The sequence below is a fragment of the Cajanus cajan genome, chromosome 3 (assembly GCF_000230855.2).
Source record: "Cajanus cajan strain Asha chromosome 3, NIPB_CcT2T_4, whole genome shotgun sequence".
Classification (NCBI taxonomy): domain Eukaryota; kingdom Viridiplantae; phylum Streptophyta; class Magnoliopsida; order Fabales; family Fabaceae; genus Cajanus; species Cajanus cajan.
Genome location: NC_138519.1, coordinates 40,666,161 through 40,738,249, shown reverse-complemented (window position 1 = coordinate 40,738,249; position 72,089 = coordinate 40,666,161). Strand labels below are relative to the sequence as shown.

At 36.4% G+C, this 72,089-nt stretch overlaps 1 protein-coding gene across 1 annotated transcript; it reads left to right on the top strand.

Moving 5' to 3' along the window:
* Nucleotides 1-45,922: 45,922 nt before the first annotated feature.
* Nucleotides 45,923-62,169, top strand: LOC109797105 (Sec23/Sec24 protein transport family protein). The gene is made up of 12 exons (XM_083070911.1): nt 45,923-46,817; nt 47,361-47,534; nt 49,051-49,212; nt 50,260-50,402; nt 51,685-51,760; nt 51,840-52,015; nt 52,113-52,194; nt 56,889-56,966; nt 59,083-59,244; nt 59,357-59,620; nt 60,601-60,705; nt 61,859-62,169. The coding sequence occupies exons 1-12, from the start codon at nt 46,092-46,094 to the stop codon at nt 61,997-61,999; spliced, it is 2,289 nt and encodes a 762-aa protein (XP_082927037.1). The 5' UTR covers nt 45,923-46,091; the 3' UTR covers nt 62,000-62,169.
* The last annotated feature ends 9,920 nt before the right edge of the window (nt 62,170-72,089 follow it).

The following is a 72,089-nucleotide window of genomic DNA, read 5'->3' as shown; positions in this document are numbered from 1 at the left end:
TTTTGTTTGTGGGTTCCTTAGTGGACCTTGCCCTAATTTTTGCACAGCCCCCTTTTGTGGGTTTCCTGTCGGGCTTATGTTTTTACAACATTTGTTTGAGATGTGGAATTCTTTTTTTTTTTAACTTTATTAAACTTCGGTCATGTTTGAGTTATGCTTTCAAATTTTATTATAAGGTTATCGTCCGAAATACGTCCTTATTCTAGACACGCCTTGTTTATTGCGGGTTATTTAATGAGGCCAATACTGAGTGTTTTAAAAGAGAGAAAGGAAGTAGAATAGAGAAAGTTTATGGCATTAAAATTATATCTTGATTAACATGTGCCCTTTTTATGTAGCTCAAGGGCCTATACATGCCTTGAGTTCGTGATTTGTACACAGAGAAAAAAAGGAAGAATGCCCCTTAGAAAGTGTCGATAAAAATGAGTCTTCAAACATTTTGGGAGCTCTTATGCAAAAGGAGATGTCTCAGCTTTTCCACCATTGAAGATATGGCCAACTCATATCCTAATCCCTAGCACCTTGGGTTGTCTTAGAAGTCTGGTAGCTTTAGTCATTCCTTAAAGGTTTCAACCATGCCCTTGTCTTGGCTAGTATCCCTTTTTAAAAGGCATCTATGATACTAAGCTTTCATTGCTCGAGACCTTGCCTATATGAGAGATCCCTAGGGTTTCCTCTATTGTATCCACGTAAGAGATGTTGGGTGGCTTGTTGATAAGTAGTTCCTCTTCAGCTTGAACCACTATCGACTTATCATCCACCACGAACTTAACTTTTGGTGGAATGAGGGGGGATACAACTTGCGCTTGATGCATCCATGGCCTTTCCTAGGAGGCGACTGTAGGTGGGAGTGATAGTAGAGCCTTAAAGTAGAACTTTCATGGAGTCTTGCTTCTTAGAGGGAATACTAGAGCTACCTTTCAGTTTTCTACTCGTGTAGACATTGCCTTTTTTTTCTTCTTTTCTTTTTTGCCCTTTTATCCCTAACTTTTGCATAGGACATATCCTATTGGGATTTTTTACCCTAATTTTTTCCTAGAACGCCCTTTGCTGGTTTTCATTCTAGCGGGATTTTAGCAATGTCTCTGATTATAATGCTTCTTCCCCCATATTGGACTTATCTTGGTTAGAAAGATTTATCCGCTCTGCCTTGTGTGTTTGAGAAGTTCATCCTCCTTCTCAAGTTGTTTTTATTTCTTCTTTGCATTTCTCTTTCTCTTTGGAGATTTTATCGTCCACTCCTAGTTATTCCTGGTGATGTCGGATGGGTCTTTGATTGATGACGCCTTGATTCTGGAGACCCGTGACACGACTTTATCCTTATCGTATTGGAAAAGGCTTGACATTTTGATAGTTACCCTGCCAATCCTAGGAAACTCCTAATCTCAAATACCAACTTAGGTGCACTCCACTCAAACACGACCTCTACCTTAGCAGGATCCAAAGTTATCCCTCCCTTAGACACTACATGACCTAGGAAACTCACCTTATCTATCCATAACTCATACTTAGAAAGCATAGCATACAATTGCTTATCTCTAGAGGTTTGTAATACTTCCCTAAGGTAATCTTCATGCTCACTACTAGTCTTAGAGTACACTAGGATATCATCTATAAAAACTACTACAAATCTATCCAAGTATAGGTGAAATACCTTATTCATGTAATCCATGAAAACTTTGGGTGCATTAGTTACACCAAAGGGCATAACCAAATACTCATAGTGCCTATAGTGGGTCCTAAAAGCAGTCTTCGGAATATCCTCAATCCTCACCCTAATCTGGTGATAACCAGATCTCAAGTCAATCTTACTGAACACCCTAGCTCCTAGTTGATAGAAAAGAATGACTCAATCCAAGAGGGAGGTGAATTGGATTTAATGACACTTAAAAATTTATGAGAGTTTAAGGATCTTAATTTCTTTGAAACTTTTCTAAAACCAATTTCCAATGAAGTGTCTTAAACCTCTTAATATATGGGAATGACTCATATATGATTTCTTAGTAATCTTTATTGTATCAATTTAAAAACAATTAATATGCAATGCTTATGTTTCAGTTTAAACCATTTTAATCATACAAACATATTAATCAAGACCAGTCATTTTAACATTCAATCGAAGATTGTTAAATGTAAGAGATAAAGATGAAAGAAGAATGCAAAGTGTTTTATCCTGGTTCAGCCACTCCACATGTGACCTACATCCAGTCCTCAATCATAACCTGATCAAGATTTGTTCCACTATCTCAATGAAAAAGTTTTACAAGCATACCACATATGCACACACTTCAACACACAAGATAAACCCTTTCTTGCACCCAAGAAAACATTTCTTGTAGAAACCCACTACAAGAATTCCTTACCACTTGAGAAGCCTACTCAAGATTTCTATCACAATACACAAAAAGATTTAAGTAAAGAATTCACCTGGAAACTGAACAAATCAAATTGTAAATTCTTGACCAATCTTAATTCCTCTTTCCAAGAATGTAGTGATGATGATAATTCTTCTCAAAACATTTCACAAAGTGTTTTACTTAGTTTTACAAAGAAAACTCTCCAAGAAGATCACAAAGATCAAAAGTATATCACAAATTTTTCACAAAATCAATTATTCTCTTCTCTATAAGTTTCTGAATGAGAGAACCCTTTTTATAAAGTTTTCAGACTTAGATAATCGATTATTTTTAAGGATAATCAATTATTTTGTTCTTTAGAATTTCTGGAAATCATTCAAGAACAGAATAATCAATTATTTCACAGGATAATAGATTATTTCAGAGAGCACATTTTGGGATAATCGATTATTTCACAAATAATCAATTATTACAACAAGGTTTCTCAATCTCTTGAAAAATAAAGCAGAAATAATCGATTATAGTTAGTAATAATCAATTATTTTGAGTTAGTTCTCAAAATTCGATTTCACATTCAGAACCTTTCCAAGTTACTTTTAATCATCATCATACTTAGACAATTATAATTAAGATTTAACTCATGCACAAAGCACAAACATCCATAGAAAATAAAATTGACCATCAAAGCAACTTAACACATAAGAACACATAAACTACTCCTATTACATTTGGTATTCATTCATGAATTTCATGTCTTCTCTTTTGTTCATGTCCTTTGTTATCATCAAAACTTCCAGAACTTGATTCACCATCCATGAATCTTAACACTAGTAATTGGTCCATCAAGTCATCTATCCTAGGCAACGGATACATATTCTTAATGGTCACCTTATTTAGCTGCCTATAATCTGCACACAGTCTTATACTCCCATCCTTCTTCTTAACCAGCAAAATAAGCGTTCTGCAAGGTGAAACACTCGGGCTGATAAATTATTTCTCTTGCTACTCCTCTATCTACTTTTTAAGTTCACTCAACTTCTTAGGGGACATTCTATAGGATGCAATAAAAATAAAGGCAGTATCAGGTACTAAGTCTATATTGAACTCAATCTCCCGCTCTGGTGGTAAATTGGTAACATCATTAGGGAATACCTCAAAAAACTCCCTCACCACAGGAATAACACTCAACTCATCACTATTCTCGAGTTTAATACATGTAATCAACATAAATACCTCTTCATTATTTTTCAAATAGCTTTGGACATGACTAACATAGATCAAAGATATAGTTTATTCAAAATAGTTCAAAAAGACATGATTGGAAGATAACCAGTCCATACCAAGAATCTCATCAAGTTGACTAAGAGGCAAACATATCAAATTAATTAAGAACTTCCTTTCAGAAATAATAACAGGACAACAAACACACACATCTAAAGTAGTTATGGGACCATTAGTTGAAGTTTCTACAACCAAATCAAAAGGCAACTAAGACACAAGCAACTTCAACTTCCAAACATAAGTGACAGATATGAAGGAATGAGTTGCACCAAAATCAATTAGTATGATGGAAGACCATCCTTAAAGACACATGTAGGGTCCATCACTAGGTCGATGGCTAGGAGGATAGAAGAGGAGGACGGAGTTCACACACCAAGAGATACTCTCCTCATGATTATAGAGTATGAATACTCTCCTAAGCCTCGTTAGTGTAGGATTTATTTTTCTTGAGTTTTTGATGGCAAAGGTAGGAGAGATGATGGAGGAGCCACTCCTTAACTACACCAAGCGTAGGATCCTCTTCAAGGAGACTTGAACCGAATGGATTTAGATTGCTTTAAGGAAGAACACGAAGAAGGAGAACCTAGGCTAGAGATGGAAGTATCCTAGCTTGAAGGCTCAAAGGATTGCTCACTTCAAAAGGTAGGAACTAAGGTGATTTTTCCTAGAGTTTGAAGACAATTCTCACGGAGACTCTTGAGGGAAATTTGACAGAAAATGCTTTCAAATTTCATATGTTCAAAAGTGAGTACAAAGTGTGAGGAGGTAACATTATATGATTCCGGAATTAGGGGACACTTGGCGCCAATGTGGAGGCTTCACATGTGGCGCCAAGATTTGAATTCAAATTTTGAATATGAATTCAAAATTTAACACACATGTACATGACCGGTTCCCATTAGTGTTAAGTGTATTTAGGTTTGATTTAGTGTGTATTTAGGGTTGAATTTGATTCACACATGTTCAGCCAAGGTGGTGCCATCCATGTGACTCAAAATGCAACTTAAATGCATACTAAATTAAACCTAGTTTTGCCTAATTCACTTAAACTAATAATCCTCCTTAAATCCTAATCTAATGACCTAAATACAATGGTCAATGAAATACAATGAATAGGAAAAATTACAACAAAGAGAATGAGCCCAATATTGGGTGTCAAAAGCCCAAAGGCCCATGAAGCCCAATTATAAGCCCAAAGTGTATAAACCCTAATCTATGGTCAAATACAAGACCAAAACAAAGTAAATCCCTATTCTATGAATTTGCAATAAAGATATGGTGTCAATCAATAAAAGCCCATGTGAGAAGCAGCCTAGGCCCACCAAGCCCATTGGGCCCATTAAGCTCTAAAGCAGACAAATCTTCAAGTAATCTCCTGGCCATAGCTCTAGTGGTTGGACCCTTGGTCCATGCTCTTCCATCAGTTTTATTTCCCATTTTACCTTTGTATTTTGGGTACCTTAGACATAGGATTTTATTTTACTTTTATTTCCTATTTTACCCTTGTATTTTGGGGTACCTTAGACATAGGATTTATTTTTACTTGTATTTCCCATTTTACCCTTGTATTATAGGGTACCTTAGATTATAGGATTTTATTTTATAGCTAGGGTATTTTTATTAAGGCCTAGACGTGTTTTTTGGTGGCATTGGGTTTATGTTTGGACTTGGCAAGGCTTAGGCCCAACTTGAGGGCACCTAGGTTGCATGGTCTTATCATGCACCTAGATGTAGCTTAACTAAACCCAAAGATTCCATCCTTAGCCACCAAGTAGCATCTAGGGTTAATTTAGGTTTCATTTGAAGTGCATTTGGCTTGCATTACTCATGCACTCTCAAATGTAACCCTAAATGTTTTCTCCCTTCTAAAAATACCCTAGGATATCCTCCTTGTAAATACTTTGGATTATTATGATATTGAGTGAGCATTTCATGACTCAATATCCTATTCTTAGTCACTAGGTTAATTTCGGCTAACCTTACTCTTATCTTCACCCTTGGAGAGTGAAAACCCTATAGTGGCTTCCACCTTCATCTTTGAGTGTGTCTGTTAAGTCAGACGAAGAAATTCCCAACAAGGTTTTGAACTTGACAAATATAATACATATTGTTATTTCTAACATGTGTGTTAGTGTCTCAGATAAATATAAGAATAGGCAAAACTAAAAAATGAAGTACATGTTATTACACATACTATGGTCAAACCAAATGAAGCCTGATTGAGCTGTACAAAGTATCAGACGATGGTTGATCAAGCATCAAGACTAAGCTTGATCAAAAGCCAGTCGAAGGTCAACAAAGTATCAGACGATGGATAACACAAGACAAAGAAACATTCCAGACAAAATTAAAGTCTTCCATCTTCATAATTGACCAGATGGAAGGAAAGTCAAAGTCTACTTCTCAAACAAAGACTCAAATTTGAGATGCATTACCAGATGCAGACGAAGAATACAAAAAAGCGTCTAAAGTCCACTATTCACAACAAGAGATATCAAATATCGTCTACACTCATAGAAGAGCACACGAAGTCATCAAATTTGTGAGAAGAAAGAAGAAAGATAGATAAGCGCGTATCCACAAGTCAAAGCATGCGTGTGTTAGAGAAAATACACCTATTTTTCAGAAAAAGACAACGCCTCTACAACTACAATGACGAAAAGAGAATAGAAATACCTAGGTTATGATTGAAGTCAGAAATAGAAGTGAACGAACTACACAAAAGACTTCACGTAACACAGATTTAGTAAGAAAACATCTAACGCATTATCAAATGCATTGAATAAAAGGTCTATATGGCCATGAACAAACTACTATCTACGCCAACAGGAAGCTCCTCTCCAACAGACACTTTCAAATTTAAACAACGGGCAGACTTACCACGAGGCTATAAATATCAAGACCTAACAAGAGAAGAACCAGAAGAAAAAAGAAGAGAAGAAACGAGCAATAAGTAAAAGAGAACTTACATCTCTTCCTATACAGTCTAGTATATTTGTGTAAATGTAAGATAGCTTATCTTAGCGAGTGTAGAAACCATCTTATCCTCTCTGTGAGAGTAATACAACACTCAAAACACATATTTCTGTAAAACTAAGGTTGAATACCTTAGTGAGTGTAGAAACCATCCTATCCTCTCTATGAGAGTTATACACACACTCAAAACATCTATCTACTATAAAGCCTAAAAAGGCTAGATAAAAAGAATACTTGGAGAACCAAAAGTGGTTTAAGAATACTAGTGCTGACGAGTGAAGTTGGCGAACCAGGAGTGGTTGATAATACTTAGGAAACTAGAAGTGGTTTAAGAATACTAGCGCTAACGAGTGAAGTTGGCAAACCAGAAGTGGTTGATAATACTTGTAAGCCGTTATGATTAGTGGAACCCTTTGGTTGAAGAAGACTAGACGTAGCTTAGGTCAAGTGAACCAGTATAAAACTCTTTGCACTTTTTATCTATCTCTCAAACGCAATTTTGTTTAGCTGATATATCATACTGAAAAATTTCATCCACTGCTTATTTTCACTACAACTATCTTCAGACATAAAATATACTTGCTTAACTTATTATTTTAAGAAACATTTTCCTTGAGTAGACGATAAACCCTCAAATGAAAAATCCTTTGCTGAGCCAACCTTGCACAGTTTTTAAGTGTTCAAGATAATATTTTTATTAGACAAAAAACAGTCTCTTTGCGAAAACGGTTTTAAAATTCCTTTGTTCACACACACATTCAACCCCCCCCTTTATGTGTTTTTTCGCTAACTTCAGTTCCAACCATCCATGAGAACTTCCAACCTCAGGCATATTCCTCCCTCAATTTTGAACATCCCACTTCACCGTTAAAGGTTAGATTCTCTTGATGTGTCGAGATCCTTGTAAAAAGGAGACTCTCCCTCATTGACTCCTTTTACATCAACGGAATGAAGCTTTCCATCACGTGGTATCTAGAGCCAAGGTTCATCAAGGGTAATTTCTAGTCTTGGTTTTTCTTCTTTTCAGTCATGTCAATGTCTTCTTGCTTGTCTTGCTTATTGTGGCCGAATAGATCATCAAAATATGTTCATATGATCTAAGTGTCTTGTCTTGCATTTTGGTTCATTTTGTGCATTCTTGTGAACCTTCCTTGTGTGCTTTAGGTTTCCTTGTTAAGTGGTATTCATCCTTTTCATTTTTAGGTTTGAGTTGCATATGAACATGAAGAACATGCTACGACCATGCTTTTCGATTTTAAAATCCATTCAAGTTTTGTTTAAGTCTTGTTATTCCATCTTGTCTACAAAATTCCATGTATGTATGCCAAACACCTTGCATGAATAAATACATGATTAAAAAATATTATGATGAATAACATGAAGTGGGAATGACATTTAGGAGCCTTTTAGGAGTCATTCATGCATGTTATTTAGTCCTAGCATGTTCCATGTGATCTTAAGCATCCATGTGTAATTTGATTCCTTGCACATGCATTTAAATTGCAGCCCACTTTTTCCTTGCATTCCCACTTGAATTAGTCAATATTTGATGCTTGATAACCCTAAAAGAATCTAAGAGGTGTGTTGGAAAGTTTTTGCAAAACAACTTGTACTAGATAGTACAGGACATTTTCCACTCAAAAGATACCCTAAACACCTCTAAGAAATCGCCACTTGTATTCTTCTCCTTTCTCCAAAACTTGACCTAAAATCTATCCACACACAAGTGCAAAATCCAAGCAACAAAGAGGGCTGAAAAATTAAAATAATCTAGACCCAAAAAGAACAAAAAAAACTTACTGAAAAAAAAAAAGAAAGGGAAAAGAACAAAAAAAAAAATTGTTGACCAAAAAGGACTTGTTGCTAGACTTGTGGACTTGGACCATTACCTTACCTATGCTTTTGGAGTTGGACTTATGACCCTATTGAACTTATTTTGTGACCTTATGAGTGGCTGGACTGAATCATATTAAGGACCAAATCAAGTGGATTAAAACAACTAATCTATTCTAGTGCCATTCTAAGATTGCTCTCTTGTGTGCTTCCTTTTTAAATGTGCCTTAATTTTAGTTTGTCATTTCTTGGCCTCTTATGTTTTGTCTTAAACAATTCTCTCTGAGTTTAGCCTTTCTTTAATTAACCCTTTTTAGTTTTTATTTCTTGGACTCATGCTCTTGGGTTAGTTTCATTTTGAGTGTAGGTGAAGGATACTTCTAGACAACTAGCAACCTTTGGTGGATTGAGTGGAGAAGCCATCCGAAACTCTACCTAGGCCTTTGGAGGGATTCCCACTACCAAAAGGAGTGCTTAAACACTTGGAGAGGCTGTCCCAAGTTTTCTCATTGGTGCAGGACTTGAAGAGGAGACAAACTAGCTAAGAAATTAGTGACGGATTTGGTGACCGATTTGTCACTAAATTCATTCACCAAATTTTCCTTGTTACTTTGTTTTGTTTCTTGTCATTTTTTCTTTTGAATTTATAAAAAGCCTTTAAGGGGTGTCTTGGGAAGCCTTTGGTGTGATCCCATCTCCCCTTGGTTAATTATTTTACTTGTAGTAATTTTGTGTAGATTGGAGGTGATTTGAAAACCTTCTCCTAGGAATCTGACTAGCACATGCTCTATTTTCTTTCCTTGCATGCTTATTGCTTTGGTAGTATAATTGCCTAGGTTTATTTAACCTTGATTGTTTCATTTTAGAAGGCTTCAAGTTGCCTACTAGGAGGCCGTGCACACAAACCTAATTCTTGTGCAAAATTGTTTTGTAAGAAAAGTGTATGAGGGCTCAATGATTTTTACTTAAAAAGGCTTGGTTATTAAGTGATTCCTTGTAGTCCACCTCCCTTGATAGTTCAATTTGTACACTTAGGCCTTCTAATAATAATCTTACACCTTAAAAACATTTGTGAAAGCCTTTTATCACTCATTCTTTGTGAAAACTTTTTTGTGACAATCTTTTTGAAAACATATTTGTGAAAACCTTTTCTTGATCAAAGATGAGTGGTCATTCTAGTGTACATAGGCAAAACTCATATTGTAATAGGCCTAGTATTAGGGATGAACTTACGGAATTGAAATAGTACCTACGAAAAGAAAGAAGAGGAAAATACAAAAGGAGAGGAAGAGATTAGGGAAAATGAGAAAGAAAATGAGAAAAATAATGAGGAAATAAAAAGGTTGCTTGCCAAATTAGTTGTGGGGGGGAGAAGCTAATGGTTTAAAACCTAGAGTCTGTCCAACAAGATCACAAAAGGGTAAAGGGGTTAGGATCCCTACAAGCATACATGAGGAGGAAGGGCATGAAACCCAATCTCCAAGTGAAAGCCTTCATAGTAGTCATCACAATGATGATTACTATCAAATACCTCCAAGGCAACCTAGGCATATGGAGTCTTCCAATAGAGAAACCAACATTACTCTTCCTTCATTTCATGGGAAAGACAATGTTGAAACATATTTAGATTGGGAAATGAAAGTTGAACAACTTTTTTCTTGCCATGGAGTGAGTGAAGAGAGGAAGGTTTCTTTGGCAACCCTTAGCTTCCAAGGGCATGTTATGTATTGGTGGACATCCTTAGAAAAAGAAAGGAGAATAAATCATAAGCCCCCAATCCAATATTTGAATGAGTTCCGCAATGCTTTGAGAAGGAGACATATTCCTCCATACTATGACCAAAAGCTTATGGACAAGCTTCAAAGATTGAAACAATGGTCATCTAGTGTGGAAGAATATAGGCAAACTATGGAGTTACTAATGATGAGGGCTGGGATTAGGGAGGAAGAGAGGACCACTATATCAAGGTTTCAAAGTGGTTTTAACCTTGAAATAAGAGACAAAGTTGAACTTTTACCATATAGGGATTTGAATGAACTTGTTCAACTTTGTTCAAGAGGGGAGCACCAACTTAAGAGAAAATCTTTTTGAAAAGACTCCACTCCCTCTTATTCCAAGAGTTTTAATGATGGCATCTTTGCTTCCATTGAAGAAGGAATGTTGAACAATGGCAAGGGATGCTTGAACTCCTTGGATCAAAGTTCCTCAAGAGAAGTTTTAATGGAGGAATGGGGCGGAAATGGAAGTGTTTGGAGGTTGGGTAGAAGGTGTTTGATGAAAGGTTTGAGAGGGCACTCTAGGATTTGGCCCACTTCAAGGTAGGTGAAGGCCACTTCTAGGGTTTTTGCTCTCAAGGTGGAGATAGGATGGGAGGTGGCCGAAAATAGCCAAGGTGACTAAGGATGATATAAAGGCAAAATGCTCTCTTTATATTCAATTTTCAAAGTATTTACATGATGCATAACCTAGGGTATTTATAGGAGTGGGAGGCATCTAGGGTTGCATTTGGAGAGTGCATGGCCAAAATTCACAAGCCAAATGCACACCAAATGAAATGCAAATTAACCTTAGATGCAACTTGGTGGCCAAGGATGGAATCTTTGGGATTAGTTAGGCTACATCTAGGTGCATGATAAGACCATGCAACCTTTGCCCTCCACTTGGGCCTAAGCCTTTCTAACACCAAAAATAGGTCCAATAGCCACAAAAAATATGTCTAGCTTTTATCCCACCCTAATCAAATACCTTAGACCAAAAATAAAATCCTATGATCTAAAACACCCCATAATACAAGGGTAAAATGGGAAATACAAAAGAAAATAAATCCTATGACTAAGATACCCTAAAATACAAGGGTAAAATGGGAAATTAAATAAATTATAAGACTAAAATACCCCAAGATACAAGGGTAAAATAGGAAATCAAAGACAAGGGCAAAATAGGAATAAAAATAAATGCTATGCTAATAAAAACTTAGGAGTTAAGGTCCAAAAGTGGTCTCACTCCTCCTATGGTTTTTCAACACTAACCCATTCCTTTTGCTTCCTTCAATACATCTCCTCTTGGACTTCTTGGCCTTAGTGTTATTCCATCATTCCCTCCCTCTTGAAAAGGATTTGACCTCAAATCAAGAGGTTCCTCATGGTGGGCATCATGACCAACAAAAACATAAAAAGCATTAGAGGTAATAGTATATGATAGAAATGGAAAGTGTATCCTAAGAGGAGTTCTACTAAAAATGCTAAAAATATTGTCTAAATTAAAAGGAATAGACTCTCTAATGCGAAAGATAGGATCCTCCCCATGGTGAAGTCTAGATGTATAACCAAAACCTAAAAAGGTAAAAAGACTAAAACTATAGCACACTAATGCATTAGTCCTAAAAACTAAAATATCTTGTTGGAGGTACCCAATGTAGTGACCTAGGTATGTACTAGAAAATAAAGAAAACTTAACTAAACAATTACCTAAACAACTTTGTATTGCATAATTTGTTAGATACATATGAGAAAAAGGTGTTAAGAGGAGTCTAGAAAACTCATATAATCTAAGTTTGTCTTGTAGGGAAGTAACCAAGTTAAGTTCAAATAAATTTGAACTTCTCTCAAGATCAAAAATAGAAAATAGGACACCATTAGGTGTATCCAACAAATCATACAAATCAAAAATAAAGGTGTTAAGTTGGGTGCTTTATGAAGACAACTAAAGTAGAAAGAGTTTTAAAGAAAGAAGGCTTATCTTCCTTGGGCACCACGAAGGAAGTAGCACAAGAAGTGGGACTAAGTGAAGTCCATTTCTTCTTCACTAAATCTTGAAGTTGAGATTCTTTTTCTTTAAAAAGGATTTGTTTTTGAATCTCCACTTCATGACTAGTGGCAATGTGAGAGAAAGAGTTAAGGTCTTGATGAATGAAGAGAGTCTTTTTTAAATCATTTTCAATGGGAAAGTGACTCTCTTTAAGCATATGCCCTTTGGAGGAAACATTATCCTCCTTACTCTTCTCGAAGAGTGTTGGTTGTGTTTCATTTTCTAACCACTCTTGAACTTTCTCTATACTTTTCTTCATTTTTTCTTTCTTTTCTATTTTCTTTTCTTTTTCTTTTCTTCTAAGTTCTTCCTCTCTTTTTGTATTTTCTTCCTCATGCATACTCTTAGGGATTCTAACCTCTTTGGATTTTTGATACCTAGTTGGGACAACCCTAGGTTTGGATCCACTAGTTTCTCTCCCCTCAACTAATTTTTCAAGTAATTGTTTTATTTTCTCCTTATTCCTAGCATTTTCTTTTTCCCTTTTTCTAATTTCTTCCTCTCTTTTTATGTGTACCTCTTTTTTTTTTTCTTATGTACTCTTTTAACTCTCTAATCTCATCTCTAACACTAGATCTAGTACTACAAGAATTATGACCGTGTACACTTGAATGATCACTCATCTTTGATCAAGAAAAGGTTTTTTCACAAATTTGTTTTCAAAAGGTTGGTAAAAAGGTTTTGATGGAGAAGGTTAGGAGAAGTGGTAGGTGTTCTTCTCCTTAATCTTTTCCTTTGCTCGGATCTTCTTCAAGGAAATAGAAACCAACGTGATGAACACTATATGGAGGAGATTCTCGGATAGGAAGAAGGCTTAAGCCTTGGATGGAAGCATCCAAGCTTAAGGTGCAAGGGAAAGCTCACTTCAAAGAGGAGGAAATCCTAGAAGGGTTCCTAAGGTGAAACTTTCTCTCATGGTGACTCTTGAACGAAATTTGGCTGAATAAGCTCTCAAATTTCATTATTCTCAAAAGTGAATACAATGTGTGAGGAGGAAACTATTTAAGCCACCGAAATTAGGAAGCATTTGGCGCCAATGTGAAAGCTTCACATGTGGCACCAAGATTTGAATTCAAAATTTGAAATTTTGAATTCAAATCGTAACCCACATGTGTAAGTCCGAATCCCATGGGTACTAAATGCATTTAGGTCTGATTTAGTGTGCATTTAGGATTGAATTTGAGTCACACATGTTCAGCCAAGGTGGCTCCATCCATGTGACTCAAAATGCAACTTAAATGCATGCTAAATTAAACCTAGTTTTTCCTATTTCAATTAAACAAGTAATCCTCCTTAAATCCTAAACTAATGACCTAAATACAATGGTCAATGAAATACAATGAATAGGAAAAATTACAAGAATGAAAATGAGCCCAATATTGGGTACCAAAAGCCCAAAGGCCCATGAAGCCCAAAACTAGGCCCAACAAGCCTAAATCCTAAAATGCTACTCTATGTGGTCCAAAATACAAGACCAAAATATATGATACCTATACTAACATGATGTATACAAAACATATGAAAATAGCTATAACAAAATATGGCCCATGAAAAGTTCAACTTGGGCCTTCCCAGGCCCATCGGGCCCATTGGGCCTTGACTGGCCCACACCTTCATATCTAGCCAACTCCTCTTGGCTCCTTCAATATGTCACCTCTTGCCTTCCTAGGCATGATTCCATCATCCTCTCCCTCTTGAAAAGGATTTGTCCTCAAATCATGAGGATGCATGGAATAAGAATCATCACCTACATACACAACAAACCATGTATAAGAGGTGACATGTTTATGATGAAAAAATGGATTATGGATCCTAAGAGGAGTCCTTATATCTAGCCTAAGAATGAAAAATAAACTATCAAAATTAGGCTCCCTAAAAGTAGAAATTGGATCCTCTTCTAAGTATAACCTAGAATGAAATCCTAAAAATGTAATGACACTATAGCTAAGACAAAAAAAATGCTTCTTAAAAATTACAACATCTTGCCTAAAGTACCCTAAATGGTAACCTAAGCTTTTCCTAGAATATAAAGAAAATACCACTAGAAAACGCCCTAAACAATTTTGGATTTGATTGTTTACTAGATACTCACAATCATATAAGCTATATTTGTCTTGTAGGGAAGGAAACGTATTAAGTTCAAAAGAGTAAGAACTTCCCATAAGATCAAACATAGAATATAGATTATTATAAGTTGTATCTACTAAACAATGTAAACCGAAAATTGGGTGCTTTATTAGAACAACTACGGTAGAAGGAATCCTAAAGAGGGGAAGGCTTTCTTCCTTGGGCACCTCCAAGGAAGTAGCACAAGAAGTGGAACTAAATGTAGTCCACTCCTTCTTCACTACATCTTGAAGTTGAGATTCATTTTTCTTTAGAATGATTTGTTCTTGAATCTCTACTTCATGACTAGTGGTAAGATTAGGGTAAGAGTTAAGGTCTTTATTTATGAAGAGAGTATTTTGTAAATGATTTTTAGTGGTAGAACAACTCTCTTCACTCACAAGTCCTTTAGAGGAATTATTTTCCTCCTTACTCTTCCCTAAGAGCAATGCCTTTTTTCTTTCTTTTTCTCTTGTTTTTCTCAATTTTTCTTTTGTTAAAAGTTTTTCTCTCTTTTGTTTAATAATGTGAATTTTTTCCTCTAAAATTGCAAGTCGTGCTTTTTTTTCAAGTTTTTCTTTTTCTTTTTTTAAAGCTTCTTGCTTTGTCCAAGGTGTTAGTGATTTAAGCCTTTGAGTAGAATGTGAAAAACTTTTTGGAGAGCTTGAATCACTACCACTTGAGGAATATTTTCTCATGATTAAACAAAATAATTTTTTTTATATGCTATGCAAAAAAGAAAATATTTTTGGGTTTTTCAAGGAATAAAAATAGCACTTGGAAGTCTAAGTGTACAAGTTGCACTATCAAGGGAGGTGAGCTACAAAGAGCCACTTAATAACCAAGCCTTTTCAAGTGGAAATCACTAAACTCCTTTGTGGTATCTTTGATTCCCCAAAACTTTTCACAAAATTTTTTTATATGTGTATGCTTTTCACAATTTTGTTTTTAAGCTAACTAAGCGTGAACAAATAAAACTACACAATTCTAGACGTTTCAAGGCAGCAAAATTAAACAATTAAGGACAAGAAACTTAAAGGAAACAATGTAAGCAACTAGTCGGATATCCTAAGTGGAAGCTTGAAACATATGAAATTTCCAATCCACTTCCACTAGCACTACACGTGAGGATGCTAACAAGGATTTAGATATACCTGACCAGCTTCTTAATACTCCCTCCAAGCTTTACAAATTGGTTTAAAATACAAAAGATTTGGCAAAAATGTAAACTAGCCTAGGAAAGCAATAAAGTGGCGGCTTTGGCAACCAATTAGTGACGGATTGATGTTCAAGTTTTCCAACACTTATTCAAGTGTTTAATCCGCCACTAATCCTTCAATATGATGCTCCTGGACCTGCAAAAGAAACACAACAAAGAGGTTAATGTGGCTGCCTCACAAGGTGAAGGAATTGGTCACTCAAGTGAAGGAAGTTTAGGAGGATTTTGGTCACAAAATTAGGTCAAATTTGGTGATTGTAGTGTCCAAAATTTTCCTACTCTTTGTTGAGCAATGCTTGATCCTTGAGCAAGGATTTAAGGCCACTTCCAGCACAGGGAATTTAATGAAAGAAAACAAGACAAGCAACAAAAGCACAATTTGAAAAGCTTATACCAAAAATGAAGAGTAATACGTATATATGACAAGACTCAAAGAGGTTCAACAAGTAAAACTGAAAAATAAGACACCAAATAAAGCTAGCACTCAGTTAGGAAGGTTCCTAGATAGGTACTAGAGTAGATGAACAAAACAAAAAAAATTTGAAAGAAATTGGATAAGTATAGAACAAGTAATAGCCAAAACAAGCTAAGGAATCAAGTAGATTTTCACCAATGTACACCTCTCGGCTTTTTCTATTTAAAATGATTTAACTATTTTTTTTTATTTTTTCTTTTTCCAGTTTCAAGTTAAGATTCCAGAGAGTATATTTGCCTTTTATTTCAAATTTTTCTAAGATTCCAAGCTATAGAAACCGTGACTACAAGTTAGACAAAAATTCATGTAGACCCCTAAAATTGTCCGGGTCGGAAATAAAACACGAAGACCCTCAAAGATCGAAGGAAAGTCAGCCAGAAGGACTCCTAGAAGACCATAGGATGGCTATCTGTAGGTTTAGATGTCTTAGAGTAGCTTAAAATAAGGAAGTGGAGGGAATGAAGCCCAATACGGCCGTACTAAACTTAATACGACCGTATTGAAGCTTCAACACGGCCGCAGTGAACTCAATACGGCGTATTGAAGTTTCTGAAACTTCAATACGGCCGTACTGAAATCAATACGACCATATTGAAGCTTCAATACAGCCGCAGTGAACTCAATATGGGCGCATTGAAATTTCTGAATTTCAATACGGCCGTATTGAACTCAATACGACCGTATTGAAGTTCAAAAATTTCAATACGGCCGTATTGATTCTGTAGCCCGTATTGCGCCTATTCCCTATAAATATGACGTCAATTGGACGTCATTCCACACTTTTGAACATAATTTCAACCCTCTCCTTGAGTATTCTGGGGTTTTTGAGCAGTGTTCTGCCCTAGAAATCACTCGGAGAGTTGATCCGACGAAGTTCTTGAGCCCCGAGCCATTTTGCTTGAGGATCGAACCTAGTCGAAGGGAAATCCTCCGGATTTCCGTAGTCAAAATTTTATAGGAGGGAGCGAGCGGGCTTGTAGAGCGAGGGAACGCCAAAAAGCTTCCCAGTTTTACGAAATATATAAAAAGCACGCTTCAAAGGTTTCTTCTTAAATCCTTCCTTTTACTGCTTTCTGTGTGCATATTTAAACTGTCATCATGTAGATAGTTAATTTATAATTGCTTAGAATAAATAGGGGTAATTTAGTAATTTTACACTGTTATTTTAGAAATAATCTGTCATAGGGAACCCGAAAGGGGCGCTGTGGGGTGCTAACACCTTCCCCACGCGTAACCGACTCCCTTACCCAACTCTGGTTGTAATGGCCAAAGTTGATTTATAAAATCAATTGCCTTATCCCTTTTTCCAATGTTTTGAGTAAAACATTGGTGGCGACTCCACGAACCCTTTTACTACGAAAACCACTAATCCATGGAGGGTCCCGCTTGGGATTAACATGGATTGGTGAGACATTTAATAAATAAATTGGATAAGATCGACAAGGTCTCAGTTTGAGAACAAGTCGTTCTAATAATCCAATACATTTTCAAAACTAAAATAAAAAGCGAGCTCGACCGTCTTCGCGACCGCCGAGGCCCGTTTGGGCCGGTGGCGACAGATGGCGACTCTGCTGGGGAAGCTTCGAGAGTCAGTCCCATTTAGTGACAGATTATTTTTAACAAATAATAGTTAAAAATTACTTTATTACCCCTCACTTGTATGATAACATGTTTATCTATTTGGCTTTAATAACTGTTGTATTTTTAAATTTACGCAATTGTTTGAAATAAAAACTGCACACAAACCTTTGCACACAACAGTTCCCTCTATACCCGGGGGCATGAGTGATTAACCATAGGGAGTGGATGTTAGTACGGCCGGTTGTCGAATGGGTCTATAGGTGCCCGTAGACCGTTGTCGGAAAGCATCACTCAAGGTGATAACCATGAACTTGAGTCCGACGGTGCGTTGGAGCTTTCCATCGACCTACGATGAGAGGAATTGGGTCCCTATAATGGGGGCACCTTGGGGGCCTTGGACTGGTGAGAACAGTTAGAACCTACCTTGAATATGCACCTTTCTGCAGGATACCCCTACCTCGTGATTCGCTCGTGACTGTTCGTGGATGAGTGAATTGTTTGTGTAAATGCTTATGTGCAATTGTTTGTGCATTAATAAATAACCTCGTGATAAGGTCTAAAGAATAATCCCCATGCATGAAAAAACCATGACATGAGAGGAAAGACCATGTGTGAAAATATAATAAAAGTGAGGAGCATGTACATCATTACCAATAAAGATATCATGCATCCTCATAAACCATGCATTCTAGGTTCACCAATACCTCTTGACATGAGTAAAAGAGACCCATAATTATCGAGATTCTCCGTTGAGGAGAGATCATAAGTCAAGGAGGGTAGTAACACTCTGTTTTAAAAAGGCAGCGCCTTAAAAATGGAGGGTTATCAAGCTCATGTCAAGAGCGTATTCATGAATAAACTAATTAGATTAAAAAAATCCATTTTAGAAAGTGGCTGGTCATCTCTCTGTTCTCACGCGCGCAAAGAAGATCAAGAAAATGGAAGCATTGGAAGAGCAAAACAAAAAGCTCACAACCGAGCTTTCACAACTTAAAGACCAAATGGCGCAAATGATGGAACTCATGCGTCATCACAACATCCATGGATCTCATCACAGTGATCATGGGTCCCATCATGAGGGAGAGGAGGAAGAGCATGAAGAAGATCCTCCACACGCTATACCTATAGGGGCTGGAATTGTAATCAAAGAGCCCGAGGTTTCAAAAGAACAATTCCACGCCCTAGAGGATCGGTTGAGGGCTATGGAGGGGCATGATTTTGACATCAAAGATGCCGCCGACATGTGCTTAGTGAGGGACATTCAATTCCCTCCTAAATTTAAAGTGCCAGATTTCCCGAAATACGTGGGATCGACTTGCCCCAAGAGTCATCTCACCATGTACTGCCGAAAGATGGCTGCATATGCTACCAATCAAAAGCTCTTAATTCATTGCTTTCAAGAGAGCTTGGCTGAAACTGCACTCAATTGGTATATGCAGCTGGATGGAAATCAAGTGTGCACATGGAGGCAGTTGGCCGACGCCTTTCTCAAGCGCTACAAATACAATATCGACCTAACACCCGATAGGTCAGATCTTCAAGCCTTGAGTAAAAAGAATGATGAATCCTTCAAGGCGTACGCCCAACGTTGGAGGGAGTTGGCGGCACAGATAGAGCCCCGCTGTCGGATAAGGAGACGGTGTCCTTGTTCATAAATTCGTTGACCGGTCCCTATTATGACAAAATGATAGGGAACACGACAACACTCTTCTCGGACATCATCACCATTGGGGAAAGGGTGGAACAAGGATTGAAAAGTGGGAAGCTAGCTAAGCCTTCCCAATCATTCGAGGCTAAGAAGACCTTCAGGAAGAAGAATGAGGGAGGAGTCAATGCTATAACCATATCCTCGGCTACTTCCACTTCGAAGTCGGGAAAATCGCAATTCACCCCTGTGAAGAAGTTTGATAAACTTCCGACCACTTATAGCGATCTCCTGCCGAAGCTAGTAGAAGCCAAACTTCTAGCTTATGTTCCACCAAGGAAGATCGACCCACCTTACCCCGATTGGTACAAGCCACAAGACAAATGTTTATACCATTCGGGGGCACCAGGGCATTCAACAGAGAAATGCCTAGCTCTCAAATATAAGGTCCAAGACCTTATCGATGCTGGGTGGGTCACTTTCGATTCAACAGCACCCGACGTGAGCAAGAATCCTCTACCAAAGCAGGAGTAGAGAATGGCAAGCCACAATAGGGCCCCTCCATATTTTTCTTTTATTTTAGGGACTCGTGATCAGTACCCGAGATCATGAGAACCTTTTCATGTGAATAAGGGTCTTTGTACAAAATTCAATACATATCAATAAAGAGGCATATTTCACACATTATTCTCTTATTTTGTTCTTTTCTCTCTCTCTCATTAACATTAATAAATTCTAAACCTAAACAGAACCAATAAAATAATTATGTCTGTAATTGTTCGCTCGGACCGGGATCCAAAATTTGAGGATGAATGGGTTGAGCTGGACAGTGATGACGAGGCCATCTTTACGGATCTGAAAAGACTGCTAGATTAAGAAGCTCGTCTACTCCAATCATGTTAAGAGAAATTGGAGACTGTGAATTTGGGGGCAGGGCCGAAAGATAAAAGAGGTCAATATTGGTACCCATATCAGTGATGAAATAAGGACACATGTTTCCACTATGATTATAATAAAATCATTCTTTCTCATTGCTTCTTTTCTTGCTTATAATAAAATTCTAAACCACATTTTTTAACCCTGTTTGAATAAACATGAATGAGGTTAAAATCATCTTAATAATAATAAACCCACATCATTTTTATGTGGAAGTGTGTGTGACAACTTGGAGCACCTTCCCTTGGCCTCAATAAGTGCCATCATGGATAAAGAAATCCTAAAGATAATAAGCTCGGCAGGAAACCCAAAAAGGGGACTGCGTAAAAATAAGAGCAAAAGACCCGCTAGGAATCCCACAAAAGGGTGACCTAGGCAAAAGTTAGGGTTACAAAATAATGAACAAAAACAAAAGCCCGCTAAAACTCCACAAATGGGTGTTTTAGGCAAAAGTTAGGGCAAAAGAAAAACAAAATAAATCTATGATGGTACCATCAATTGAACAAGGGGCTCAAGAAAAGCTATCCAAGTTGTCAAAGCACAATCATTAATAACAAAGATGTGCTTAACTTCATAAAGTGTTTAATCGAACAAGCCTAAACACATAAGCCTACCTCGGCTAACCATTCTTACAAAAACCATTTTTGAAAAGTAAATCCCCTCTAAAACACAAACTTCAGAATAAAAAATATCTTTCCCTTCTTTTCTCTCTTGTCCCAAAAGATTTTAGAATAATCTAGTGGAAGCATGGAGAAATAAATCATCACTGATCTGAACAACAAAATGGTGGAAGAACTGTGCCAAGAATTCAAGATCCAACACCATAATTCTTCCCCATATCGGCCAAAGATGAATAGGGCAGTCGAGGCAACCAATAAGAACATCAAAAAATAGTGCAAAAAATGGTTGTCTCATTCAAAGACTGGCATGAGATGCTACCCTTCGCTCCTCATGGCTATAGGACTTCAGTACGTCCATTTACAGGAACTACTCCATTCTCACTCGTTTATGGGGTGGAGGCAGTTCTACCCATCGAAGTCGAGATACTCTATCTAAGGGTAATCATGGAAACAAAACTTTCCGAGGCAGAATGGGTTCAAAGCCAATATGACCAGTTGAACCCTATCAAAAAGAAACGGCTGAACGCCATATGCCATGGTCAAGCCTATCAGAGGAAGATCAAAAAGGCTTTTGACAAGAAAGTCCACCCTCGAGTCTACCATGAGGGAGAGTTGGTAATGAAGAAATTACTACCAACTCAAAAAGGGCAAAATCGGAAAGTGTGCCCCAAATCACGAAGGACCATACGTGGTAAAACGAGCCTTCTCAGGAGAAACATTGATTCTCACAAACATAGACGGAGAAGAACTTCGATACCCAGTCAACATTGACGTGGTAAAGAAGTACTATGCTTGAAGACGTTGCTTGCATAGGCCTGCTAGGATGAAAACCCAAAAAAGGCGTCCTAGGCAAAAGTTAGGGCAAAATAAAAAGCCCGCCAGTACAAGGGTACTAGGCAAAACAACGGCAAAATTATCCCCGCTAGGATACGTCCTAGGCAAAAGTTAGGGGCAAAAGAATAAGATGTAAAAGCAAAGCAAGCAACGATCGCTTGAATCGAAAACCGAAAGGCGGTTCAAGTGATTATCTTCTAGAAGCAAGCGTCTTGCAGCATCTACACTCCTGGCTCAGGCCGAAGCAATTAGGGGAACGTAAAGAGCAACAATTACAGATATAATTGTTAAGCCCAATGTATATAGCCTACCCTGGCCAGCCATTCTTCAGAAATTTCCTTCTGTATATCTTTCTGTAAAAACACTTGTGAATATTAATAAAATATCTATTCATTTCTTTTCTCTCTTGACCATGTGATTATGCCTCTGAATTGGTTTTTCATAAAAATTGTACGAAATTCCATTAATAATCGGTCAATAAAAGAAAATTGGAGGGGTTCCTGTAAAATCCATAATCTCCTGCATAAAGGCTCACAAAAATACTCCCTCGCGTCAATGACAGAAAGTCCTCCAAGAAGAAGAGGATAGGGAGAGCCACTCACTTTTCTAAATAAATGAACAAAAATAAAAAAAATTGTATTGCATTTGTGCATCACACACACATTAGTTTCACATTCAAAGACCTTATCATGAGGCAACCGCATAAAATAGAAAAATAGAAAATTGCTTGTGTATGACAGCAGCAAGCAAAATGCAAAGATTCAGAAAATCAACAGCATCATACAGAATAACTGAGCCTGGAGAGGCTTGCCGAAAGAATACTCTCAGAATAACTGAGCCTGGAGAGGCTTGCTGAAACAATACTCTCTCAAAATAACTGAGCCTGGAGAGGCTCACCGAAATAATACTCTCTCAGAATAATTGAGCCTGGAGAGGCTTGTCGAAATAATACTCGTACAGAATAATTGAGCCTGGAGAGGCTTGCCGAAACAATTCTCCCACAGAATAATTGAGCCTGGAGAGGCTTGCCGAAATAATACTCGTTCAGAATAATTGAGCCTGGAGAGGCTTGCCGAAACAATACTCCCACAGAATAATTGAGCCTGGAGAGGCTTGTCGAAATAATACTCCTTCAGAATAATTGAGCCTGGAGAGGCTTGCCGAAATAATACTCCTACAAAATAACTGAGCCTGGAGAGGCTTGCCGAAATAATACTCTCTCATAATAACTGAATTTAATTTCTTTAGCACTTTTAATTTCTGTACAGCAAAAGCCAAAAACATAAAAAAGGCAAAATACAGAAAAAGCCAAATCAGAAGAAAAGGCAAAATACAGAAAAAGCCGAAAATGAAAAAAGGCAAGGATATAGAAAATCCAACAAACAGTTTGTACAGAATAACTAAGCCTGGAGAGGCTTACCAAAATAATACTCCACATCCTCCACAGTATGCAGAATAATTGAGCCTGGAGAGGCTCGCAGAAATAATACTCCCCAGAGAAACCTCAACTCAAGCTCACGGAACGAATCCCCAGCGAGAGCTATCAAAGCAAGATCGACGACATTCCCAATGGAAGCACGATCACCCAAGCAGTATATCTAGTCAAAGGACTTAAAACTTCCTCAGTGGAAGATAGCTCTCTGACTCAAGCGCTGAGTGAGGCTAAGCCTGCAGAGGCTTCCTAAATAATACTCTGGGATACATAAGATCCCACATTCCCCAGTCGCCTACTCAGAGGCATCCCTGCAAAAGGAGAAAAATCAAAAAAAAATCAATAACCATTCCCCAAGCGGAATTTGGCACTCAGCCGAGCACTGAACTTCAAATCCCCAGTCGCCTACTCAAGAGGCACCCCTTCAAAAAGAGAAAAAAATCAAAAAAATATCAATAACCATTCCCCAAGAGGAATTCGGCATTCAGCCAATCATCAAACATCAAGATAATTCGCCTATTCAGAGGCACTCTTTCAAAAAAGAGAAAAAATCGAAAAGATCAATAATCATTCCCCAAGCGGAATCCGGCTCTCAGCCTATCATTGAACATCAAGATGATCTGCCTAACAGAAGAGGCCAATCACAACCAATGACAAAATCCCCTGGCGGATAATAGCCTACACAGAGGCAACAAAATCCAAAAATTAAAAAGAGTTACCCGAATAAGGATAACCGGGATACTCCACCAACGTCCAAAGGACGTCAGCCAATCATAAGGCACTGCTCATCTCAGAAAGAGCATCTTCGTGTCTACACCCCAAGGAAACAGAAATTCCTCAATGGGTGCCAACTACTCAATGGAAAGTTGGGACACAAGAACCTATGAGTAACTGCACATCCCCTAGACGGATCCCTGCGTTATCCAGCCCTCAGTGGCACAAAAATCAAAAACAATCGTCGAAGCAGCATCGTGGACTGTGGAGACAAAATCAACATCCAGAATCCCCAGCGGATAACAGCCTACACAGAGGCAGCAAAAATCAGAAAATCAAAAAGAGATACCCGAATAAGGATAAACCGGGATACTCCACCAACGTCAAAGGACGTCAGCCAAACATAAGGCATTGCTTAATTCAAAAAGAGCATCTGTGTCTACACCCAAAGGAAACAGAAATTCCCCATGGGTACCAACTAAGCAATGCAAGTTGGGGCACAAAAACCTATGAATGACTGCACATCCCCTAGATGGATCCCTGCGTTATCCAGCCCTCAGTGGCACCAAAATCAAAATCAAACCGTCGAAGCAGCATCGTGGACTGTGGAGACAAAACTATCACTAATCCCTGAAGAGGGTAAACACGCATTGCCGAAGTGATCAGAAGACACGGACGCAGTCCCTGGAGAGGGTAAACTCACCTGCCGATGTTAAGACGCAGACCCTGGAGAGGGCAAACTCAACCGCCAAATGTTAAGCGGCGGAGCCTGGAGAGGCGGTACTCAATCATCAGGGTGATGTTAACACACTGGTGTCTAGCTTCCGGCTCGGGCGTCGAGTGAGGCTAGGTCTGGAGAGACGGTACTCAACCATCAGCGTCATCAGAGGTGCGTTGGTGTCCAACTTCCGGCTCGGGCGGCGAGTGAGGTTGGGCCTGAAGAGGCAATACTTAATCATCAGTGTGATGTTAACACACTGGTGTCTAGCTTCCGGCTCGGGCGTCGAGTGAGGCTAGGTCTGGAGAGACGGTACTCAACCATCAGCGTCATCAGAGGTGCGTTGGTGTCCAACTTCCGGCTCGGGCGGCGAGTGAGGTTGGGCCTGGAGAGGCAATACTTAATCATCAGTGTGATGTTAACACATTGGTGTCTAGCTTCCGGCTCGGGCATCGAGTGAGGCTAGGTCTGGAGAGACGGTACTCAACCATCAGCGTCATCAGAGGTGCGTTGGTGTCCAACTTCTGGCTCGGGCGGCGAGTGAGGTTGGGCCTGGAGAGGCAATACTTAATCATCAGTGTGATGTTAACACATTGGTGTCTAGCTTCCGGCTCGGGCGTCGAGTGAGGCTAGGTCTGGAGAGACGGTACTCAATCACCAGCGTCGCCAGAGGCACGTCGGTGTTCAACTTCCGGCTCGGGCGTCGAGTGAAGTTGACCCTGGAGAGGGTAAACTCAGCTGCCGAGGATGTCAGAAGCGCCGAGGTATGCACTCACCTGGAGAGGCTACTCAACAATTTTCCACCGGAAGACATTACAAGTCAGAAGGTCGGCACATCACCCGGACAATTGGGTCAACTCCTTTACTTGTCAGCCGGTACACCAAAAGGTCGTCCGACTAAGTAAAGGGGGGGCAGCTGTAGACCCCTAAAATTGTCCGGGTCGGAAATAAAACTCGAAGACCCTCAAAGATCGAAGGAAAGTCAGCCAGAAGGACTCCTAGAAGACCATAGGATGGCTATCTGTAGGTTTAGAGGTCTTAGAGTAGCTTAAAATAAGGAAGTGGAGGGAATGAAGCCCAATACAGCCGTACTAAACTTAATACGGCCGTATTGAAGCTTCAACACGGCCGCAGTGAACTCAATACGGCGTATTGAAGTTTCTGAAACTTCAATACGGCCGTACTGAAATCAATACGACCGTATTGAAGCTTCAATACAGCCGCAGTGAACTCAATACGGGCGCATTGAAATTTCTGAATTTCAATACGGCCGTATTGAACTCAATACGACCGTATTGAACTCAATACGACCGTATTGAAGTTCAAAAATTTCAATACGGCCGTATTGATTCTGTAGCCCGTATTGCGCCTATTCCCTATAAATATGACGTCAATTGGATGTCATTCCACACTTTTGAACATAATTTCAACCCTCTCCTTGAGTATTCTGGGGTTTTTGAGCAGTGTTCTGCCCTAGAAATCACTCGGAGAGTTGATCCGACGAAGTTCTTGAGCCCCGAGCCATTTTGCTTGAGGATCGAACCTAGTCGAAGGGAAATCCTCTGGATTTCCGTAGTCAAAATTTTATAGGAGGGAGCGAGCGGGCTTGTAGAGCGAGGGAACGCCAAAAAGCTTCCCAGTTTTACGAAATATATAAAAAGCACGCTTCAAAGGTTTCTTCTTAAATCCTTCCTTTTACTGCTTTCTGTGTGTATATTTAAACTGTCATCATGTAGATAGTTAATTTATAATTGCTTAGAATAAATAGGGGTAATTTAGTAATTTTACACTGTTATTTTAGAAATAATCTGTCATAGGGAACCCGAAAGGGGCGCTGTGGGGTGCTAACACCTTCCCCACGCGTAACCGACTCCCTTACCCAACTCTGGTTGTAATGGCCAAAGTTGATTTATAAAATCAATTGCCTTATCCCTTTTTCCAATGTTTTGAGTAAAACATTGGTGGCGACTCCACGAACCCTTTTACTACGAAAACCACTAATCCATGGAGGGTCCCGCTTGGGATTAACATGGATTGGTGAGACATTTAATAAATAAATTGGATAACATCGACAAGGTCTCAGTTTGAGAACAAGTCGTTCTAATAATCCAATACATTTTCAAAACTAAAATAAAAAGCGAGCTCGACCGTCTTCGCGACCGCCGAGGCCCGTTTGGACCGGTGGCGACAATTCAAGTGAAGAATGATGAAACTAGTGCACTAGTTTTTAGGTTTTGTGTTGGATTCTTTTTGTATACTTTTCTTTTGAACTTTTGAACTTTTATTTTGTTTTAGGCTTTGTATTTTCCTCTGTTTTCAGCCACTTTACTCTTTTAAAATTTCAAATCCAAAAGATAGTGCACTAGAAGTAGGATTAAGCACTTGAAATTTGAGTCACAAAATTTTTTTAAGAATTTTTTTAATGGAAAGTGATTTGAAAATTTAAGTACACAAAGGAAACCTAACTCTAAAGAAACTTGCTAGGACTAATAGCAAATTATGAACACAATAAGGTAAAAGAAAAAGCACATATAGGTAGGCAACAATGAATACAAACCGAAACCAAAATATGAGACAATGTACTCAAAGAAAAATTAGGTCAACATGCTAATCAAGGAATTATGTAACATATAAGGACTAAACACAAACTCTAAGACAAAACATGGATTAAAAACCAAAATCTAATGTAAATGCATGAAGTCCAATCACAGACACATACAAGAATGGAGAGACTCAAATTAAATCAAAACAAGCACAAGCTAATAGGTCCTAAACATGTTGATTGTGGAAGAAAATTCAAAAACAATCAACCAATGGATCTATGGAACAAAATGTGATTCAAAACATATAGATCCGAAAATAAACTCAAACAAGACAAGAAGAACACAATGAACAACACAAGAACACAAAAAGAAATGGACTCAAAAGTGAAACAACTTATCTCCTTGAAGACCTTGCTCTTGATACCAAAAATGATGGAGAAGGTTAGGAGAAGTGGTAGATGTTCTTCTCCTTAATCTTTTCCTTTGCTCGGATCTTCTTCAAGGAAATAGAAACCAACGTGATGAACACTATATGGAGGAGATTCTCGGATAGGAAGAAGGCTTAAGCCTTGGATGGAAGCATCCAAGCTTAAGGTGCAAGGGAAAGCTCACTTCAAAGAGGAGGAAATCCTAGAAGGGTTCCTAAGGTGAAGCTTTCTCTCATGGTGACTCTTGAACGAAATTTGGCTGAATAAGCTCTCAAATTTCATTATTCTCATAAGTGAATACAATGTGTGAGGAGGAAACTATTTAAGCCACCGAAATTAGGAAGCATTTGGTGCCAATGTGAAAGCTTCACATGTGGCGCCAAGATTTGAATTCAAAATTTGAAATTTTGAATTCAAATCTTAACCCACATGTGTAAGTCCGAATCCCATGGGTACTAAATGCATTTAGGTCTGATTTAGTGTGCATTTAGGATTGAATTTGAGTCACACATGTTCAGCCAAGGTGGCTCCATCCATGTGACTCAAAATGCAACTTAAATGCATGCTAAATTAAACCTAGTTTTTCCTATTTCAATTAAACAAGTAATCCTCCTTAAATCCTAAACTAATGACCTAAATACAATGGTCAATGAAATACAATGAATAGGAAAAATTACAAGAATGAAAATGAGCCCAATATTGGGTACCAAAAGCCCATAGGCCCATGAAGCCCAAAACTAGGCCCAACAAGCCTAAATCCTAAAATGCTACTCTATGTGGTCCAAAATACAAGACCAAAATATATGATACCTATACTAACATGATGTATACAAAACATATGAAAATAGCTATAACAAAATATGGCCCATGAAAAGTTCAACTTGGGCCTTCCCAGGCCCATCGGCCCATTGGGCCTTGACTGGCCCACACCTTCATGTCTAGCCAACTCCTCTTGGCTCCTTCAATATGTCACCTCTTGCCTTCCTATGCATGATTCCATCAGGTTTTCACAAAGAATGAGTGATAAAAAGGTTTTCACAAAAAGGTTTTCAAGATGCAAGATTGGTATGAAAAGGCCTAAGTGTACAAAGTGAACTATCAAGGGAGGTGGACTACTAAGAATCACTTAAAAACCAAGCCTTTTCAAGTAAAAATCACTAAGTCTTTTCACACTTTCCTCACAAAAACAATTTTCACAATACTAAGGTGTGTGATGTGCACGCCCCCCTAGTAGGCAAATGAAGCCTTCTAAACGAAACAAATAAACAATGTAAAGTCCTAGGCAAATATACTACTAAAGCTTTAAAGCATGCAAAGGAAAGCACTTAAAGCATATGCTAGTCGGTTTCCTAGGTGAAGGTTTTCAAATCACCTTCAAACTACACGAAACTACCACCAAATTGAAGAGGTTTAAAATGGCCACTTACAACCCAAAATGAAAGAAAGTAAAGGCCAAATAAAAAAAGGCCGAAATTAAAACAAGAAAGAATCAAGTAAGAAAAAATTAATTTTTGAATCTCCAAGTCTTCAAATCTCCACCCCTTCACAATGAACACCCAATGTTAGTCTTGAAATGGTGTTTGCACTCTTTGAATTGGTGTGATCCTCCAAAGTTCCTTGAACTCCAATCGGACAACCCCTCCACTCAATCCACCAAGAAAGTGTGTAGTGTTTTAGAAGTTTTCCCCACCTAGGTCAAGAAGAAAGCACAACCCAAGAGTACAAGAGGCCAATAAAGAAAAACTAAAAATTAAGAAAAGGCTAAACTCAAATGGAATTTATGAGACAAACTTAAGAGTAGAAAGAAGACTCAAAAACTGAAATTAAGGCACATTAATAAAAGGAAAGCACACAAAAGAGTAGTTCCTAGAATGGCACTAGAATAGAATTTAGCAAGTAGGCTAAAAAGAAAAATTATGCACTTAACATGTTTGATTTGTTGTCTCATTCGGCCATTAAGTATTGTCCAATGGTCCAAGAATTAACTCCACGTGCTATGGTATGAAAGTTGGTCCAAAACTCCACAAGTCTAGCAAAGGGTTCCCTTTTTCTTGTTTTTGGTTTCTTTGTTCTTTTTTTTTTGGGCTTGTCCAAGTCTCGGTTTTTGATGTTCAAAGTCCAGCCACTTTTCTCTTTTTTTTTTGAATTTTATACTATTCCTTTGCTTGGGTTTTACACTTGTTTTTGGTGGTTTTGTTAGCAACTTTTTGGAGTATTCTTTTAGCAACTTACACTAGCTCAATGAGACAAAATTTGAGTGTTTTTCTTAGGTTTTTAATAGCCCACGTCCAGCAGCAAAGATAGGCATATTGAAATCAATTTCACACTCAAATTATCAAACATCATGAAGGCATACAAGTTCACCAAGGAATACACAAAAATTGGCCGAAAACTTGAAGCAAGTATGTGTAAAGGAATTAATCACACATGATATTCTAAGTGATGTAGAACATGCTAGAACTAATTAGCATGCATGATTGACTCTCTAAATCACTCTAAACCCCACGGCCATTTCAACAAACACAAGGCATGCATATCATATTTTGATCATGAAAGTGTTTAGGCATGTGTTGAGCTTAGGGGAGCTGAAGACTTTAAGAGTTTTGATGATCACAACAACTTGGAGACAACAAGTGTACAACAACAACATTGAACACAAAAACAAAGTCAAGGAAGAGTCAAGAAAAATACCTTGAAGTGTAGCTATGTAATAGAGCTTAGGAAGCAAATTGTTATAAATGAATTGTTATATTTGTGTCTGTGTGTGCTTTGTGCATTGAGCAAATCTTGTCTAGAATCAAGTAGGGAGTGGATGATGATGAGTTAAACATTGGAAAATTATTTTGAGACTTAAAATGAAGTTTTAAGAACTGACTCAAAATAATCGATTATTGTTAAATATAATCGATTATTTCAGCAAGTGGGCTAAGTGGAATGCCTTGCTGTAATAATCGATTATTTGCCAAAATAATCGATTATTTCAGGAACAACTCTCTGGAATAATCGATTATCCAGCTAAATAATCGATTAAATTGTTCTTGATTGATTTCCAGAAATCTGAAGAACAAAATAATCAATTATTCTTTAAAATAATCGATTATCTGGGTTTGAATTTTTATAAACAGTTTGAACTCTTTTGAAACTTCATAACATTGAGTAAAAACTGATAATCAACTGGTAAAAACGTTTTAGAGAGTCTGTGTGACATCTTGGAGAGTTTTCTTTGTGAAATCCAAGAGAAAAACGTTTGTGAAAAGCTTGTGAGGAAATCATCATCATCATCATACTCTTGAAAGAGGAAGACAAAGATTTGTTCAAGAATTCCAGGTGAATTCGTTTCATTTTATTCTTTGTGAATCTTTGTGAAAAATCTTGAGAAGGGTTTCTCAAGTGGTGAAGTTTCTTGTAGTGGGTTCTACAAGGGTTACTTTCTTGGGGTCAAGAAAGTGGTTATCTTTTTGTAGTGAAGTATATGCATGTGTGTGTGCTTGTAAACCTTCTTGCTAAAAAGATAGTGGATCAAATCTTAATCAGGTGGTGATTAAGGACTGGATGTAGGTTACATGTGGAGTGGCTGAACCAGTATAAAAGACTTGTGCAATCTTCTTCAACCTTATCTCTTATTTTGTAACTTCTTGGTTGTGCTTTAAAGAAGATAAAACTTGACTAACATGTGTATGTGAATTTTGATGGTTTAAATCTATAATTGGATATTATATTTGAACTTCATTGTCTTGTAATCAAGTTGCACATTGCATTCATATCATAGTAACAAGTCTTTAAGAGTGCTTCATTTGAAAATTCTGTCATAGAAAAGTTTTGATTGAATTTAAGATCCAAAAACTCTGATAAATTTTTAAAGGGTCATTGAATCCAATTCACCCCCCCTCTTGGATTGGGCCATTCTTTTCTAACAGCATGTGCACTTAGAATTTTCTTTCAAGAAAAATCAAGAAGAATCATACTCTTATGACAAAACTTAATAGATTAAAAAAAAAAAGAAAATCATATGATCATCATTTTCTTAGCATGCACCAAAATTTTCCAGCCACCCACACTTAAACCAAAAATGGACGAATCCTACACAAGGAATCCTAAACACAAGGATGATTCATAAGAAAATTTAGAGCATGAATCAATGATCTACACGAGACATATAGATCAAGAGAATGTGTATGTCAAGCACAACTTTTAAGACAAACAAAAAGACACATTAGACATGACCGAATTTATGAGAGACCAAAAACGTTACCCTTGAAGAACCTTTGGCTCTAGATACCACTTGATGGCATCCTTGCTTCTATTGAAGAAGGAATGTTGAACAATGGCAAGGGATGCTTGAACTCCTTGGATCAAAGTTCCTCAAGAGAAGTTTTAATGGAGGAATGGGGCAGAAATGGAAATGTTTGGAAGTTGGGTAGAAGGTGTTTGATGAAAGGTTTGAGAGGGCACTCTAGGGTTTGGCTCACTTCAAGGTAGGTGAAGGCCACTTCTGATGGAGGACCATCCTTGGTACTTCACTTCATGTGAGACCCATCACATGGTTCATGGCTATGGCCAATTTGAGTAGTATAGAATTTATTGCTTTATTCCAATTTTACCCTTGTATTTTGGGGTATTTTAGTCATAGGATTTATTTTCCTTGTATTTCCCATTTTACCCTTGTATTATGGGGTGCTTTAGATGATTAGGTTTTTAATTTGGGCTAGGGTATCACATTAGGAGGTGACGCCTATTTTTGGTGAGCATTGGGTGTATTTTTGGTGATAGAAAGGCTTAGGCCCAAGTGGAGGGCAAAGGTTGCATGGTCTTATCATGCACCTAGATATAGCCAATCTAAACCCATAGATTCCATCCTTGGCCACCAAGTTGCATCTAGGGTTTATTTACATTTCATTTGGAGTGCATTAGCCATATGAATTTCGGCCATGCACATCTCAAATGAAACCCTAGATGTCTCCCCTCCTATAAATACCCAACACCCCACCACTTGTAAATACTTTGGATTATATGAATTTGAGAGAGCATTTTCTTGCCTCAAATCCTATCCTTAGTCCCTAGGTTAGTTTCGGCTAGCTTCCTTCATTCTCCACCCTTGGAGAGTGAAACCCTAGAGTGGCCTCCACCTACACTTGGAGTGAGCCAACTTGAGCAACCATACACCAACCCCTCTAAACACTTCCGCCCAAACACCTCCTATTCACGCCTATCTTCATTCCTTCACCATAACCCTGCCTTTGTCTACCCTTTGGTGAGCTTAGATCAAGGGCAAGGTCTCCTCCCTTCACACTCTACATCAATCATGGAAGGAGGAAGCCATCAACTTCTAGGGTTTTTGCTCTCAAGGTAGAGATAGGATGGGAGGTGGCCAAAAATAGCCAAGGTGACTAAGGATGATATAAAGGCAAAATGCTCTCTTTATATTCAATTTCCAAAGTATTTACATGATGCATAGCCTAGGGTATTTATAGGAGTGGGAGGCATCTAGGGTTGCATTTGGAGAGTGCATGGCCAAAATTCACAAGCCAAATGCACACCAAATGAAATGCAAATTAACCCTAGATGCAACTTGGTGGCCAATGATGGAATCTTTGGGATTAGTTAAGCTACATCTAGGTGCACGATAAGACCATGCAACCTTTGCCCTCCACTTGGGCCTAAGCCTTTCTAACACCAAAAATAGGTCCAATAGCCACAAAAAAATACGTCTAGCTTTTATCCCACCCTAATCAAATACCTTAGCCCAAAAATAAAATCCTATGATCTAAAACACCCTATAATACAAGGGTAAAATGGGAAATACAAAAGAAAATAAATCCTATGACAAGATACCCCAAAATACAAGGGTAAAATGGAAAATAAAATAAATTCTAAGACTAAAATACCCCAAGATACAAGGGTAAAATAGGAAATCAAATACAAGGGCAAAATAGGAATAAAAATAAATGTTATGCTAATAAAAACTTAGGAGTTAAGGTCCAAAAGTGGTCTCACTCCTCCTATGGTTTTTCAACACTAACCCATTCCTTTTGTTTCCTTCAATACATCTCCTCTTGGACTTCTAGGCCTTAGTGTTATTCCATCAAAGAAAAAGAAAAAGAAAAGGAAAGTCCTTCTCTTAAGGCACCTTCTAAGGAGACTAAGACAAGTGACATCAAGTGCTTCAAGTGTCTTGGTTGAGGGCACATTGTTTCTCAATGCCCAACAAAGAAAACCATGATTTTAAGGGACTAAGATCACTATAGTAGCCTTGATGAAGCTACTTCTTCATCTTCAAGTGATGAAGAAGAAGTCTTGGAATCCGAGGAAGAAACTTACCCTTGTGAAGGAGACTTATTAATGGTTAGAAGGCTACTTGGAAACCAATTTAGTGACATAGATCAATCCCAAAGAGAGAACTTGTTCCATACAAGATGCAAGGTTTTAGAAAATACGTGTTCTCTCATTATGGATAGTGGATCTAGTTGTAATTGTTGTAGTACTAGATTGGTTAACAAGTTAGCCTTGACTACTCTACCTCATCCCAAACCTTACAAGTTACAATGGATAAATTAGGAAAGAGGTATTGTAGTCAACCAACAAGTAAATATACCTATCTCCATTGGCAAGTATAAAGATGAAGTCTTATGTGATATAGTGTCATTGGATGCTAGTCATATTTTACTTGGCCTTGGCAATTCGACAAGAAAACCATTCATGATGGCCTTACTAATAAAATAAGTTTTCATCATTTGGGCAAGAAAATTGTTTTGTGTCCTTTATCACCTTCACAAGTGAGTGAAGACCAAATCAAAATGATAACCAAGAGAGAAGAAGAAAAGAGAAAAAAAAAACCTTCCCTTAAAGAATAAAGAAAGGGAGGAGAAGGTATCAAGCTTAGAGGCAAGTGTCTCCTCTAAGGAAGTTGTTCACAAAAGTCATTTGTCATTCAAAAATGATATTAGGAAACCCTTTTATGTGAACAACCTTTATACTTTCTCTACTTCAAAAGACACTAGCTACCACTAGTCATGAACTTGAGTCTCTACCACATGAGGTTCAAAAGATTTTAAAAGAATTTGATGATCTATTCCCTCAAGAGGTTCCATGTGGACTTCCACCTTTAAGGGGATAAAACATCAAATAGACCTCATACCGGATGCTAGTCTTCCAAATAGGCCTGCCTATAGGACTAACCCTCAAGAGACTAAAGAGATAGAATCTCAAGTTGATGACTTTTTGAAGAAGGGTTGGGTTCAAAAGAGCCTTAGCCTTTGTGTCGTCCCCGTTCTTTTGGTGCCAAAGAAAGATGGCAAGTGGAGGATGTGCACCGATTGTAGAGCCATTAATAACATTACGTGCATTTGTGAGTTGAGTCCATGGCATCATTGCATAATGAGTGACTATGTATGTGCTAGTAATGTATGTATGACTTGAGTTGTGCTTCATTAATGTGTGCTTTGTGTTGTGCTTTGTTATGATTTGTATGCGTGTTGTTTGACTATTATTTTTACAGCTTAACCTGAGTGAGATGTTTCTCACTCCGCTATTTATTCTATGCGTGTCTTCTATTGTGTTGCAAATGACCATCAACATGAGGATGTTGGTGATTAAGCTTAGGCTTCAGTTGGGCGTGCTCTGATAGGATATGTGACATCGGGGCGTAGTTAGAACTTTAGTTTCTTTCTTTTGTTTTTGAAAACCTTTAACTTTATTCTTTTGTAATTTCCTCAAGTAAATTATGATTATATATGTGAATGTGAATCCTTTACCTCTTTGTTAATTGAGACTTATCTAATTGAAAAAGTTTTTATTCATTCTAATTTTTCTTTCAATCATTATATATTATGTCGGGGTAGAGGGTGTCACAGTCTTGCCCCACAGATTGGGCCAAGGCCTGAATAGCATCAGCTAACACTCTATCATGTCTACCAGCCATCTAGTTACAACATAATCAACAACTTCATCAATTCAATAATCCATCAATATCAATTATTAATCAACATCAATCACCAAACATTCTATTCAACATCATAAATTAGAGTATACACAATAGAAACATAACGAACACCACAGCACACATTCCTGGTTTTTGATCAACCTGGCTCTGATACCACTAAATGTCACACCCATTTACCCCCAAGTACGATACCAATTAAAAGGATGAAAACATAATTTCAAAAATTCTCATAAAATTCACAACAAAAAATCTCCTTTAGTCCTCATGTAGGCATAAACCAAACAAACCAGTTCATCAAAAGGTAAATAGAGTAGTGATAAACAATTACAAGTCAAACTATTGAACTAAAATAAAACAATAATATAACTCCTAAACTACTCTAATTCCTGATGTCACATTTGCATCAGAGCTAGACACACCTAGGCTTCCCTTTGCTCCTCCCAAGGTTGAGGGTCCTTGTTTGCAAAACATATCAACACAAAGCCAATAAGCAAAACAGGGAGTGAGAACAATCTCACTCTATAGGGAATGGGCCGCAACCCTCAACATTTCATTCCTTTACAATAAACAAATATAATGGCAACAATTAATGCTTTAAAATATAGTAACAACAATTCGTACTTCAATTAAATAACAACCATTCGTAATTGTCAACTTCAATAATAACATCATCCATCTCGTTCACAAACACACACATATAAATGTAATGCAATGTGCACCTATATCTAAATGCATGGGGTACCTGTGATAAATCATAATTTGATATGTATATTTTCCTTCAATTTAGCTATTTTACATTCCATTCATGGTTAATTATAGGATTTAGATAGATATGTGTGTTGTTGGGCTAAATTGGAAAGTTGAGAATTATTATTCTAAATTCTCGTTGTTTTTGGGCTGATGAACATGTCTCGGTTTTCAGGGCATAACTTGGGCTGTAGTGATCCAAATGGTGAAAACTCGGTGGCCCTGGAAAGCTAAGACAAAGACCTAAATATTTGCAGAAGGCGCCGTCGGCCAATTCGATCATCTAGAAGGTCTAATTCGGTGGAAAACAACTCGGTGCGGAAAAGAATAATGGAATCCAACTCATCCCACCAACTCATCCCACCAACTCTCCCATTTCGTTTTGTCTAAGCTTTTTCCATTATTTTATATTTCTTGTGTGTTATATGAAGGCTATAAATAGGCCTTCACTCTCCCATTGTAAGACATCCCAAAACACCTTCAAATAAGTTACTCTTGGGTGTTCTTCTACCTCCCTTCTCTTTGTTTTCTTTAAGTTTATTTTCTCTCTTGTAGTTGCAATTTATGTTTTATTGTCTTCTCCTTTTGTATGCATTTTAGTTCTGTTCTTTGCCTCCTCCATGGAAGGCTAGGTTGTAATACTCTTTAACTTGATTTAATGCATTTTCATTTTCCTTGCATTTTCATTTCATTTCTATTTTAATGGAAGGCTAAAACCTTTGGGTTGGTTTCTTGTTATGGATTGTAATCTCTGTTTGAGGTTGTGTATGTTTGTATGTCTCTGTTCTACTTTGTTCTTCTTCATTTAACCTCTATATCAGTATGTCCATGCTTAATGGGCTATGCTTAATGACACAGTTGCTTAATCTGTGAAGAGGTTGATGTTGTATATGTTTGCTTAATTCGTGTAGGGAAATCTTGAGTTAATCTTCGCTTAGTTGGTTAACTCGGATGGAACAAGGATTAAGTGGTTAATAGAGTAATCTTATTGTGAACCAAGGATAAGAGAGTTACAATCCAAACAAGAAGCCAATCTATTTTACTTGTTGTGTTATCTACATTTTATTGTGTTATAAACTTAAATCTGAACAACCAAATTCCCCCCCCCCCCCCATTTGGTGTGTTTAAGCCTTTGGCAGATAAAAATGGTCCTTGAGAGACGACCTAGGACAACTTCCTAGTACTACATTTAATTGTTTTTATTTGACCGGATACGACTTCGATCAAATTTGGCGCCGTTGCCGGGGACCATCGGTTTCTGTAAAAGGCTGTGTGTTTATGTGTATTTGTTTTTGTTGTGTTTTGTTGTGTGTTTTGTGTCTTGCGTTTTATGTTGATTAGCTTAGGGTTTAATTTACTAGCTAGTGCTATGAGTAGCTAAGTAGCTTTGGTTGGATTTCTTAATGTGGATAGCAACGTCTCTTTGAGGTTAATGGTATTGTAATATTGTTTTTGAGTTGAATTATGTTCCATAATCTCTAATTAAGTCCTTAATGAATGGTTCTTATATTTTCGCTTAGTTAATTGACGAACCATTAATAATTTCACAAGTCATATAATTGGGTTTTCGCTTAGTTAACAAGATTATGTGAATTGTGATGAGATTTATAATTAGAGAATTGAAGTGGGTTGTGTAAGTGCTTAACTGCAACTTACTTTGTTTAATTCTTAATTAATCTTCGCTTAGTTGGTTAATTAGGAGCTCGAATGTGATTTAACTCAGTAACTTGCATCTTTAGATTAATTGAGGATAAGAGGTCAAGCTATCTAGTTAAGGAATCCAACTATTTAGTTTATTGTTTGTTACCGTTTGGTTACCATTTATTCGTTTCTTTCAAAACCCCCCCACTCTATTTTAATTTCAGTTGCTTGATATGAGTGTCAGTAGTGCTTCAGCCTCAATAAATACGAAGAAATTAGAGGGGAAGCTTGATGCCTTGGTTAATCTGGTTACCCAGCTCGCAGTTCAGCAGAAATTCTCCCCAATTGCCAGAGTTTTTGGCAAATGTTCCTCAGATCCGTGTCCTTCATTGCAGCCACCGCAGCATCAGATGCCACCACCTATTCAGCAGTTTAGACAACATTCCGCTGAATTGCATGCACCAGTTGCTACTCTTCCTCCTTCTCAGTCATCACCATCATTAGTGGAGTTGCTTAGGCAAATAAATCTTCAAAACATGCAGTTCCAACAAGAGACTAGAGCTTCCATTCAAAGTTTGACAAATCAAATGGGTCAAATGGCAACTCAGCTCAATCAGGCACAGTCCCAAAATTTAGACAAGCTACCTTCACAAACTGTGCAAAATCCAAAGAATGTGAGTGCTATCACCTTGAGGTCTGGAAAACAAATTGACATCCCAGCACCACCTACAGCTGTTGTACCTCCACCTGAGCCTACACTTGAGAAAGAGGGCCACACAGGTAGTAGCAAAAATCTTCATGCAGGTAGACCTTCTTCCATTACACACGGTGATGATCTATATCAGCCTCCCATCCCTCTTCCATTTCCACCAAAATCAATTCCAAGCAAAAAGATGGAAGAGGTGGACAAGGAAATATTAGAAACCTTCAGGAAGGTAGAGGTGAACATACCTCTACTAGATGCCATCAAGCAAATTCCCAGATATGCTAAGTTCCTGAAAGACTTGTGCACCCATAAGAGGAAGCTAAAGGGTACTGAGAGAGTGAACATGGGCAAAAATGTATCTGCACTTATAGGGAAATCTGTTCCTCAGATTCCTGAGAAATGCACAGATCCAGGTTCTTATTTTGTGCCACCACCTCCACTGAGGAAGGATCATTATCCACCACCCTTTGATGATTGGCTGTTGGAGATTTCTCACCCGCCGCTCCACTCCCATTCCCATCTTTCACTTGATGCTATTCCCAATGCCATTTCTGCAGTGTCTTGGCATCCTCCATAAATAAGGGAGTTTCTTTATCCTCTCCTTTTATTTCACTTGTCATAATTTACATTGCATAACATTGGGACAATGTGTGATTTAAGTATGGGGGGAACTGTTTTGGTTTGATGTTTTTAGGATTTATTTGTTATTTTGTGTTTATGTGTTTTGTACAGCTTTGCATGTTTCTCTGTGATTTATGGGTTTTGATTATTTGTAGGCACTTACTTCATTCTTGGATAGGAGTTTCTTGATACTATATGGTTTGAAATCCCTATTTTTCTCTGCTTGGAAAGATGATTTTGAGGTTTGAGAGGTTGAATTGAATGTGATAGATATACCCTGTGTGAGGAATTGAGCCACTCTCTATTCTTTCTTGTGTGTTATGCCTCTTGATTGCTTGCACAGTTGCCTTGTCTTGACTCTATTTGATACCTCTTGATTCACATGCATGTTTGGATATGATTAAGGCATTTATATTCCTATAAATCTCTGGCCAAATAAGCTTACCCTGAATTATCTCCTCTGATAACCCCTGCTGAGCCTACTTCCCCTTCTTTGTTTGAAGCTCATTACAAGCCTTAAGCGAAAAACCATGATTACCTTAACCTTAGGGAGTTTTGGAGCTTTGGAATTGTTTTGGGAATAAGTTCTTGAATAAGTGTGGGGGTGTATGTATGTTTCATTGGATGATGTATATTGGCCAGTTGATTCCTTATGCTGTACACTTTACTTCTTTATATGATATCTCATTTAAATTTTCAGGTGTACTGTTCAAATTTTCCTTGCAAGAAAAAAAAAAAAAAAGTTGTTTGAGGCAAGAGAAAGAGGATTGATCATTATAAAGGTCATTAGAGGTTTCTGGGTTTGTTTCTTATGCGTAGTCTTGACTTATTCCCCATTGCTCCTCTGGTTCCTTTGGTTTGTAGTTACTTATCCCATATATTATCCTCTACCCTGTCCTTGGCCTCATTACAACCCTAAAAAGACCTTTTGATCCTTATATGCATGTTTGTCGGGTGTTGATTTTAGAGGCTTGCCAAGTCTATTTGTTGCTTGTTTTTCATGAGTGCTTTGAGAGTATACAGTTGCCTAGACACTTGAGAGATACAGTGATACAGTGCATCTTGTGAGGTTCTGTTGCTTTTGAATCACCTCTTGAGCTGATTAATTGTCTTGCCATGTTTTGAAATGCTTGGATGATTTCCATAAGTATCTGGTTTCTCTGACTCTTTGTGTGTTAGATGTTGTCTACTCCTTTTCTTTTCCCAGGATTCATTAAGGATTGTGTAAATCTGTTTGTTTTCTTGTGTGTATTGTTGTCTCTGTCTCTTCCTGTTTCATCATTTTCTTTGATATCTTTGGAATTGTTCTTTGCTTTGCTTTCTTGATTTTGCCCAGGAGTGCAAAAAGCTAAGTGTAGGGGTATTTGATAAATCATAATTTGATATGTATATTTTCCTTCAATTTAGCTATTTTACATTCCATTCATGGTTAATTATAGGATTTAGATAGATATGTGTGTTGTTGGGCTAAATTGGAAAGTTGAGAATTATTATTCTAAATTCTCGCTGTTTTTGGGCTGATGAACATGTCTCGGTTTTCAGGGCATAACTTGGGCTGTAGTGATCCAAATGGTGCAAACTCTGTAGCCCTGGAAAGCTAAGACAAAGTCCTAAATATTTGCAGAAGGCGCCGTCGGCCAATTCGATCATCTAGAAGGTCTAATTCGGTGGAAAACAACTCGGTGCGGAAAAGAATAATGGAATCCAACTCATCCCACCAACTCATCCCACCAACTCTCCCATTTCGTTTTGTCTAAGCTTTTTCCATTATTTTATATTTCTTGTGTGTTATATGAAGGCTATAAATAGGCCTTCACTCTCCCATTGTAAGACATCCCAAAACACCTTCAAATAAGTTACTCTTGGGTGTTCTTCTACCTCCCTTCTCTTTGTTTTCTTTAAGTTTATTTTCTCTCTTGTAGTTGCAATTTATGTTTTATTGTCTTCTCCTTTTGTATGCATTTTAGTTCTGTTCTTTGCCTCCTCCATGGAAGGCTAGGTTGTAATACTCTTTAACTTGATTTAATGCATTTTCATTTTCCTTGCATTTTCATTTCATTTCTATTTTAATGGAAGGCTAAAACCTTTGGGTTGGTTTCTTGTTATGGATTGTAATCTCTGTTTGAGGTTGTGTATGTTTGTATGTCTCTGTTCTACTTTGTTCTTCTTCATTTAACCTCTATATCAGTATGTCCATGCTTAATGGGCTATGCTTAATGACACAGTTGCTTAATCTGTGAAGAGGTTGATGTTGTATACGTTTGCTTAATTCGTGTAGGGAAATCTTGAGTTAATCTTCGCTTAGTTGGTTAACTCGGATGGAACAAGGATTAAGTGGTTAATAGAGCAATCTTATTGTGAACCAAGGATAAGAGAGTTACAATCCAAACAAGAAGCCAATCTATTTTACTTGTTGTGTTATCTACATTTTATTGTGTTATAAACTTAAATCTGAACAACCAAATTCCCCCCCCCCCATTTGGTGTGTTTAAGCCTTTGGCAGATAAAAATGGTCCTTGAGAGACGACCTAGGACAACTTCCTAGTACTACATTTAATTGTTTTTATTTGACCGGATACGACTTCGATCAACCTGACCATCATCATCATCATCGTAAATATATAGTTGGTACCTAAGTCCCAAGTTAACCTTAGGCTACCAATACACCAGCGTTCCCACTAGAACACCAATATCAGGTTCCCACCAGAACCTCAATACCAAAACCTCAAATATGCAATCATGATGCATGTCACCATCATGCAAATGCTTTTACACTATCACATCATGTTAATCGTTTAAATCATCGTTCACTAACATCTATATCAATCCACATCAAGTTTATCTATCAACATAAAAATCATCTATCACAAGGTATGTATGTCATTCACCATCATGTCATCCATCTAGAATTTGGGCCATTTTTTCCTTCAACTGATTGACATCATTCCTCAATTCTTCGTTGCGTTCCTCTATCTCATCCATGATCTTGGCCTAAGAGCATGCCCTATAACGATGCTGAGGAAACAATTTTGTTTTTTGATTTATTATTTTTTCTGAGTACAAAATGAACTTATGAATATAAAAGAAAAGGAAAAAGAAACAAATTTTTGGAAAAAAAATGATTTTGTATTCAATTTGAAGAGCAATTCCCCATATCTCAACACTAGAGGCAAAAACCCCTTAGATCATACAATGGTTGACACTTATTTCAAGGGAGCATTCACTCCTCAATGGATAAGGTCATTTTACTAGCAATGCAACAATATGACCCACATTTTCAAACAAGGATCAATCATCTCAAGATCAAAATGCGATTAACAGTCATTCAAGGGAGAATTATCTCCTTGATAAATGATGTCTAAAGTAAGTTATATATCAAGTCAAATGTGTTATTATTTTGGCAGATCTATCTTACCCTTTGGAGATCATTTTTTTAGCACATTTATCCTGATATTCTTGCTTAACCCTGATGCATTGCTAGTACGATTTTGAATCTCCTCCATATTGAATACTATCAATTTTTCAAATGTTAAAAAAATGAGAGAAAGACTTAATTAAGTGAAAAAAAAATATGCAACCTAATATGCTTCTAATATGTATACATGACTTTTCATTTTTATCTTTTATTTATTTATTAAATTTTATTTTGGGTAAGAAAAATAATCTAGATACTAAAATGATATTGGATATGAATGTATGATGCATGAACATATTAACATGCTTTTTTTTTGTTAGTATGAACATGTATAAAAGGAGGGATAAATAGTAGTACAATGTGACCTATTACGGTAAACCTAGGGTAGCAAATTTCTAAGGTTAATAGCCTAATTCGGAAGGTCATTAAGTCCACCTATTAGTGCATGGTTTTATGGGTGGATCTAGACTCTTTAAGATTTATTGGTTCCCAGGTTTCCCTTATCATATAAATAAGGACCTAGCGCATGAATCAATCACAAGTAGGGAACAAACCCTCTCAATATGGTTAACCCATGCTACTAGTAACAACCTGAGCAGTAACTCAACAATGGTCAAATGAGCATCAAGCACTTCAATAACAGTCATCAAGCTACCTTCTCTTCTTAGACTCACACAGGCTCGGATATAGAGCCCAAAGTGTGTGAGGTACAAGTGTTAGTGGGTGTGTGGGGTAACAAACATATATGTAAACCTAAAAATTATCCAAATATAACAAAAGACAGGTAAAGAAAAATGTATATATAATAAATAAATAAATAAAACCCTAATTTAAGCTTAAATCCAAACAAAACATGCGTAGCCAAACAAAAAAACAAAAAACAACAATATATATAAATAAAAATAAAAAGGGTAAAATCAATATTTATAGAGTCATAATTTTGCGCAATTAATTTAATAAGGCCTGACTCTCAAATATCCTCAGTAAAGTCGCCATCTATCATAACCGGGATGACGCAAACATTTTTTTTCAATGGAACCGCCACCAATATTTTATTTAAGGAAAAAACATTGGAAAACCCTTTTCAAAAATAATCTTTAAAGTAAAAGTTGGGTTCGGAAGTCAATTAGGGAAAGTATTAGCACCCTACGACACCTATGAAAATAGTACTTTTAATTAATTGTGCAAAATTACATAAATTTATAAATATTTAATTTACCCTAAAATTATATTTTGTCATATTTTATATAGAACCTGTATAGATGAAGAAGAAAAAAAACCTTTTTTTTGCATTTTTATTTGAAACTTGCATAATAATTTAAGTTAACAAATAAATAAACGTTGAACGATAACACTAATGATAAAATTAACATTACTATTTTTTTGAAATAATCTTTACACAAGGATTCAAGCTAACAAGTGACTAGTCATTAAACCCTCATAATCAAATAACATTAAAGATAAAAATGTTATTCAATTAACATTATTATTTGTTGTACAACAAATAATAATAAAAATATTATTCAATTATTTTCAACAAATAAAATAAAAAATAAAAAAGTCAAGAAAAGAATATGATACCAAATGGGAGGCTTGAACTTGTTATTGTGTTGAATCTTCAAAGATGAGAATCTATTAAGTGCTTTTTGACTACCTTTCACACTACACAAATGCCTCGCAACTCTTTAGAAGTACAAAGAGCGAGGAAGAGAGAGAAATTTTGAGGTATGAGGAGTTCTCGATGAATTTTTTTGCACTTTTTTTTCGTCCCTAGAACAGTGCCTGAGTCTGCTATATATAGATGTCAAACCTGACCAGAACGATCCGTTTCGGATTCAGAACGACCCATTCCGGATCATCCACTAATGAGCAAAATATGAAACTGGAACAGCCCGTTCTAAAATTGGAACAACCCGTTCTACAATTCGAATGACCCGTTCTACAATCGGAACTACCCGTTCCAGATTAAGGTTTTTAGGTCTTTTTTTGTAACCTGGAACGACCCGTTCTAAAGGCAAAATGTCCGTTCCCAATTAGGATTTTAGGTCTTTTTAGTGACATGGAATGGCCCGTTCTGACTTTCGAATGACCCGTTCCGGTTTTGGAGCATCTTGTTCTGGGCTCCTAAAACGACTTGTTTGGGCTTCAAGCTTCTTCATTGGTTTTGTGGATCTGGATAAAATTGGTTATTCACAGTCATTATGCAAGTGATTATCAACAATAGGTTGAGGATGTTGGTGATGAAGCTTAGACTTTAGTATTGGGCTTTGCTTTGATAGGAAATGTGACATCAGGGCATAAATAGGATTAGATTATGATGTTGTTTCTATTGATTTATTTCGAAAACTTAGTTTTAATTTTTTTGGTAATTTCTACTGATTATGTTATTTTGTTCAAGTTACAAATGTGGTACTCTCTATCTAAACATGATTAATATTTAATTATGAAGGATTAAGTTATTCATATTTTATTATTTATGTATTATGGTTACATGGTTGAGGGTGTTACAATGATACTATTCGTTGATTCTCCAAGTTACTTCTAATCATAGCTATTGCAATTGTGTTGCAAATGGTACTACTAGTTGATTCTTTGACTCATTTCTAATCATGGTGGACGATTGCAATCATATTGCAAGTGATCCTACTCATTGATTCTCTAAATCACTTCTGATCATAGTGACCATTTGCAATCGTATTACTGGTGGTCCTATTTATTTATATATAAATTTATTATAAACTTTAATTATATATAGTAAATATGTTTATCATTGTACATACTAAAATATTAGTTATATATAAATAAATATTATGTTTGAATACATAAATTATATTTGAAATTAATATACATAAATATTTTAAATATATAAATTATATTTGTAATTTATGATAAATTATAATTTGTATTGTAAAAAAATATTTTTATTTATTAATAATTTATTTTAAAATTAATATTTAATTCATAAATAATTATGATAATTAAAAATCAAATTAGACAAGAAATTAAAAAATATCTATAATCTTCTTCATTGAAAAAAAAAACTCTTAAAGAGACTCTTCTCATACTAATCTAATCAGTAAAGTTTAACTAAAAATTATTTTTGAATTTAAGTGATACCCAAATGATTTAACCTTAAATATATGATATTAACCATTTGTTCTTAACTTATTAGTTAAAAATAAATATTAATATTTAATATATAAAAATTACTTATTATAAAATAAAATTATATAATAAAGATGTATGTGGATTTCATAACCTAAAATATGAGTTATATTTAAGGCGAAAATGAAACTTAAATGTTTTTTTGAAAATCGAGTTATAAAAAGGAAAAAAGAAAAGGAAATGGAGTGCAAATGCAAAGTGTGCAATAGCCAATAGGCCATTAACTAACGAAGCAAATAAAAAATTTACCTTCGCGTTGGAGCATTGAATTGGAATGCATGCTTGTCACTTTGCAGTGTGATCAAAAGAAGACAGTGCCGATCAGCAGCAGCAGCATCACTCTCGCAATACAATGGCAGAATTCCTGGATCTGGAATCCCAAGACGGCGTGCGCATGCCATGGAACGTGATCCCTGGCACGCGTCAGGACTCGCTAAACGCCGTCGTTCCGGTGTCCGTGGTGTACACTCCCATAAGGCACTTCCCCTCCATGCCCGTCCTACCCTACGCTCCTCTCCGCTGCCGCACGTGCCGCTCCGTCCTCAACCCCTTCTGCATCGTCGACTTCGCCGCCAAGATCTGGATCTGCCCCTTCTGCTTCCAGCGCAACCACTTCCCCCCGCACTACGCCTCCATCTCCGACGACTCCCTTCCGGCCGAGCTTTTCCCGCAGTACACCACCGTCGAGTACCACTCCGCCGCCGACGCCGCCCCCGCCGCGCCGCCCGTCTTCCTCTTCGTCGTCGACACCTGCGTCATCGAGGAGGAGATCGGCTTCCTCCGCTCCGCACTCTCGCAGGCCGTCGAGCTTCTCCCCGAGAAGTCGCTCGTCGGACTCATCACGTTCGGCACGTTCGTTCATGTACACGAATTAGGGTTCGGCGCGGTGCCGAAGACGTACGTCTTCAAAGGTTCCAAGGATGTTACGAAGGACCAGCTTCTCGAGCAGATGAACTTCTTCGTCAAGATGCCAAGGCCCGCTGTCGGCGTCGTTGCCGGCGTGCGCGACGGGCTCTCCATGGAGAGCATTTCGCGGTTCCTCGTGCCGGCGTCGGAGTGCGAGTTCACTCTTAATTCGGTAATGTTTGTTGAGTGTTGTCTGTTGTGGAATGAAATGAATGAATTTGGACTTTATTTGGCATGGTTTTAAATTGCGGACAAATTTGGCTGCAATTGCAGTTGCCGAAACTCAAATATTTTACAATTTGACAAAAATCTTGGTTGCATTTTTTAATACATTGGCATTTGGTGTTCATCTGAGTGTTCGCAGTCCATTTTCAAATTGGTTGTGTTTGTTGAGTCATGAGTGTCTATTGTAGTGGAATGGAATCATTTTGGAGTGTATTTGGTGTTTATTTGTGTGCCTCTCTGAGATTTCAATTCAATTCGGTCATGTTTGTTTAGTTTCTCTTGCGGTGGAATGAAATGAATTTGTTGTTAATATGTGGATGTGCACTCCACTTTCAATTTGGTAGTGTTTGCGGAGTGTTGAATAAAATGAATTTGGGCGGGCATTTGGTGTTAATCTGTGTGTCCACTTCACTGTGTATATGGTGATGTTTGTTGAGTGTCTGTTGTAGTGGAATGAATTTGGATCGTGTTTTGTGGTAATTTGTGGCAGGTTTTGGAGGAGCTACAGAAGGATCCTTGGGCAGTGCCAGCAGATCAGCGGGCGACTCGGTGCACCAGCACAGCACTGAGTATTGCAGCGAGTTTGTTGGGGGCATGTGTCCCTGGATCTGCTGCGAGAATAATGGCATTTATTGGGGGACCAGCAACTGAAGGACCTGCTCCTGTAAGAGCATCTCATCAAACGTGTATATTTAATGTTTTAGTCATATATGTGGCAATATTTGAGCTCTTTAATTAGTTTGCACTTTTTTCTTGGTGAACTATGGTGAGTAAAGGAGGAAGAAGCCTTTTCATCAACAAAGTGCAGAGTTTAATTTACTTTTTAGTTTAAGCTTTCAACATTACATAAGGATGAGATTATAGGTTCGGTTTAGATCCTTCTGTTCATGTCTGTATTATAGAAGGAATTTTCTGTGGCCCATAGGCTCAAAATGCATCAACTTTTAGTCAAAATGAAAAGATTGTGGGGGAGAAAGTTGTGTTCAACAAGCCATTAGGCATTGCATGTTAATTCTGTGTTGGATGATAACTTCTTGACTCATTGGGACAGAAAATGTTTGATTTGTTGGGTAAAAGGTTGTTGAAGTGTTTTTTTTTGTCATATAACTAGATTATAAAGAAGGAATCAGAGAAGGAACTACAAAGATTAGTTATTACAGTGAATCGTGGAGGGTGTATAGGTAATGAACTCTTAAAAAGGATTTTATTGAAGTTTTGAGTTTGGCTTTTGTGTTGAGGGTAAGGGAAAGTTGTTTTAGATTTTTAGTTTAGAGTCTTCCTTTATATTTGGAAGTTATTTTCTGACAAAGTATTCTAGTTTTATTTTATGGCCGGCATTTATAGCTTGATTTCAGTTTATCTTATGATTTTGGAGTATTCTTTACTGATTTTTCTTGAGCGACTTTTTCCTGTTTGTCCTTTCTCAGATTTTTGGTTTCTTTTGGAGTATATTACACTTTCTGTTGTACTTTTCTCTCTTCCTCTTCAGTAATTTCTCTGAATAAATATTTTAGTTTTGGTTACAAATTCTATGTTGGCATTTTCTCATGGGCATATACATTCGTCTTCAAAGAACAAAAATGCCATGTAATTTACTCTTCTTACTACTGTCTCTCAGTGGTTTTCTTTGTACATGTCCAAACTACCTTAACCAATTTTCTATATCTTTCCCTTAACCATCAGGGTACACCAAGTAAAACTAAAACTACAATTTTTTTTAAAAGATTAAAGCTTTTTTCGGATTGTTTCTAGTTTTAAAATAAAAATTGTCAATTTTAATAGCAGTTGTGTCTATACTCCATTTTCATGTCCAGCCACATGGAAGTATTGGCTAGGTGTTAGAGCTGTACCCGATCCATGTCTTCAATGTGAGCTGTACAAATTATTTTTTATTCTGATACTGGAATGGAGTGTTGGTGAGTGTATGCATCTGACATGTCAGACACTCAGACATGCCATTAACATGCAGTTTTGGTGCAACATAGTCCAAAACTAGCCGTTGTATATTTAATGCCTACAAATATAATAAAAAACATAATTGTAACATACTTTCATGAGCTGTTGGATTATGCTTTTAGGTTTTATTTTTTTCCTTCTCTTGATATCATGGGGAAAAACGATTTTCATTTCATTGATGATTTATGACATTCGGCTGATTCTATCTATGTGAACTGTTGTAGATTGTATCCAAACAACTTTCTGAACCAATTCGCTCCCACAAGGATCTGGACAAAGATTCTGTGTCACATTACCATAAATGTGTGAAGTTCTATGATGGACTTTCGAAGCAGCTTGTACATCAAGGTCATGTACTAGATCTTTTTGCTTGTGCTCTTGATCAGGTAATGTTTTCACTTTTTTCAACCAACCTTTTCTGGTTGGTGCACATCATTAAGTTGATCAATATTTGTCTCTGTTTTTCCACCTAAAGAAACTTTCACCATTAAGTTTTTGTCAAGTATACAATATTATAGCATGAAGATTTGACATACCTCCGGAATTTCTGCATACACCACTTTGGAAAATTAAATATATTCAAGAATAGGAAGATATGGATTACAAGTTAAACCATCATCGCAAACTTTTGATTACACTGGATGTACCTGGAGCAAGAATTGCATTTTGCATAATAAATTACTCTTTTTCTTCTACGAAAACTACTATGCTAGTAACCAATAATTGGTCCAAGGACCTAGGGCACATATAACATTCAATAAAAAGGGCAGACAATCAGCAAAAAATAAATGTAAGATAGATGACTCTGAATACTCCCTTTACTGCTACAATCTTTTCATCTTTTTGCTGTTCTTCATTCTTTAAATACTGATTTCTATTCTATGCTATGAAAAGAGAAGAATCTTTGGAGATGACTTTTAAACCAGTTCATTCATTTCTATTTTTCTTAGCCAAGTTGTTTTTTCTTCCCCTGTTTCTTTGTTTTTACGAGGGTTCATGACCTTACTTGCCTGTAATCTTCTCTTCTATTGTTATTTGTTAGATTCTAATTTTATGGAATGAATTGTTTCAATCATTATTTCTAAATGAAGCTTAAGTGGTGTTTGATATTTTGAGGCAATCTTGTCAACAAGCCATCAGTCTAATGCCTCTTAGCATTAATATTTAGATTGTCCAAATTCATAATTCCTGTAGTCTGATATCCCTGGTTGATTTTAAGGATAAAATAAAAAAAGGGGATTATTTTGTTTATTATGCTATTTGATTTCATTTCTGGTGAAGTTGTGCCACTAAGCTTTATAGTTTAGGTGGTCTATAGGCTGACAAAATTGCTATTCCTTAATTTCTATAAATTTTCATAACTATTTCTGCTTCTTGTATAATTTTCTTATATTAAAAAATATTCAATTTCTCCTTTATACTTTATCCTCCAGGTTGGTATTGCTGAACTTAAAACTGCTGTTGAAAGAACTGGAGGCCTTGTTGTACTTGCTGAAAGTTTTGGCCATTCAGTGTTTAAGGATTCACTTAAGCGTGTTTTCCAATCGGGTGATTTTGATCTGGGTCTATCTTCAAAGTAAGTCTTTAAAGATTTCCAGTTTTAAATTATTTTATCTGATAGAGGATCTTTCTGAGTTTGTTTCTTGTTTCTGTACTGTGTAAGGATAGCTGTATGCATAAATTTATTGCTACTTGAGCTGCTAAGTTATGTTAGGTACATAGTATTATAGTGGCATTGTTGTGATTAGTGTACCAGTGTATATTTGTGTAAAATTGGAAGAAAAAGTTGATTCTTGTTGAAATGATAAGTTTTAGCCTTTTAGGGTTAGGAAAGAAGTACAAGAGAAATTGATTTAGAAATCAAGAGAAAGTAAGATAGAAACTAGAGAGAACCAACAGAACAAAACTTTATTGAAGAGCAGAACAGAAAATGGAGAATGGAATTCTCCCCTAGGGTTTCCCCTTCACAAAGAATCTCTACTTTCACTTACTCAATCTATCAAATTCATAGAATGCCCTACTGCAATGATTTCTCCTATTTATATGAATTTCTTCTAACTAACCAACTACATGATTTTTCCTATTTATATCAACTTCTTCTAAGAGGGTGAGCCTTGGCGCAACGGTAAGGTTGCTGCTTAGTGACCAAGAGGTCACGGGTTCAAGTCCTGGAAACAGCCTCTCCGCTTGCGGGGGTAAGGCTGCGTACATCTACCCTCCCCAGACCCCACTAGGTGGGAGCCTCGTGCACTGGGCCGCCCTTTATATCAACTTCTTCTAACTAACCAACTGACTACTCCAACTAACTAACTAATGAACTAACTGAGTAACACCTGTCCTGATTCACTCTCATTATACACCCTAACAGAAAAAAAAAGACGTCTAACTGTAACAACAATGAATTTATTGTTGATGATGTTAAACAATATCATAACCTAAAACTCCTGTTTCTTCTAATATTAGGTCAAGATATAATTCTACTAGTACTAGTACCCAAGCCCCCTAACAATAAAACTTAAGCTTAAGTGTGCTTTCTAACCAAAAGAAAATCAGTAAAGAGATGAGGGAGGAGTTGATCAGCACATTTAGCTGTACTGAAACCCTAAATATATTCTGGTGCTGTCCAGCATGTCCAATGTCAGCTGATTGCCTGACTCGATCAGCTCCAATTTTATGTATTAGAAGAACCAAGCTCTGACACCATATTAGTGCTGGATAACAGACCATTAAGTGCTACCATGAACATATTATTCTAAATTCTAAGATATATTAAACTCTTTAACAATAACAGTAAGATGGTCTTGATTGTCATGTCTTATTTTTTTGAATTTTATTTCTTATTTATCTTATTTTTACAGTGGAATATTTGAGATAAACTGCTCTAAAGACTTGAAAGTCCAAGGTATTATTGGTCCTTGTGCATCTCTTGAAAAGGTATGCCTAGAAAATCTATCCTCTTTTCTGCTACTTATCCCCACATTCTAGATGCTTATCCGCTTGTTTGTGTATGCAGAAAGGCCCATTATGCTCGGATGTTGTTATTGGTCAAGGGGGTACAAGTGCATGGAAAATGTGTGGCCTTGACAAATCCACATCATTGTGTCTATTTTTTGATGTTGTGAGGAAGGAAACTCCTGATGCTGCAATCCAGTCCACAAGCAATCAATTTTATTTCCAGTTCTTGACTTAGTATGAAAACTGTCTTAATGCTCCTTTGAGTAATTTTTTGTCTGTGATTGTAATGTACATGAAATATTTCTCACTCATCACAGACGTTTTGCTTCAGTTATCAGAATGACAGTGGGCAAATGAGATTAAGGGTTACAACCCTTTCACGAAGATGGGTTGCTGGACCGGAAAGTACACAGGTAAAGTTTCATCTGCAACTTCTTAATTTCACTATACTAGATTCTTTTGATCTCCATTGATTACTAAAACAATTCGTTTGGAGTTGTCAAATTGAAAACTGATAAAAATGGTTTGGGAATGAAGCACTGTACATTTTTCATCACATTTAAAGAATTAAGATGTAAAACAAATCCTTTTTTTTTTGTTTAATTTATCTACCACTTTGTTTCTTCCCTTGCTTAGCTTCATCGTGGGAAGAGCTCATTAGTTGTTTTGGGTAGATTGATGGAGCTGATTAGCCAAGTCTAGATGTTGGGAAGCTCATCTCTTATCATCAGCCTAGATTCCTTTTATGATATACAAATGGGCTGCTTTTGCTCTTTTAAGCGGAAGTATTTTTCTTATATTCCTTTCTTTTAAGGACTCATCATGATTCTTATGCTTTCTAGTAATTTTCTAAGTGAACTTTTCCTTCATTCAAAATAGAAAAAAACCTAGCCTTTTTTTCTTGACTTATATTTTATTCCTGTATGAGGAAAGCACAGCATATAATCCTCAAAATAGCCTATACAGTTGTGGAGGTTAGACAGGGTCCATCTACCCTCCCTGGACCCCACTTATGTGGAAGCCTCATGCATTGGGTCACCATTTTTTAGTTTATTCATATGTAAAGACAAGGGGTTATTTTTGGCTTTTCATAACTTTTCTTTCATTTAATATTTACTTTTTTCTTTAGTTTTAAAACATTTGATTTCTTTTCTCTATTACTAAAATATAAGGGTCTGTTTGGTGATTAGGATAGGATAACTATCTTACCCTTGTTTTAATAAGTTGTTTGGTGTTTGTGATAGAATAGAATATGATCAACATATCTTACAGCTTATCTTATTGTTTAAAAGTAATTCTTATCTTTTGAGAGGAATTGAGTTGAGAAACAAAAGGGTAGGATAGATTTCACACACCTAGCATATATAATCTAATAATATATTATATGTTATAAGATTTATGTTCAAAATATTAGTGTTTATAAATATAAATAAAAACTTTGATATGTAAAATTAAAATATTTTATTAATTTATTTAATTAATATATACTATTCAACTCTTTTTTATTTTTTATTTTTTATAGAATTTATAAGTTTAAGATTAAAGATAATAAAAATTATATCATATATTTAAGACTTGATATAATAGTCTTTTAAGCATTAGTCTTGTATAAATTTGCTTCTTTATCATTTTCTTTATATTCTATTGTAAATTCTTTGTTATGAATTGTGCTACCGATCTTTGTCTTTGAGTTAATTTTTATTTAATTTTTTCAATTTAATAAAAGAAATAATGTATAAAATATTATATCTAATATTTATGTATATTATTATATATATAAAAAGGAGGGATCCACTTACTCCATGAGTAAGTTTATAAGCTTATTCCATTCAATAACTCATGTTTTATATCAAATTTTAACGACCAACTGTCAAATTAAAAATTCTTAATGTATAAATCAAGTTAGCAAAATTTTAAGAAATTTGAAAACTATTTGGTATTTCATTAATTTAGATTGACGGATAATCATAAAAACATTTTATACGTTGATTTTGAATTAATGGACAAAGTATTAAATAGTTTTCAAATTTTTTAAAACTTTGCAGATTTGATCTTATGCATTAAGAACTTTTAATTCAATAGTTAGATTGTTGAAATTTGATGTAGAACATGAATTATAGAATTGAGTAAGTTTACCAAGATGTACTCTTGGAGTAAGTCCCTTATCATATATAAAATATAAATATAAATATAAATATATACATACATGTATGCAAATATAAAATATTTTATGTAATATAAGATTTATATTCAAAATATTAGTTATTTTATATTTATTTATAAAAACTTTGACAAATAGAATTAAAATAATATTGTTAGTTAAATTAAATAAACATTATTCAAACATTTTTTTAGAATTCGTAAGAATCTATAATCTATAACACTATAATAAAGGCAATAATCTTACGTACACATTTTCTTTTCAATGTTACCCTTCTAACCACTATTTAAATTATTCTACAAACTACCCACACCATTCCATGAACTACCCACTAATATATAATTTTCACAATTTTTTTTTCTTTTTAAAACAGAGGCACAAAGTGCCTTTTTCCCCTACTAGTAAGATCAAAGATAGAGGGTGAGCCTTGGCGCAACGGTAAGGTTGCTGCTTAGTGACCAAGAGGTCACGGGTTCAAGTCCTGGAAACAGCCTCTCTGCTTGCGGGGGTAAGGCTGCGTACATCTACCCTCCCCAGACCCCACTAGGTGGGAGCCTCGTGCACTGGGCCGCCTTTTTTTTTTTAGTAAGATCAAAGATAATAAAACGTAAACATATATTCTTTTAAACATTCATCATATATTTATTTGCTTCTTTATCTTTATTATTTATTCTAAAACCTTGTTATTGATCTTTTAGTTAACTTCTATATAAGATTTACAATTTGTAAAATGAAACAATGTATAAAAAGTCAAAAGGGAATACTAAATATAACTTTTATAATTGAAAAATAATGTAAAAAAGTTAAAAATATGTTAAAAATTAATTTAAAAATTATGTAATTATAATAAAAGGATAATAATTTTCATTTATTAATGGTATAAGAGCTTATCATGTTATCGTATTATGCTCTTATCTAACTCATCTTATTCTAGCGACCAAATGGATCCTTAAAATTTTTATCCCTTTTTATAGCCTTGATGGCTGGGTTCTGTGTGGATTATTTGGAATATTTAACTGGAGCAGAGTTCTTGTAAGTAGGCAGTCTGCTGGATTGTTGTTGTAATCAATCTTGTGGTGGTGCAAAAAATGTGGGTTATATTGTAATAGAAACTGGATCTGATTCAGACACCTCACAGAAAGAGTTTTGTATCATCTCTCCTGACTTGATGTCTTGGACCGAAGGTAATGTCAGTTCAATGGGGGTCTATTATGTATTGACAGCTTTAAAATTCTCAGGAAATGAACAAAAATACAGAAAGTCCAGGCAATCAGAGTTGTCTGTCCTTCCTAGTCCCTTCCTCACTCATTAATTCCATGCCTTGCATTTTATCTTCTTGATTCCCCTAATGGATGATCCTGACCTCGTGCAATGTGAGCACCCTGTTGTCAAAATGACTCTGGTGGGGCTCTGACACTATTTTCTTCTGAGTTCTGAGTGTACACTGTAATATCCATTAGCTTCTTAGTATATTCATGGGAAAAGGGAGAGAAGATTGAAAGGTGATGGTAGCTATTGAGATTCCACATTGCTTAGAGGTATGACAAATGTAGTCCTAATAAAGGCTTAGATAGTGCTCATCTTACAAGCGAATTTTATGGGGTTAAGTTAGGTTCTAAGTCCAAATTCTATGATAGTGTCTGAGCTCCTCCTAAATTCTATGATGGCTTCATTTGTCTACACTTTAGATGTCTATTCCTATGCATGATGGGCTGTTGTTATTGGGTCACCTACATTTGTCCATGTTCCAAATGTTTAGTCTTGGGCATGAGAGAATGTGTTGAGATCTCATATGGGCTAGAGGTATGAAAAATGTCCTTATAAGGCTTGGACTGTTCTCATCTTATAAGCTAATTTTGTAAGGTTGAGTTATGCTCTATACCCAAATTCAGAGAGTAACATAGTATGACTTATTACTTATGAATAACAATGTGGAGTTGTTTTTAAGGGCAGTGATATCACTATTAATGTTGGGAGAGATGGAGTTATGAATAACAAATTCTAAGAGTAGCATAATATGACTTAAGACTTGTGAATAACAATTGGGAGTTGTCTTTTATGGGAGGACATGGTAATTTCCCATCAATGTTGGAGCAATGGAGTTACAATATAGGTGAAGTGATGACCATTGTTAGGACTAATTTAGTTGTAATGTTGTATATTTGGGAAGCTGAGCTGAGGTCACTTTTTAGTTATGATGACATCTATCTGCTAAGAATTTAACAGGGATTTTATCCATAATAATATGAAAAGGCTTTGGTAGACTGCTTGCATGTTTGCATGAAGATTGCTGAATAAGCGCCTATGTAGTAACACTTACATTAAGGGCTTTCAGCCAGCTTTAGTGGCTTAGAGGTGTGCAGATGGCTGATGATCTGATGGATGTGAAAGTTTTATGAGGCTTGATGTTCTTATTTCTTAAATCAAAATTGTTAAAATTATTTGTTCAATTTTTTTATTTTATTTTATTTTTTTATTGAGAATGGATTGAGCATAATTTAACTCCAAAAGGGATGATTCTTGCCCAAGTCATTTTAAGGAGTACTATGGCCATATGCCTAGATTATGTTGGATTTTAACTCTTTGCTTCTGGTATAGTATATTTGAAACATGGTTTGGATTAGAATGGATAAGTTTTGACACCAGGTCCAATTTTAAGTTAAGATGACATAAACCAAACTCAGCTTCAAAAGCTAGCTTGAGGTGAGTTGGGGGGATCGCCTAAGTTATTTGGAGAGTACATTGGCCATATACATAGTGAATGTGGGATCTTAGAAGTTTTCTATTTGTGATAATCAGAGCTTATGGTGGATTAATGTTTCATGGGATTATTTTTCAAATAAATTGATTACTCTTTCTTTCTTGGTGTTATAGTGAATTTATCATTTGTTTGTTATTTTCTGATAATTTTCAATGTTTCTATATCATATATGTCTACAATTGTAGGACTTGATTGCTGGATTTGACCAAGAAGCAGCTGCCATAGTCATGGCACGCCAAGTCTCTTTCAAAATGGAAACAGAGGTTAGTGCCAGATGTTTTCTTCGATTTTGTTGTATTTTAGGTAAATGTATCAGCCTGCATGTGTTTGTGTGGAAGGGATCCAGTTATTGCTGAAGTAAGTCATGGACATTTACTTTTTTTTTTTTTATAATTTTTTTGAAGAATAAAATTAATATATCTTCTTGTTGAATTATGAGATACTACTATCTTGATCATGCATACTAAATTTTTGATAAATCATACTTTCATAGGTGATTTTATGAGTTGTTTCTAATTTTGGTAAGTTGGTAATTAGGCTAACAGTTATTTATTGTATTTATGTCTCCCTTCATAAATAAAGGCCTCCAATGTGCAAATTAGACACATGGGTTCACTCAAATGTTCTTTTGTTTTCATCTCTTTCAACATGGAATAGAGTTTGACAGGAGACGATCCTAATCAGTGAATACCCAGTGTGTGCACTGTCCATTGGTTATTTTTAGGGAAACCGTGTTTCTTCTCTGGTTTCCAGTCTCGATCTCCTTTTCTGACTTTATGCCTTATTCCATCTATTTTTCTTCTGTTACATTATTTTTCCAGCACTATTCCCTGCTGCTGACCACTTTTTAGGTGAGCTTTCTGGCCATCATCATTAGAAAAAACATTGCTGTCCCTGGGATTTTTGTGGCCATTGGAGCTGTGGCAAGCTTATATGTGAGAGTGTGACCATCTACTAGATTCTGACTTTCTTCTCTCTGTATTGTCGGTCATGTTTTGGCTGCATGTGGGTCATATTTTCTGACCTTCGCAAATGCCACCAGACTCATCTGTGTGCTCATGCCTGATTTGTGTTCACTGTGTCTGTGTTGGGGTCTTGTGCCACCCTTCTCTGCACTCTTGGGGCTGTTTGGTTTTGTTTTCTCCTATCTGTTTGCAGACCCATTGCTGGTTCTACTTCTACATGTGGTGGCATTCTTCAGGCTGAACTGACTACTTTTTACCAACTAGTGTTCTGTTGTCTACTGACAAGTTGGATGGCTCTAACTATGATACCTGAGATTTTGATTTCAAGCTTTGGCTTAAGAGACGAGATTATTCTTACCACCTCACCATGAAGCCCAATTTTGTCAGAGGCTAATTGATCTATTATGAATAAGATTGATGATCAACTTTGTAGCATCATCAAATTCACTATTCATTCTCCTTTTACGTATATTTTTTTTGTGCTCATGAGAGTCATCATGGGTCATGAGACATGCAAAATTGTTTGGGAACAGGAGAAGTTTTGTATGGGGTTTGCCAAAACCTCATGATTATTATTGTCCCCTGACAAATTTATCCCTATGGTTGATTATATATAGGCAAAATTCTGTGGCACTCTGCAATTTTAATGAACTCCTTCTACCTGCTGATACCCCTGGCAAGTAGCATGAGCAGCCTCTTTTTCAAGTGGCAAAATTCTGTATGTAGCATGGCTTTGTGTGGGCTACTTGCAGAGTATTTATTATGTTCAGGATAAGATTTTGGGTTCTCCCACAGTGCCCCATCCTGTTGTGCAGCCAAACCAACTGCTGATTGTGGACCTGATTCTTTGATTCTTCTGCTTTGGTGGTCATAGCAGTGACCGTTTTGGTCTAGCAAACCAGGAAAATCATGTCCAAGTTTGAAAATGCCTTGTCCTTGAATTAGTGGATTCCCTCCATATGTGTGTAGATTTACAGAACTAGAATGCATTATAATTAGTTACTGCATGTTATAGATATGAAGCCGAAAAAGTATGTATAGAGGCTTTTTAAAATTATTCTGTCAGTTGACTATTCAAAATCAAGTTCTGCAAGAGGAAATAAATCCAACTAAAATGAGTCTATCCAGTTAAAAACTACACATGAAAATCAGCATGGGGTTTCCTTTTTCTCTCTTATCTTGTAACAATGAACTATATAGTGAATCAAAACCCATTATACTTCTGTATGGTTGAAAAGTACATTGAGATAAAGAATCAAGAGTCTCTGAAGTATTCTTTTCCAATTTATACAAATGACACACAATAGTTGTGAGAACCAGTAACCTGCTTATCTCTTTTTCACTAATCTACTTGATGTTTTTTTCTTCTCTTTTAATGTTGTGACGATTTTTATTGTTGTAATTCTTGAATCAGGCTGAATTTGATCCTATCAGATGGTTGGACAAGGCATTGATAAATTTGTGTTCCCGATTTGGAGAATTTCAAAAAGACACTCCATCTTCTTTTAGTTTGTCTCCAAGGTTGTCAATATTCCCACAATTTATGTTTCATTTACGACGCTCTCAGTTTGTTCAGGTATGCATTTTGTATTGTCAGATCTTTTACTAGTTTGTGTCTTTGTGATATTTGCTGCAGTAATTTTTTATACTTTAATGTTTATTTATTTCCTTAATTATATTTATCACAGGTCTTTAACAACAGCCCAGATGAGACTGCTTACTTTAGAATGATACTGAACCGTGAAAATGTTGCTAATTCTGTTGTGATGGTTCAGCCTTCGTTGATCTCTTATTCATTCCATTCTGGTCCTGAGCCAGCTCTTCTTGATGTTGCGGCCATTGCAGCTGATAGGATACTGCTTTTGGATTCATTTTTCACTGTTGTTATTTTCCATGGTTCAACCATTGCTCAGTGGCGTAAGGCTGGATATCATAATGAACCAGAACATCAGGTATTCTTTGGACGTTTTATAGCTAATCTGAGAATAAGTATTCTATTTAGTTTCATTCTGAGGTTTTTGTTGGAGAATTACATTATCCAACTTATAGTGACAAATATATCATCAAAAAAGTGTAAGAGTAGTCATAGGTAAAATTGTTTTAGTATTTTTGTTAAATTCATTGTTTTGGACAAATTGTTGTACATTATGGGCTTTACTTGATCATATTGGTTTAAGATTAAATTCAGCAGGTGCTTCGGTTTACTGCTAAGTTTATAGTTTCAGGTATAGGGCTTTAAAGCTACTGCAACTGCAAGGTTTTAATAAATCTGGCAGGTCCTAGGCTGCTGTTGGGCATCAGTTTTATGCTACTTGGGCCTTGCTTTATTTTCTAAGCCTTTGTCATTCATGTTTTATTTCTTTAGGATTACTTTGGGTTTTCACTGGGGATGACTGGAGATATATATATTCCAGTGGGAATGAAAATAATTAAGAGGGAGAAAACATAAATAAAAACTGTCGAGAAGGGGAAGAAGCCAGAACACAACGATGTAAATGTTCTCCTTATTTATCATTATGAAAAAAGATTGTACAATTCAATATATACATCCTGACCTATCCCATTTCAACAATATTCTGCTTATCATAAAACAGCTGATTTTGTGATTGTGGGGTGAAATTTTCCTGAGCTTGAGAGGCACCTGTTGATCACAAAATAACAGGTGACTGGAGATTTCACAAAATTATACATATTTTGAGCTACTAAAGCATTTCCCTATCTGGAAGCAAATATAACTCGAAGCAATTGAAGACTTGGGGTCTAAATTAAGTCGTAATTTGAGATTGGAATTGGTCGTTGGACACCTTTCCCATGTCTTAGTAAGCTTCTAGTGGGGTTTTCTTGAGGTCATAATGTCTAGAACTGCCCTGCTTCACCAATATTCTTATCTTCACATTGTCAAATTATTTGATTAAGTCTCTATATTTTGCAGGCATTTGCTCAATTGCTACGAGCTCCTCATGATGATGCAAATATAATAATGAAGGAGAGATTTCCTGTACCTCGCCTGGTTGTTTGTGATCAGCATGGTTCTCAGGTTACTCTCTTTTCCTTGTCATTGATCATCTGGTAATACAATGCAGTAGAGTTGGCCTTGCTTGCTACTGGGTGTTTTCTCGTTGCTACCACTAACTAATTACCCTATTCATTGTTTTTTCATAGCACGCTGCCTTCCCAGAATTATTTTTCTCAATTTTTTCTATTCATCTTCCTCTGCTTTTCACTCAGCACTCGTACACTACATGTACACCAACTAAGCTTCCAATCATCCTCAACTTTTTACGTCTTTCTCCTCAAGAAATCAGATAATTATTTTTAATAATTTACTCAGTTGTAAAAATAGGAGTGTTTTAAACTTTAAAGGATATATTAGTGAATGATCAAGATTTCATCTGGATGGAGAGCTCAGATTTTGCTGTCTTCCTTTCATCACTGATTTTTTTTGAACATGAACAGAAGGGTCTTATTGGTATAATTGCTTAGTACAGTTACTAATTGGGGGATTTTAAATTTCATGGTGGTAAGTTGCAATGCTACAAATTGCACGCATATCTCATGTTCTTGACATCTGAAATAGCAATTTTTTTTGTTTAATAATTATGCCGACATTATTTCATCCAACTACCGATATTTAATATTAAATATGTAAGCCACAGAGAAACGTGTATTTTGCAACTGCAAGTTTTCTGCCAGTAATAATATATGCATTTCAAAATTTTCTATACTATGTACTTTCTAGGTTCTCCATATCATGTTGATTGCCCTTTAAATACTGTTACATCCATATATTAAATTTAGGTAAAGTTAAGCGAGCTTGTGTCCGTCATTGGACCTGTGTGACTAAGAAGGGTTTCTACCTCGTTTACTAAAGCAAATAAATGAAACTGCTATTCATTATAATATTGTTCGAATGTGTAAAGCGTGAATTTAAATTTATGCGCAAGGAAAATGTTTTGATGCCATGTTTCAAAAGCTCTCGCAATACAATTTTATTTTTTAATATGATTAGGATAATTCTTGTTTAGCTTGGATCAGATTCTAGCTGTAATTTAATTGAGGTGGTTCATATGCTTTGAACTGGCTTTATACACAGTATTTTTTCCAGTGTGACTTTATTCATTTAATTTTGAGTAATTGTAATGTAAGATGTTGGGCATTCCTGTTCTGATATCCATGTTAATCATGTGCAGGCTCGATTTCTACTTGCAAAGTTAAATCCTTCTGCTACATATAACACTGAAAGTTATCATCCCGGAGGGGATATTATCTTTACTGATGATGTTAGCTTTGAGGTCTTCCTGGATCACTTACAGAGATTAGTAGTTCAATAAAAGTATGTGACCATTAACTTTTATGTAAAATTTTCCTTCGATGCTTGTACATTAATTTCATTTTAGCATGCATGCTGTTTAATTTCCAATTTTGTGCAAAATCTTGTAATTATTTGGAATCGTGCACTCCTAAATTAATGACATGAGTATTAAATCTGTTTTTCTCTCTATTATGGCTATTTATTCCGATTTAAAAGTTTTCCCTGTTGTACTAATTTTCTTTGTTGTAGTTGATCAGTTTCTGGAATTATTAGGCAAGATTGTGGATGAAATCTCAAGGAAGTCTTGGGATCTCCCAAAAATCATTTTGCAGTTTTGTAGAGTAATAGTGTTTGACTGTTGGGTTTGAAAACCGGTAAAAATTAACTAATGGGCGAGATTAAATTCATGATTGATTCAAAATTGTAGTTCAAAAATAACTTGCCACTTGCATGTCATATCAGAATGGCAAAGCAGAGTACAATTTCTCCTTTCATGAGGTTGAACACCTTACCTCACCAAACACAGATAGATTTATGTGAAGAATTAATATTACACTTACTAGTGAAAATAAGTTATATAAATTATAATGTGTACAATAGAATTAAAAAGAACTGTAAGAATGATGCGAGTATTATTATTTATGTATTAACTAAGATATTTTGAAATACGAATTATTTATTATTCTCATAAGTTAAGAATATATATTTAAAATTCTATTTAAAGTATTTTAATTTAGATTGACACTTCTTTCGGTCCTTTACATAAGATAAAAATAATGGTACTCTTAGGTTTTAATTATAAGAAGCAACAACTTACTTTAACTAACTTTAAAATGTGTTACCCCCTGCTGTCTAATATTATATCGCATTTGATTGAATCATATAAATCAATAAAAGTAATTATGTTAATTAATTTTATTGAGTTTATAAAATAAAATTATGACGTACTAATTTTTCTTTTCTTATTGTTAAAATTTGATGAAAGATGTGAAGATATTACTTGATATCAAAGTTAATACACTAATATTATAAAATTGATAAATTAATTGAAGAATTTAAGAGGTAAGAGAAAGTATTTAATTATCAAATTCTCTTCTCATTATGCAATATCAAGGAGTATATATAAATCTTTAGTAGTACACATAATATCAAGTACAAGTTACAATTATTGGTGTAAAATTTATCTCTCAAATTAGGTGTATTGTCATTAAAGGAAACTATTTATTGAACACATTTATATTTAAAAAATTATTTAAATATAAATAAAATTATATATTTCAATATATAAATAATATTAATTAAAAATTTATACAAATAAATATTTTTTGAACATATAAATTATATTTTATATTTGTGAAAATTGATTTATATTGCAATACAATATTTATATTAAATTGATAATTTATTATAAAATTATTAAATTTAATTTGGAAATATGTAAGATAAATATAAATTGAAATAAACAAGAAGTTGAACAAAAATTCATAAAAATACCCTCAACGAAGAAAAGTGCCGAAAAATTTCCTCTTGAAAAGATGTTATTACACAATATAACTATTTAATTTTTAATATATAAGGATTGATCATTCAATTCAAATGGTGTTTTTAGAATAGAATTTAAGTTTATGACATTATTAATAAAAATTAACAACCTTAATTATTTTTATTAATTTTGATGCAGTAGTTATTAGTTTTATTACATAAAATCAGAGTATTACATTTTTATACTAATGACTAAAAAATTATTAATGCTATAAAAATTAATGATCACTACCTTCTTAAAAAAAATTACCGCTACCTTGTAGAGTAGTTTATGTAGAGAGCATGATCCCCTTACTTTAAAAATTTATTGGAACTTGCTTTCGTATTTATTTTTAAAATTCAATTTTTGTCCAGTTTACACTTGCAAGAGTAACTAATTATCTTTCCTGATATCCTTTATAAATATTTTTATACAAATATATGAAATTGGTTATGGATATTGTTCTAGAGAAATTCTAGAAATATATTATTATATATACTCCTTCTAACATACAATTCATTATTTGGTAAAATTGATTAATGTACAAGTTAGGCAATTCGGCCATACCCTTCAGCCATTCGGCTATACCTTTGGCAGCTGAAGGAAAATATGTTGGGTCGACTATTCGGCCACACCCACTGATGGAGGACCATCCTTAGAGCTTCATGTGGGATCCATCAATAGGTCCATGACTAGGAGTTTGGAAGAGGATATGAGAGCTAACATCCCTAGAGACATGCTTCTTGTGGTTAAAGGATATTGATCATTCTCCTAAGCCTTATTAGCATAGAATTTATCTTTTATGCCTATTTTGCCCTTGTCTTTAATTTTCCATTTTTACCCTTGTATTTTGGGGTATTTTAGTTATAGGATTTATTTTCACCTGTATTTCCCATTTTACCCTTGTATTATGGGGTGCCTTAAATTATAAGATTTTATTTGTGGACTAGGGTATTTTATTAAGGTGAGAAATTAGGCCTAGACATATTTTTGGTGAGCATTAGATTTATTTTTGGATTTGGCAAGGTTTAGGCCCAAGTCGAGGGCACCTAGGTTGCATGGTCTTATCATGCACCTAGTTATAGCTTAGCCAAACCCAAAGATTCCATCCTTTCCCACCAAGTAGCATTTAGGGTTAATTTGAGTTTCATTTGAAGTGTATTTGGGAGTGTATTTTCGGCCATACACTCCCAAATGCAACCCTAAATGCTCCCTCCCCTATAAATACCCTAAACCATGCACCTTGTAAATACTTTGGATTATATTGATATTAAGTGAGCATTTTATGCCTCAACATCCCATCCTTAGTCATTAGGTTAGCTTCGGATAGCCTTCTTCTATCTCCACCCTTGGAGAGTGGGAAACCTAGAGTGGCCTCCATCTTCATCTTGGAGTGAGCCAACTTGCCTTAAGAACACCCTACCTTCACACCCAAAATTCCTTCCACCACAAACGTCCCTCTCTCTCTTCCTCCCCTTTGAAGACTAAACTCCCTTGGTGTGCCTAGATCATTTGGGCAAGGTGACCCTCTTCAAAGACGTCTACTTCATCCATGGAAGGGAGGTCTCCATCATGTGGTATCTAGAGCCAAGGTTCATCAAGGGTAACCTCTAGTCTTGTTTTTTCTTCTTTCCGGTCATGTCATGTCTTCCTTGCTTGTCATTCCTTGTTATATGATCTAAGTGTCTTGCTTGGCATTTTGGTTCATTTTATGTTTCCTTGTGAACCTTCCTTGAATGCTTTAGGTTTCCTTGTTAAGTGGTATCCGTCCTTTTCATTTTTAGGCTTGAGTCTCATATGAACATGAAGAGCATGCTATGAACATGATTTTTGATTTTTGAATCCACTCAAGTTTTGTCTAAGTCTTGTTTTCCATTTTATCTACAAATTTCCATGTATGTATGCCAAACACTTTGCATGATTACATGAACCATAAATATCATGATGCATAACATGAAGTGGGCGTGACATATAGAAGCCATTTAGGAGTCATTCATGCATGCTATTTAGTCCTAGCATGTTCAATGTATTTTGAGTATCCATGTGTAAAATGATTCCTTGCACATGCATCTAAATTGTAGCCCACTTTTTCCTTGTATTCCCACTTGATTTGGTCAACATTTGATGCTTGAAAATCCTAAAAGAATCGAAGAGGTGTGCTAGAAAATTTTTGCAAAACAACTTGTACTAAATAGTACAAAAACCAATTCCACTCAAAAGATACCCTAAAAGCCTCTAAGAAGCCGCCACTTGTCTTCTTCTCCTTCTCCTAAAACTTAACCTAATTTCCTCTCCACCCACAAGTGCAAAACCTAAGCAACAAAAGGGATGAAGTAATAAAAGAAAATTTGACCCAAAGAACAAAAGAAATTGACGTGAAAAAAAAGAGACAAAAGGAAAAAGAACAAAAACAATTTTGGACCAAAAAAGACTTGTTGCTAGACTTGTGGACTTGGACTTTTACCTATGCATTTGGGAGTTGGACTTATGAAATTATTGAACCTATTTTGAGACCTTAAGAGTGGCTGGACCGAATCATATAAAGGACCTAATCAAGTGGACTAAAACAACTAATCTAATCTAGTGCCATTCTAAGACTACTCTTTGTGTGCTTCCCTTCTAAATTGTGTCTTAATTTTAGTTTGTCATTTCTTGACCTCTTTTGTTTTGTCTCAATCAATTATCTCTGAGTTTAGCCTTTCATTAATTGTGCCTTTTCAGTTTTTATTTCTTGGACTTTTTCTCTTGGGTTGGTTTCATTTTAAGTGTAGGTGAAGAACATTCCTAGACAACTAGCAAACCTTTGGTGGATTGAGTGGAAAAGCAAACCGAAACTCTACCTAGACCTTTGGAGGGATTTCAACTACCAAAAGGAGTGCTTAAACACTTGGAGAGGCTGACCAAAGTTTTCTCATTGGTGCAAGACGTAAAGAGAAGATGCCCTAGACAAGGATTGGTGACGAATTTGGTGACCGTTTTTGTCACTAAATTTTCCACCTAAGTTTCTTTTTTACTTGTTTGATTTCTTGCCAATTTTTATTTTGACTTTGTATAAGGCCTTTTGAGGGGTGTCTTGGGAAGCCTTTGGTGTGATCCCATCTCCCCTTGGTTGATTGTTTTTAGTAGCAATTTCGTGTAGTTTGAAGGTGATTTGAAAACCTTCAGCTAGGAATCCGACTAGCTTATGCTTTACTTGTTTTCTTGCATGTTTTAAAAGATTTTGTAGTATAATTGCCTAGGACTTTTACCTTTGCTCATTGACGTTTAGAAGGCTTGAATTTGCCTACTACGGGGCCGTGCACACCACACACTTAATTCTTGTGCAAAATTATTTTTGTAAGAAAAGTGACAAAGGGCTTAGTGATTTTTACTTGAAAATGCTTGGTTTTTAAGTGATTCTTAGTAGTCCACCTCCCTTGATAGTTCACTTTGTACACATAAGCATTTTGCACCAATCTTACACCTTTAAAAACCTTTTGTGAAAACCTTTTTATCACTAACTCTTTGTGAAAATTTTTAGTGCCAATCTTTTTGCAAAAAATTTGTGAAAACCTTTTCTTGATCAAAGATGAGTGATCATTCTAGTGTACATGGTCATAATTATTGTAGTACTAGGCCTAGTGTTAGGGATGAACTTAGGGAATTAAAAAAGTACCTAAGAAAAAAAGAAGAGGAAAATATAAAAAGAAAGGAAGAGTTAAGAAAAAGAGAAAAAGAGAATGCTAGAAATAATGAGGAAATAAAACAACTACTTGCAAGGTTAGTTGTGGGAGGGGAAGCTAGTGGTTCTAGAACAAGATTTCCTCCTCCTAAGTCCTCAAAAGGCAAAGGGATCCACATTCCTACAAGAATACACGAGGAGGAAGGGCATCATACCCAACCTCCAAGTGTGAGCTTTTATAGTAGTCATCACAATGATGATTACTATCAAAGACCCCTAAGGCAACATAGACATAGGGAGTCTTCCAATAAGGAACCTAACATTACTCTTCCCCCATTCCATGGCAAAGATAACGTTGAAACCTGTTTAGATTGGGAAATGAAAGTTGAACAAGTTTTCTCTTGCCATGGAGTGAGTGAAGAAAGGAAGGTTTCTTTGGAAACCCTTAGCTTCCAAGGGCATGCCATGTATTGGTGGAGCTCCTTAGAAAAAGAAAGAAGAATAAATCATGAGCCTCCAATCCAGTATTGGAATGAGATCCGTAGTGCCTTGAGAAGGAGGCATATTCCTCCATACTATGACTGAGAACTCATGGATAAACTTCAAAGATTAAAACAAGGGTCATCTAGTGTGGAAGAATATAGACAATCTATGGAGTTACTCATGATGAGGGCTGGGATTAGGGAGGAATAGAGGACCACAATCTCTAGATTTCGAAGTGGTCTTAACCTTGAAATAAGAGACAAAGGTTACCATATAGAGATTTGAATGAGCTTGTTCAACTTTGTTCTAGAGTGAGCATCAACTTAAAAGAAAGTCTTTTCGAAAAGATTCCACTCCCTTTTATTCCAAGAATTTTAAGAAGGAGGGCCACTCTTCCCAACCTTATCCCAAAGAAGAAAAAGAAAAAGAAAAAGAAAAATAAAAATCATCTTTCAAAGCACCTTCCAAAGAATCTAAGTCAAGTGAAATTAAGTGCTTCAAGTGTCTTGGAAGAGGACATATTTCTTCTCAATGTCTTAGAAAGAAAACTATGGTTTTAAAAGCCCAAGACCACTATAGTAGCCTTGATGAAGCTACTTCATCTTCCTCTAGTAGTGAAAATGAAGCCATAGATTCCGAGGAAGAAATCTTACCTTGTGAAGGAGACTTATTGTTGGTTAGAAGGCTCCTTAGCAATCAATCTAGTGAAATTGACCAATCTCAAAGAGAAAAGTTGTTTCAAACAAAATGCAAGGTACTAGAAAACACTTGTTCTCTCATTGTAGATAGTGGGTCAACTTCTAATTGTTGTAGTACTAGATTGGTTGAAAAGTTAGCCTTAACTACAAAACTTCATCCTAAACCTTATAAAATGAAATGGATCAATGAGGAAAGAGGTATTGTAGTTAACCAACAAGCAAGCATACCTATCTCCATTGGTAAATATAAGGAAGAAGTTTTGTGTGATATAGTACCATTGGAGGCTAGTCATGTCTTGCTTGGAAGGGCATGAAAATTTGACAAGAACACAATCCATGATGGCCTCACAAATAAAATAAGTTTCCAACACTTGGGTAAGAAAGATGAAGAGGAGAAAAGCAAAAACAAAACAAAAAGAAAAGAATTCTCCCTTTGGAGAGAAAGAAGGGCTAGGTTCAAGAGAACCTTAACCCTTGTGCCATCCTCATTCTTTTGGTGCCAAAGAAAGATGACAATAGAGGATGAGCACCGTTTATAAAATCCATCATTAAATAAAGCATAGGGACCCAATCCCTAAGCTAGATGATTTGATGGATGTCTTGCATGGGGCCATTAAATTTTTTTTCCAAATTTGCTTATATGCATGAATGGTGATGCATTTTTTGGGCCTCTCCAATGCCTCTAGCAATCTCATTCATCTAAGTCATGTACTTAAGCATTGAGTAGAAAAATTTTAGTAGTTTATTTCCCTAATTGTGGTCTTACATCTTTTGAAGGGACCAATGGAATGGATGAGCTTAAAGATTTGAGGTCAAATCCTTCTTAAGAAGGAGGGGATGAATAGGACCATCCTTGGAACTTCATGTGGGACCCATCAATAGGTCCATGGCTAGGAGTTTGGAAGAGAATATGGGAGCTAACACGCCTAGAGACATGCTTCTTGTGGCTAAAGGATATTGATCATTCTCCTAAGCCTTATTAGTATAGAATTTATCTTTTATTCCTATTTTGCCATTGTCTTTAATTTTTCATTTTTACCCTTGTATTTTGGGGTATTTTAGTCATCAGATTTATTTTCACTTGTATTTCTCATTTTACCCTTGTATTATGGGGTGCCTTAGATTATAGGATTTTATTTTTGGACTAGGGTATTTTATTAAGGTGAGAAATTAGGCGTAGACGTATTTTTGGTGAGCATTGGATTTATTTTTGGACTTGGCAAGGCTTAGGCCCAAGTGGAGGGAACCTAGGTTGCATGGTTTTATCATGAACCTAGTTGTAGCTTAGCCAAACCCAAAGATTCCATATTTGGCCACCAAGTAGCATCTAGGGTTAATTTGGGTTTCATTTGAAGTGCATTTGGCATTGCATTTTTGGCCATACACTCCCAAATGCAACCCTAAATGCTCCCTCCCCTATAAATACCCTAAACCATGCACCTTGTAAATACTTTGGATTATATTGATATTGAGTGAGCATTTTATGCCTCAACATCCCATCCTTAGTCAATAGGTTAGCTTCGGCTAGCCTTCTCCTATCTCCACCCTTGGAGAGTGGGAAACCTAGAGTGGCCTACATCTTCATCTTGGAGTGAGCCAACTTGCCTTGAGAGCACCCTACCTTCACCTTAACCCTTCATGTCTCGACCATGACACTAGAAAATCTCCTTTCAAAAGCACCCATAGGCGGACGTTCGACTCACAATATCTCAGTCAGAGCACATCGCCACCCCTTTACTTCATTCATAGTGTAAGCACCACTCTTGGATCATTGGAAGTCCCTCTCGATAGACAAATATGACGGTACAACAGATCTTGATGAACACACAGACGTGTTTCTCACACAGGTAATGCTAAGCACCATAAACGATGCTACTTTGTGTCGGATCTTATCAATGTCATTAAAGGGATGAGATTTAAGTTGGTTTACTCGTCTTCCAGCCAACTCAACCAACTCGTTTAACACATTTTTGTCCCAATTTTCCATTCAATTTTCCACCAGCTAGCCGCACCAACTGACTTTTTTGTCCTTGGTCAGCATTTGGCAAGACAAGAAGGAGCCATATCGTGCCTTTATGGACCAATTTAACAAGGCTTCCTTAAAAATAAGGGACCTCAACCACGCGCGCGGTAGCTCTTCATCACCTCATCACGACCTTGAAACTAGGGCCCTTTGTTAATAACATCTGTAAGAAACCACCCGTCAACATGAACGATCTCCGTCATCGCGCCAATAAGTACATGTTGATGGAAGAGTTGGCAAACTATCGTAATCAAGCCCGAGCCGAGTCGACCATGGAAGTTGAAAAACCAGTGGAGCATTCATTCCGAGGCTACGACAAAGAGTTAATGCCCCAAGATGCCTAACCCTGCCAAAATCATGACGTTCTTGGATGCTTACTCTAGGTACAATGAAATTCAAATGCACCCACAAGATGAAGATAAAACGACCTTTATTACTGACTCGACCAATTACTGTTACAGAGTAATATCATTTGGCCTAAAGAATGTTGTGGACACTTACCAATGACTCATGGATAAGATCTTCAAGAATCAGATTGGTAAGAACATAGATGTATATGTGGATGACATGGTTGTCAATTCGAACGATATCTCCACGCACTTGGGTGACCTCACGGAGGTATGCCAACAACTCCACAAGTACAACATGAGGCTAAACCCAAAGAAGTGTGTGTTCGGCATAACTGGTGGAAAATTCCTGGGTTTCATGTTGTGGCCAAGGGGCATTAAGGCCAATCCTGACAAATGTCGAGCGGTGTTGGACATGATAAGTCCTCAAATATTAAAGAGGTGCAAAGGCTAGTTGGATGATTAACCTCGTTATCATAGGGCTATTAGAAAAGATAAATAAGTTCAATTGGTCAAAGGATTGCAAAGCAGCATTCCAAATTCTGACAAAGAAACTCAGCACGCTGCCAATTCTTTCAAAGCTAGACCCCCACTCGGACTTGATAATATACTTGTCTATTTCAGACAAAGCAATAAACATTGTTCTGTTGCAGGAGAAAGAAAAACAAGAGCCGATCTAATTTGTCAGTTGAATGCTTCACGAGGCTAAAGGAAGATACCAACTGTTATAAAAGGTTGCACTGAGACTCATTCATACGACTTGACGTCTTTGTGAGTACTTCCATAGTCATAGAGTGGTTGTTTGCACTGACTGCCCCTTTGCGAAGGTCTTGAGAAAACCTAAATTAGTGGGATGAATGATGGTTTGGTTAATGGAGCTATCCGAATTCGATATCGTGTTCGAACCAAGAGGACGAATAAAATCTTAGTGTCTGGCTAACTTCATCAATGAGCTCTAATCGACCAGGCACTTCGAAAGTGATACGTGGAAAATGCATGTAGATGGCTCTTCTAACAATAAGGGTAGCAGGGTTGGAATAATCCTTAAAGGACCTTCGGGATTGGCACTTGAGCAATCGCTACGCTTCTAATTTCGAGTGTCAAAAATCAGACTGAATATGAAGCACTTTTGGCAGGCTTGCGGTTGGCACATGAGGTAAGTGTTCGACGATTAACATGCTGGACCGACTCAAAGATTGTTGTTGAGTGTAGACACCTAATTTCGTCCAGAGTTCATAAACAACAAAATGGACTTCTAACATAAGAAGAAGGAGTTCTCGAAGGCCCGAAAACAACATCAGAGCATGTTAGCATGATATCCTGAGGCCCAAAATGTAGAGGGGCAGAATTAGGATCCTGGAATGGGCCATTCCTA

Coding starts and splice junctions, on each gene's coding strand:
- LOC109797105 (XM_083070911.1), top strand. CDS start 46,092: ATGGCAGAATTCCTGGATCTGGAATCCCAAGACGGCGTGCGCATGCCA. Junction 46,818..47,360: donor GCGAGTTCACTCTTAATTCG/GTAATGTTTGTT, acceptor AATTTGTGGCAG/GTTTTGGAGGAGCTACAGAA. Junction 59,245..59,356: donor GACGCTCTCAGTTTGTTCAG/GTATGCATTTTG, acceptor TATTTATCACAG/GTCTTTAACAACAGCCCAGA.